The 68,304-nt window shown below is 38.9% G+C and overlaps 6 protein-coding genes across 6 annotated transcripts; 3 read left to right on the top strand and 3 right to left on the bottom strand.

The window, feature by feature from the left end:
- The first annotated feature begins 1,840 nt into the window (after positions 1-1,840).
- LOC126791095 (probable methyltransferase At1g27930) lies at positions 1,841-2,991 on the top strand. Its single transcript, XM_050517499.1, has one exon. It carries the CDS (start codon positions 2,042-2,044, stop codon positions 2,867-2,869), a length of 828 nt encoding a protein of 275 aa, XP_050373456.1. The 5' UTR covers positions 1,841-2,041; the 3' UTR covers positions 2,870-2,991.
- A 6,186-nt stretch (positions 2,992-9,177) lies between these two features.
- On the bottom strand, positions 9,178-11,855 carry LOC126791654 (uncharacterized). The gene is made up of 6 exons (XM_050518128.1): positions 11,698-11,855; positions 11,056-11,204; positions 10,277-10,410; positions 10,149-10,202; positions 9,847-10,026; positions 9,178-9,741 (listed from the first exon to the last, which is right to left on the bottom strand). The coding sequence occupies exons 2-5, from the start codon at positions 11,087-11,089 to the stop codon at positions 9,856-9,858; spliced, it is 393 nt and encodes a 130-aa protein (XP_050374085.1). The 5' UTR covers positions 11,090-11,204; positions 11,698-11,855; the 3' UTR covers positions 9,178-9,741; positions 9,847-9,855.
- A 2,818-nt stretch (positions 11,856-14,673) lies between these two features.
- LOC126792354 (uncharacterized) lies at positions 14,674-16,573 on the top strand. The gene is made up of 6 exons (XM_050518799.1): positions 14,674-15,285; positions 15,404-15,506; positions 15,592-15,647; positions 15,957-16,127; positions 16,277-16,387; positions 16,496-16,573. Exons 1-6 carry the CDS (start codon positions 14,674-14,676, stop codon positions 16,571-16,573), a joined length of 1,131 nt encoding a protein of 376 aa, XP_050374756.1.
- Positions 16,574-41,148: 24,575 nt separating this feature from the next.
- LOC126791441 (uncharacterized) lies at positions 41,149-43,757 on the bottom strand. Its single transcript, XM_050517897.1, has 5 exons — positions 43,429-43,757; positions 43,241-43,344; positions 43,018-43,131; positions 41,653-41,736; positions 41,149-41,506 (listed from the first exon to the last, which is right to left on the bottom strand). The coding sequence occupies exons 1-5, from the start codon at positions 43,670-43,672 to the stop codon at positions 41,450-41,452; spliced, it is 603 nt and encodes a 200-aa protein (XP_050373854.1). The 5' UTR covers positions 43,673-43,757; the 3' UTR covers positions 41,149-41,449.
- Positions 43,758-44,682: 925 nt separating this feature from the next.
- LOC126790903 (alpha-ketoglutarate-dependent dioxygenase alkB) lies at positions 44,683-48,224 on the top strand. The gene is made up of 7 exons (XM_050517275.1): positions 44,683-44,918; positions 45,009-45,160; positions 46,229-46,575; positions 46,829-46,967; positions 47,104-47,170; positions 47,291-47,412; positions 47,681-48,224. The coding sequence occupies exons 1-7, from the start codon at positions 44,812-44,814 to the stop codon at positions 47,818-47,820; spliced, it is 1,074 nt and encodes a 357-aa protein (XP_050373232.1). The 5' UTR covers positions 44,683-44,811; the 3' UTR covers positions 47,821-48,224.
- Positions 48,225-64,144: 15,920 nt separating this feature from the next.
- On the bottom strand, positions 64,145-65,358 carry LOC126791118 (cytosolic sulfotransferase 13-like). The gene has a single exon (XM_050517523.1). It carries the CDS (start codon positions 65,355-65,357, stop codon positions 64,359-64,361), a length of 999 nt encoding a protein of 332 aa, XP_050373480.1. The 5' UTR covers position 65,358; the 3' UTR covers positions 64,145-64,358.
- Positions 65,359-68,304: the final 2,946 nt, after the last annotated feature.

Consider the following 68,304-nt stretch of genomic DNA (forward strand, 5'->3'; position numbering starts at 1 on the left):
GCTAGAGGAAGTACATCCTTGATCTACTAATATAGACATGTATGTTGGATTGTGCTCCAATTGATACACCTATTAAGTATAACCATCGATTAGCAGAGTATCCAGATCAGGTTTCTACTGACAAAACTCGTTATTGAATGCTAGTTAGCCAACAAATTATTTGTCACATACCAGACCAGAAGTAGCATATGCAGTAAGTGTAGTGAGTCAGTTCATGCATAATCCAAGTGTGGATCATATGGATGCTGTTGTGGGGATTTTGGGTACCTGAAGTCAGCTCCAGGAAAATGAGTAATGTTTTCTAATCACAACAATATCCTTGAGGTTTGTGGCTTCATAGATGCAGATTGGGCTGAAAATATTACATATCAGAAGTCTACATCAGGATATTTTACCTTTGTAGGGGTAATCTTGTTATGTGGAAGAGTAAAAACAAAAGGTGGTAGCTCGATCTAGTGCTGAGGTAGAGTATAGAGGTATGGCTCATGGAGTGTGCGAGTTGTTGTGGCTTAAAAATTTGCTACAAGATTAGGAGTTAAGCCTAAGTGTGTCATGCAGTTGTATTGTGACAACAAAAAAACTATTGACATTTCACAGAATCTCATACAGCATGATTGTACGAAACATGTGGAGGTTGATCGTCACTTTATAAAGGAAAAACTAGATGTTAAGATCATTAGCTTTCTTTTTGTTCCTACAAAAGAACAACTTGCTGATATACTCACAAAAATGAGTGTCTAATATTTTTTATGACTCACTTAGAAAGTTGGACATAGTTAATATGTATACACCAACTTGAGGAAGAGTGTTAGTGTGAGTCATGATATAGTATTAGGAATGTGAATATTATAACTTAGTACTTATCAATTGTAGAGTATAGACGTATGTCAATTGTATTTTTCTACTTTTCTATATATAGCCTTCATTATGAGAAGAATAAATCATCAGTTATTCATCCTATTATATTTGACTTTTCACTCATCATTCATCATTATTTTTTGTTTTGTGGTCCCTAGGTCATCCACTCTCATACATAAAATTTCCAAATTATAAACAAATTGTTCAAGGTACACTCCAATTCGAATGTTGTAGATTAGTATGTACCACAAAACATACTTCGTTTCAACTTTGAAAATTAATCCGAACGAATCTTACTTCATTGCAATTACGACAATGAGCCCACCTCTAAATCTAGTGAACATGACTATCCGGCCACCGTGGACAAAACTACTAGCGGAAAATGGGAACCTACGTGCACTGCTTCCACCAATTTAAGATAACTCTATGCATGCATGCAATACTTTTAGAATAATAGATGTGAAGATAAGATGATTGAGTTGGCATGGTAGCACTTATACGTTTACAAACATAAATGAAATACAAATGGGTTTTCCATCTTTCTCACACCATAATTGATGAAATACATAACAGGAATAGTATATAGAATTCAAATTACATACAATGGAAAAAGGAAATTCATTATTCTCAATATTTCTCAAAATGTCCATCCATAATATTTCCCTTCTGTCTTAACCAAATTAAACTTTGGCAATAGAAACAGACGCGGAGGCTAGCTCCCCGGAAGCCGCTAGCTGTTCACACCCGGCCCGTCAGGGTAATATACCAGTAGATCGTCGGCGGTGGTCGATGTCGACGATGGTGTTTGAGAATAAAAACGACGGAGGGTATTACAACAGTAATGCATGCCCCGCATGGAAAGATATCGTATGGTACTACACGTGTCACGCGACGAGTCTGTCCATCACAAAAACCTTATCAAATTTCTATTCATCAAAGACAAGATTTGTGTCTTTCACTGCGAAAACGTGCATACCAGCAACAAAGAAATTCTTTGTATTTATGTCATCCACTTGAAACGGAGTTGAAAAATCTCTCCCCAAATCTTTGTAACCTTCTTCATTTCCCTTCTCTTGAAACCAAACAAAAAAAAAACACACACACACACAACCTTCTTCTCGCTCATCATTTAATTTTCAGCTCTAATAATCTCAGAGATCGTCCTTCATCTTGGTTATATCATATGATCGAGATGAAGAATCTGATAAACCTAAAGAGCTTGCTGGTCGCCGTTTTGATCTTTTTCCTCGGCGCCGTGTTGTTTATGTCCAGCCTCACCGGAACAGGGACCTCCTTCCTCTGCTCCCTCCCTAATTTCATTGATGATTACAACCCCACGGCGGCTCAGGTCCAGGCGGTGTTCCATTACGCAACGTCCCATACGACCCCACAGCAATCGCGCGCCGAGATCAGCGTCTCCTTCGAGGTCCTCAAATCGCGGGCGCCGTGCAATTTTCTCGTCTTCGGTCTCGGCCACGACTCGCTCATGTGGACCACGTTCAACCCACGTGGCACGACGCTGTTCCTCGAGGAGGATCCTAAGTGGGTCCAGACCGTCCTCAAGGACGCGCCGGAGCTTCGGGCCGAGACCGTGAACTACCGAACGCAGCTGAAGCAGGCGGACGAGCTGCTCGGCCTGTACAAGTTTGAACCGGCGTGCAAGCCGTCGGTGGCTGTCATACGTGGCAATGAGCGGTGCAAGCTGGCGCTGAGCAATCTGCCGGAGGAGGTGTACGAGAAGGAGTGGGACTTGATCATGATCGACGCGCCGCGGGGTTATTTTCCGGAGGCGCCGGGTAGGATGGCGGCGATATTCTCGGCGGCGGTAATGGCCAGGAGGAGGCGGGGGTCAGGTGCTACGCATGTGTTCTTGCACGACGTGGACAGGAAGGTGGAGAAGGCTTTTGCGGAGGAGTTTCTATGCCGGAAGTATCTTGTTAAGGCCGTCGGGAGGCTCTGGCATTTTGAGATTCCCTCCGCCGATAACGCCACCGACGCAAGTTTTTGCTAAAATGCGGCAAAGGCAGAGCTATGTATACTCCAGCTGTAGTGGTTTTTTTACCTGTGTTAGAACTTGGAGTTAAAACAAAAGTAATAAAGGAAACAGTAACGGCGTAGTCATTGTGAGACAGATAGGTCATGGTTTTAGCCTTTTAGGTTAATGAGACACAGAGAGAGTGAGAGATTATTACAGTATGTATTATCCGATCCGGTGAAGGTAATTTAAATTATGATACCGAAAGTCGAACTCTTTATAAAATGGTCGACTGGTGAATATATTATATTTGCTTCAAAACTTGGAGCCTTGGAGGTTCGATGTTCCTTGATTGATAGGATTAGTCTTTGTAATTAATCGTGTTTGACTTGTTAGGCCACTACTAGGAAAGCAAAAAAATAATTAACACAACGATCTAAAGTCACAAACGTTTGAGAGAAAGGCCTGAGAGAAATACCAATAAAGAAGTGTGGAAAAGAAAACTTAGGACGTTGAAACTAGCTTGATTCCAATCCTTCGGAGCGAGGTTACATTCCACTGGTACGTTTTATGTTTGATTTTTTTTTTTGGCTCAATGCATATGATGTTATGAACAGGGAAGATGACAAGAGTTTCCTGGACTCGATCTGAGGCAAATCCGATGAGATAATTAGAATCAATAGAATGGCATACAATATAAATTTAACCTTATTACTAGGAAGTACGTCACTGTACATGCGTATATAAATTCAATATACAACGGTATCTTGGTTTATACTAGACTTTTGAGAGATGAATCGAACCTAATTGCCGTTGATTCGCGATCTATAAATTTTCCTGCGGAAATACATACCTAAGAGTTGTGTGACATGTATGTGTCCGTCGTAAGTTTTTCAGAATTAAGGTTGTAGGTATGCTTTAACGATGGTGTTGTGACCTAACCAAACTCACTACTAAAACTGGTTAAAAAAAGATTATGAAACATTTGTACTTCTAAGTTTAAAAAAACTTCACTAAAATTAGGGAAAATTCTATGGTGCAGCACTGTATGCATGCAGCGCTCATAATCCACCGTCCATATACTCCACGGGCCCCACATTTATTTCAAGACATCCTCTATCCACCGTCTGATTCGGTATATATGGTATGCAGCGCTGCACCACATACAAAATTCTAATATTAGTTCTTTATACTTTTGCGGATTCGTCTATGGTGCAGCGCTGCATACTATACATATCGAATCAGACAGTAGATAGAGGGTGTCTTTAAATGTACGTGGGGCCCGTGGAGTGTATGAATGGTAGATTATAAATATGTATAGTATGCAGTGCTACACCATAGAATTTCTCATACTTTTACTGGCTTTCAAAATATTCTCCTAAAATGCATGCTTTTTACTGTTTGTTTCCAAATCATCATAAACGTCTCATAATTCCTTGCTCTCTGGAACTGTAAAAATAACCTCGAATTTTTATTAATAGAGATGACACACCGGAGTTGTCGACTGGAGACTTTTGAGAGGTGATGATGGTGACAGCCGTGATAATGGTGCTGGTGGAACCATTATTGATTTGGAAATGTTCGCGCCTAAATAGCATGCCTCATTTGCAATTGAATTATTGATGTTTCATTATTGAAGCTCTTGTTGTATTCGTAACAGATTTCAGATTTGAGTCATTTGACACGGGACTGCATTTGTTTTTTTGAACGGATAATTAGTGCGGCTAACCTCAAGTTTTTATTAATTAAATTATCGAATACAAATAGGGACGTGATAGGCATTAACTGAAACGTCTATAATAAGTTCTGTAAAACATCATCGTTAGTATAGAATAAGCAGAGATCGTTCTTTTTGGAGAATTGAAGGGAACTCTAAACTTTTAGTGTTAACAAATAATGAAGGTTTTGAGATTAATTATTAACTACTAAAATAAAACCTAAATTACTATTTACATGATCGACTTATCTTTAAGAAAATTAAACCAAATTTACTATTACACCACAAAATTACAAGTTTGAACCTATCATACATTCTAATTCGACAAATTACATACTTTTTAGACACTAATACAATTAGAGCCTTAGGGGATCATCTAATCATGCAAGATTTCAATTACCATTTAGATTGACTTAGGGCCCAATCTAAATTTGCATGCAATCGAATTCAATAACACTTAGAGTATAAATCAAATAAGATTATATTTAAGCACTAAATATTTGTTGGAGACATGTTTCATGTGTGGCGTCACACACCATGGTTTCACATGCAAATTTTCAGAATTTTTACCACTTTTAATCAACAAACCGAACCTACTTAGGGCATGATTCGATTTGTGTCAATATGGTTAATGAATCTAGCATTCAAACACAATCTTAGGGACTGCATCCAAACACTAAATTCATATGCACATAATTGAAAATTATCTAAAAGTATGAGAAAAATTATTAGAACACAACAATAGATATACAAACTTCAATAATTATAAGAACATATATTCGGCATAGTCGCAAAAACATATCAAATACAATCTGAAAATTCTAAAACAAATACAAAACCAATATTTCCACATAAATAACAACTTACAATCTTCATAGACAAAGAATTGTAGATTAACACAAATAGACGAAGCCATAGAGATGAGTTGCGAGAATCACACGTTGTAGGAACCTTTGAGGTGTGTCTTCAATGGTCAAACTCGGTGGAGATGATGATAGTTTTGGGGTGGACAGCTTGACTAATTTGTGATGGAAGTTTATGGTGGTGTTTTGGTAGAGCTTTGACTCTTGAATGCTAATGAGAAGTGATGATATTTGAGAGGTGAAACCATGTATATATAGAGTAAAGATGGATGGATTGAAATTGCTTTTTTCTTCCTATAATAATGCCATACTTTATTCCATAAATCATGTCATGTTTTATTCCCTAAATCATGTCATGTTTTATGCCTTTAATGATCATTTTCTATTTAATTGTTGCATGACTTGGCTCCATCTCTTTTTCTTTAATTATCTCTTCAATCCAGTCTGAAAATAAGAAAATAAAATCATAAGTAAGAGATAATTAATTTCAAAACTTAACAAGGATTTCTAGTCAAACTAGGACTCTAGACCAATTATGCGTTTTTAACTCATGTAAGCACAAAAATGTATCCAATACCACTCAAGACTCTTATTACGACTCAATGACTCAATAGTACAACAATAAGGGCTCATCAAAGTACAAATTGAGGTAAAAACATGTTAAGAACGTCGCAGAAAGTGCTTCTATCAGGACGTGAAGTCTAAACACCAGATTACAAATATCAGACATAATATCAAAGATCTCTACAAACAATTATTCAACAAAGCACCAACTAGTAAAAAATATTACCCTCATGGCGACTATTTGCTTTAAAACAATGGTGACATATAGAATGAGAGAACAATAGATATGAGACCCTAACAATAATGAAGCATCATATACATATCTTAATATCCAATACATCAACTCTCCAACTATGTTTCTGCTAGAAGATCAATCTGACGACATTTAGTATCACCATGTCACTAGGCGGCAATAACCATTTGACGCAGCAAGGAACTCGCCGCCTACCTAGAGCAGACACAAACAGTGCACACACGGACATGAAGCCCGACTCTCCCTACGAAACTTTTGTAGGGAATTATTACTCGCAAAATGCGTAGAACAAACAAACAAATAAAAATTGACAAAATAATGAAATAATTAACAACTTGAGTAAGACCTACAAAGTGAGCCCAAACCCATACTCTAGCTCATAGTGGGCCCACTGTCAGTAACCAAGCCCAAACCTCCACACCATCTCGGCCACTAGCCTTCCCGGCCGAAGAAACCTGCTGCATCACAACGCCACGCCGCCACCAATGACGCCTCCCCAATATCGGATGAAACCAAGCCACTTACAGCTAGCCAAAGCAAGGAACCTTTCCACTTGAAACCAAATATGTCATCTCTAAAGGCCGTCCAACCCAACCGGCTCCTGACTCACTCCGCCTAGCCAATAATTCTGGCCGGCCAATCTAACAATTGTCGATCCACCCAAGTGTAAGATCGTCTTGCTCCGATGCATTGTGTCCACCGGTCTCATTGTCGAACTAAGGGAACACCAGACGCCAGTTGATCTGAAAGTTGAAACTCGAGGTAACTCTAGACAACAAAACACCCATCCGGCCTCTCCCATCCGTCTTAGGCTATAGGCCAGAGGCAGTCGCCAGTGATAGACGAAGCCTGACAAGTACAAGGATCAAAGGTGGCGTCCTCTAGGGTTTTTCTCTAGAGACCTATTTTTCCTCTCTATCATCTGTTTTTTTTAAAGCTCTTGGGACTGCATTTGTGCACAAGGAATAAAATATCGGCTAGAACAAAAATATCAAGGATCCGAAAATTAGAAATTTTGGGGAAATTTGGATTTTAAAAAATAATTAAGTACATTGATGAAGATTTATATAAAAACATGGAAATTTTGAATGAAACTTTGAGAAATGTTTATTTGATCAATTATCTATTGTATGTCATGAGAAATTATTATATAACTATTAATTTATAATGAGTTATAGTAATTTGAGGTGAAATAATCGTCTAGCATTATTAAAAATATACTTAATATATATATATATATATATTTATCTAAGGGGATGCTAGCTCATCACGTCTTATTTACATATGATACATTAAATGTGAAATTACATGAGTGATTTAGAACCACATAAAAGATCTATGATGTATAAAATTTTCACTATCTTCATCATGTCTTTGAGTAATATCTTAAGTATATTGTGAAGAATAGTCATTAAATGATACATTCCCTTTCTAATTTTGCATGTACTGTGACTTATATGCCAACCATATGAGTCGTGAGTGATTGATTGTGGGTTGTGATACTGGTAGTTCCCGTTTAGATCAAGCATTTCTCGACTTTGACTATAACCATAGCTTTGTGAAGATTGTGTTCCTATGTTTTCACTTGATTGCATCTCATTAGAGAATAAATATGGTGGATAAGACATGTTGAATTTTCTCCATAAGGGTAAGATCCATTATTGCTTCCTCCTAGACCAAAGGGGTTCGATTCCCTTCAACAACCAGTTCAGTTTTATTTAAATTTTAGGTGAATGTTGGAACATGGAAAGCAATATATAATAAAAAGAGTCATATATAACAATAAGTTGGTGTAGTAAAGTTGACTATAACTTTGTGCTTGAAAAATGATGAATCAGAAGTTTGATTCTCCTAACCAGTGATTTTTTTATTTTATTTGAAGTTGGCTTGACACGTAGCGATATTATGAAAATAACGGGAAATTTTGAAATTTCCGTTGAAAAATGCTTGGTATGTAACGGATATATATCCATATGATGAAAAATGTAAATTTTCACGGAAATATCGAGAAAATTATAAATATTTTAGTCTTTATTTATGTGTTGCTAGCTTTGCTGTCACACAACCATTTGGTGCTTATATCCTTTTAGATGGGTCTGCATTTCTGTACTCTACAATATCTTCTTTCAACAAATGGGGAGGCTATTCCGAACTTCGTTATCTAAATCAATATAGTTTATGATAGTTAACATCCAATTCCGATTTGCATTGAAAATGATAGAATTTCTGATCTAGTCTAAACCAGCTTCAAGAGCAGTGGTTGCCATTTTCACAAGTTTATCAATTCAAGGTTATTAGGATGATGAATTCAAGTATCCCTCTGTGTGACTGTGTCATCACACCTTTAAGTATCATAGTCTATCGTGAAGGTAGTTTTACCTAATTGTAGCTAAATTTGGGTATTTAATTACTTAATTTGGATAGATTTTAGCATACGCTATTACGTTGATGTCTGTTTTCTCATATAGTATCAAACTATCAATAGATATAATGAATTCGATCGACAAATTTATATATTTAACTGGCTAATTTGGATTCAGCTTAAAATCTACAAGATTGTAAACAGCTTTTCCTTTCTTTGTAAGACCCCTAAGTAGGTACATGACACCATTAAGGAACCCAAGCCTGCTTGTTCCCTCAGAAAGATCGAGATTCGAGAATAGGTGATCGACCAATATCACATCATTCACATGATTTGATTCAGTATTTCAGCTCACTCCTCATACATTATTATATTTTCTAGTCATGAACAAAATTAAGGTTAATTTAGGTCCTGATTGAGAATTTTGACAAAGAACCCACCAATTTGACTGTTGCAAACAAAAGTTGGTCATGGAAGCAAGTAAGCAACAGTTCTAGATTTCTAGAGTATAAAACCAAACATTATTAATTATATTATTTATATATTCACAAATCACAATCAAAGAGAAATACATGATCATTGCAAAGACTGTTAGGTTTTCAATTAAAATATTAGTAGGAAAAGTAATATACTGTGTGCTCCATTTAGAACAGAAATAAATACAATCCCATTTACCAGGAGCCAAATAACAGTTTACAGGAACCAGGAAAACAAAATTACAAGCAGTTTTCATGTTTCACCAGTTATGTATTTAGGCTGGAGGTGCCATAGTATCAAATGTTTTTCTCCTAACCAATAAGCAAGTGATACTAGATGGCTGGGAATGTGTATTTTTGAGGGTGCATAGAACAAAATCCGGGCGATACATCGCAAGCACTAGCCGGTCATCCCCTAAATTCAGACCAGTTGCATCAAGAAGAACATGCCATGAATTCCTATGCACGGAGTATTTAGTCCCGTTGACTGTGGCTGGATAGGAGAATAGTCCCTTTGGACTATGCTTGCATTTTCTCCTAAAATACTGGCTAAGTTGTGACCCTTTTATCCTCAAATCCAACCAAGTTTCTGGAGCTCATATGACCCTTGCTTCTTTTTTTATGGCAAGATATATGGCTGAGCCTTCAGAAGAAATATTGATCGCCACCACAACTGATGAGAAAAAAAATAGACATTACTTGTACCATGCATCACATAGTTTTGTGCATTCAATTCTGCTTAATGCATATGTACTGCATTACATATTAGTGATATTACCAGGACATGTTATATCAACTGAAGATTATGTGTTCTCACAGTAGTTGTTCTCCTCTCAAACAGTGGACTCACAAGTCTCTCGGCCAACATAACCAACGTGTGCATCATCGGGTGAGTACTGTACTTCCATCTCTTGATGGAAATTGTGATCTCTATTTTCAAAGTATTCAACAAAATCAACTGGAAAAAATGAAAAAGAATAAGATCATTCACAATCCAGAAACAAGCACAACCATTTAAAAGAAATTCTACTGAACAAACATAAGAACTAGTAAAGAAGGGTATGTTTAAATTTCATCTACCTCCATTGGCAGATTCTCCACCAGCATGCACTCGGCAGTACCCTCCTCACAACACTGCAATACATTTGAAAAATTCAGACAAATGCCCAAGCAAACTTTTAATTGTTCTTTAACAGTTAAATGAGTACCTTATTCTCCTTGCAATCATCACTTAAAGCATCATGCCCCAGACAAGTCTCAGCAGTTTCATTAAGCAGCAAGTCATAATTTGTACTTAAAGTGGTTGTACTAACAGGCTGCACATTCTTCTTATGAGCCCCACCTGAAAGTTGGAAGATGACAATTTAAATCAGCACTGGGAAATGTTATATCATAATAATGTCTAAGTGGAATTACGATCATCGACTCAAAATTCAAGAGTATCAGAAAGTAAGTAAACCATTATCAAGGAAGAGAATAATTATACCAATCAAACCGCAAAATAAGAAACAAAATGAGACCTTCGATAATTGCCAGTATTGAAACCATCATACACAGTGGCATAACATATCATATCTAATCACCGTGTTTTTATTTCTTGGGCCTTATGTAATGAATAATTCCACAACTAAATGGACTCTTCTCCTAGTACTAACCAATAACCAACCCCAATTTACAGAAATCCTAGTAAAAATAGACACGACCAAAGCATTCAATTTCCTTTGCAATTTTTTTTTCTCCTAGAATATACTCGGCAAGTGTTCCATAACCCAAAAGTTCAACCACTTTACACTATATGAAACATAAATGTGCTGGGATATATACTAATTATGAATTCTTCGCTAAAGAAAAAGAGGTTGAGTAGGAGGACCATAAACAGAATGTCTAGGTGCACACAACCAAAAAAAATATATTAAAGGGTGCCACATTAGTACAAAATGCATCGTAGGAGCATGAAAAAACTTATCCAATATTTTTGGCAACTTACAGACTCTCTGCTTTCTAGAGGAAGATGTAATCATATCGGTAACTTTGGTATCCAATACTTGGGACTGGTATGCTCTCTCGAAGCAGTTCTCGCAGAAATTTTCTTCCTTGTTTGCATTTCAACCTTGAACAAACGTAATCCTGAGAAGTCTGCAAATACCAACTCCTGGTTAGATCCAGTTACACATCCAAGCTTCCAAATTTCATAACCAGCATCCTATCTATAATCCACGAGTCCATGAAAAACTATACAAGCCAATACACAAATTATAAGCAAGACAAATCATGACTGAGAGCTAGGGACGACCAAATGATGATACGAAAACCAGTCACATAATGGAAATTGATAACCAGAATACCATTAAACTGAGTTCAATTAAATGGCAGAAACCGTAAATGCTACATTTGGAAAATAACAACCTCCTGGTGACCAATTTCAGCTCAAAACCCTAGAATCCTACTATCAAAGCTACAAGGCTTGGACTCGGGAAGCAACTTATCTTCAATTCGCATGCACATAACACCATTCCCCCAAAATTAAACCACTTGAAACCCTGGAATCTAGCTCGGAGAAACAAAACCACTACCAAAACTTTAACTCAATCAAAAACCAAAGCCACAACACGAATTCCAGAATCCCTACCTGAACTGAAATTCCAAACAGAAGGAGCGGCGGGGCACGGTTGTTCCCGGCGAACGGAGAACTGATAAAAAGATCGGGGCTTTGTGTGGAAGATGTAAGCAGAAACGAAACCCTAATTTTGATTCTCAGTTTTCCCTCCAAGGTGTTGTGGTGTTGAAAAGAAATAAAGCGGAGCCAGAAGCCCTGAATTTTCTCTGCAATTTTTCTTATTTATTTTCTGGAATTCCTGATTTTCACTACACTCGCTGCTGCGATGGATGACACGTGGGTAGTTTGGTATTTGGACGGTGTGGATTGAGGGGATTGGGTGGGGGATGTGTGAGTTAGTGGTGAAATTGTGGGAAAGGGAATCATTTTGTCGTCGATGGAGATTTTATCTTATTTTCATTTGGAGAGGTGCTTCTTTTTCTTGAATTCTCAAACCTGCCTCTACTTTTTGGATATTCTACTATGGCCCTTTAAAATTCCTCTTGTTTACGGCAATCCGCCTTTGGCTTTATGATACTGAAGAGCATGCTCTCAATTTCTTTGTATTGGGGACTTATGTGAAGATTAGAAAATGTTACGTTAGAAATAAAACAAAACTATTGAGACTTGATATCGAAGCATTATATTAAGTGAAATATATGCATATTAACTACTCAATTATTTATATGCGATGAAATATGATAATATATAATAAATATATATGTAGTGATTTAGAATGATAATGTGAATGGTAAAATGACCGGTTAAGAAGAGAGAGCGCAAAATGAGCTATATGACCACCAATCTTGTGTATTAATGTGATCCATTTGAATGAGAACTTGCAAGAGGTGTTTCGTGAGTAATAAGGTGTGGTGTATTAGATTTGTTGAAATATTTTAAAGCGGAGAGTTCAACATATATGGATATTATTTAGGTGACCATTCAGTGGCGGATCTTGGACGGACGTTTAGGGGATACTTGATCTAGAATTGTAATCTATGGAGGATTTGAAATTTGGCCGAAGGCTAAATTTTTTTATTGACAATGTACTCAAAATACTATGTGATTCACTTTTGAACTGATTGTTTTACATTATCTGCATCAAAATACCTCCAAACATATGTAACCGAGGGTGTATGGAAAGCAAACGTAGAAAGCCAGAAATCCCAAATGGGAAGATCCCCAATTCAATCATGACATTCAGTGCTCACTAGAGGAGTGGAGGCCGCGAAATTAATTACTCTAATTTAAGAATTAGACTTTAGTTTTTAGGGTTAGAGATTTAATTTTATAGAAAAAAAGAAGGGAGAAGAAGACACAAGAGATAAAAAGAAAAAAAAATTGGTGGTCCGTGTGAGATTATAGATGTTGTTGTGGGAGGGAATTGGGTGTGGGTGTGTGTATGTAGAAGTGTTGGTAGAAGGATTGAGTGTGAGAGAGAGTAAGGGATGCTAGTCCTAATTAAAAAAAATTAATACCAATTTTTTTTGTCTTTCTAATTGAGTTGGGGATGTTTTAGCATCCCTAAGCTTGTAATAAGATCTGCCCCTGTGACCATTGATGCAATAACATTGTCAATTGCCCCTCACAAGTGAAATGTCATTACATGGAATACATGTTCAACAGTTTCTATCTCTCATTTTTTATTGTTATTTTCTTATATATGGGGATGTTGATTTAATATTCGTATGGTGATTCAGAGAAGTAGTGTTGTGTTATATTATTCAACTTCTTAATGTCATTTGACATTACAAGTGAATATGCATAGTGAGTCCCAAGTTTTAACCATAGTTTTCATTGTATTCAAGATGTAGAAATAAGCGCATCAGAATCAACATGAAAGAAATATAAGAAACATGAACTAAAGAAGCAACAAAAACCCAAAGAAACAAAGACTAAACTAGTTAACTAGAGTACTTAAAAGAGAGATTGGCACATGTGATTAGGAAAAGAAGTAGGACCGATTAGAAAAGGATGAAATTGAGTCCTTGGTTGTATAAATTTCAAAAGTGTTAGGACTTTTAAGAAATTAATTTATTTATAGTGGAGGGAATCTTTTCCAAATTTTCAAAATGAACCAGCCAGGCGCCAGCTCCCTCATTTCCCCTCAAATAAAATGCCCCCTTTCATATTTGGGCCAGTTGACCCGTATCAGTAAATCGGGTTGTTGTTCGGTAGGCCCATGCACCTTTTTGGAGTAAATAATACAGGATACATGTATTACGTACACTCGTACAGAATCTATTCTTCTGTAACATTTATATCAACAAGTACGACTCACGTACGCCAAATAAATAAAGCCCTCACTAATTTTTCTGATGCTCCATCTAATCAATCACCCATAAGGCCATAACCCATACAAGAATGATATACCTAGAATGGGTGACCCATTCAAAACTGCATGATCGCTACAAAGTTCCTTAGCTAGCTCCTAGATTATGATTAAGCTTTTGGCTTCATTATTTATACAATCCCCTTATCGGATTAATCTTTCGTAAACATTTTACATCTTATTGGTTAGCCGGTTAGGTGTCAGTGTTGTTTGATGTTTACATTATATTCACAACCTGCATGCGAATTCAGGTATCAAAGCCACCACCAAACATGATCGAGCCGGTTACATTATACTGATTATAGGCTAGGTTAGCACCGGCTTCTATTGGATATTTATTCCCCTAAAATTAAATTAATTTTTTTACAAGATCCCCTAAAATTAATTAATATTGGGATTCTTATGATTAATTACAGAATATTTCTATTTCCTATTATAGGTAGGAGGTAGCTGATTTGTTAGTGACTCGGTGATATATATGCGTCTTTCTCCTCTATATATACTGAGCTCTTAACAGAGCTTCTGCTATCCTTTCAAGTCAAAGTTCGATAATCGATACAAGTCTGATGGCAACAACTATGCTGCTCATCGAAGCCAGGCCATTGAGATTGAAGCAAAGCACCCTATTACACACCTTTCGTCCTCTTCCAATAAAAATATTCCAGTTAGGCACATCAATGTTAAGCTATCCACGTTGCTTTGCTCCAGGTCCTAGATTTAAGAACCCTAAATTATCTCATTATTATTCCTTGCCGGCTGAAAAGACCCACTACTTCACCGCCGACTCTACATCAGATAATCCATCTCTGTCTCACTGCCTCCATGTTTTCAAAGATAATCGGTCTGTAGCAGCAAACCCTAATTATACAGCCGTTCTAAGCAAGTTATGGGAAAAGTCTCTCGAGGCAATGAGGAAACCGGCAACGGCTGCCGTGCTGTTGGGTTTGTTAGTGATGTACAACCCCAACTCAGCAGCACTGGCAACTCCAGTGGGTCGGGTCGGTGGTAGCTTCACTAGCTGCTTGACATCATACACTACGACCTCGCATAATCCATCTGACAATTCTTCGACCAGAATCAAAATGTACGACATCGGATACTACGATCCGCTCTGGGACTGGATACTCGGCGGGGTCCTTGCTACATACGTTGTAGGGGGAATGATTATTGTTATCTTGACAGTTGATAAAAAGTTTGTGTTTGGTGCATCGTTAATTTTGTGGACAGCTATTATGGCTATTTGGTTTCATTCTCTGGGTCAAACAAGTGTTGTCAAGCTCCAGCTTCAGGTATATAGGAATGTTAATTACATATGCAAATAAAAATGTACAATATCGTTTTCTATTACTGATAGCTAATCCATATGTGTGTGCATGTTTATGCATTTTTTACTTGATATTCCCATAGTGTAATTTGTCAAACACGGCGCGAGCATTGCAAATGGATCTTAATCGGATTGCTGAAGCTGCAAATCCCCATACGCATGAGGGTTTGAGATATGTTGTGAGAGGTGAGTTATATATCCTTCTTGTTAATTACAATATTACTTTCCCTCCGCTCTTCTGACTTTATTTTCGCTAAATCTTTGGTTACAGATACAGCTATAGCTATACTCAGGCAACCTGATGATTGCATTTCCGGTTACTCATCTGTGAGTAAATATCATTGCTTCTCTAAATAATAACCTTTAAATTTATGTTTGAATTTGTTTGACTAAAATCATATAATTTCTACATGTTCATACACCAATTTTATTTGTACGTTGACACATTTCCCTACTTTCGGATGGTTTTGGCCATCGGTTAATATTGGTAACCTTGTAACCATATTGTACATATAGAATTGGATTGGTTTTAGCAAAATGTGTATGCAGACGCTTGTTTAAATAGACTGGTAATTTGTATACATATCAGAAATTTGTTAAGGAACTCGGTTAAGCTTCTCGTGTTAATAATGATAGGTGGTCATATCAAAGTTTGGTAGAGCGGCTGCCCAGCAATGTTTTAATAAACTTGCTGTTAGAGAGAAGATTAGATATGACAAAGAGACGATGGTCAATTTGGATAATATAAAGTCCCAAAGCATGGCAAGTCAGAGATATACTGATGAATCCCATAATGACGATATAGTGGTAAACACTTTCAACTCCATATCTCTGCTGAATAATGTCATAGCAAAAATATATTCTGGATTGCAAAAAAAGGGTCATCGATCAATATTTTGTTGTTTCAACTTCATATCTCTGCTGACCTTTAATTAAAACCAAAAACTTGCTGCTAGGTTACAATATTACTTGCTGCTGAAGGGAAGTCTAAGTCGCTCACTATCACTGACAGCAGCGACGTGATAAGAGTGTTGGAGGAGCTTGCGTCCATTGATCCCAGCAAAAGAGTATTAGTAAGAACAAAAATGTCGACTAGTAATAATTTTTAAGTTTTGTTTACCTCTTATTGAGATAAGTAGTTATATTTCATTCTTTCATGTTTTTATTGTGCACAGGGAGTAGAGGTCTTGTGGAGTATTCCTCAGTTATCTTCGAAAGTTCGAATGCAGGAAGCTAGCAATTATACTAACTGAATAATTACCTCATAATTAAACCAATAATGTTTCAAAGATTATAAACAAGCTGTGTAGCCATATGCCTTCGTTTATTCTGAATGATATATAGTTTGCTTACATTTTTAATATACACTTTTTGTCTATTACATTTAATTTATTGGCTTGAATTGATGTTATGTTCTGTAAGAGTAGCAGTAAAGGTACTTGAAATTTGATGGCACAAAGTTATTTGACACCAAAAGCCATATATAGCAATATGTTCAAATGTGAAAACGAGGCGAATGTGATTTGGTAAAGCCTCGTGAGGCGAGAGACCGGATCAGATGTCATGTAATTAGATTATATTCAATAAATTGATCATCTTTAGGGGTTAATCTACTATACATCAATGTATGTTATACATCCTACATCCGACGGTTGATAATGGATATTATTTTTCTGACCCCACTTATAAAACAATATCGACCGTCAGATATAGGATGTATAACATACATTGATGTATATTAGAATTTTCCCATCTTTTGATCATCTTTAGCCCTTTCCAATGGGGACTAACTTAATAAGGACTTGTTAAGTACTTTTAATCTTAACCACTAGAGCTTTCACCTAGAAGAAACAAACTATTCTCTCCATATAATCCAGCAACATCACTATTCTCACGTTTTATCTCTAATTTCAACCAAAACAAGTAAGTGAAGGTGATTCGCCGTATCTTGATATGACCAAACCCTCAAACTGCAAATTACGACAACAATATTATCAAGTAAAACAATCTAAACCAAGATTAGATAAGAGGTATATTTTATCTCAGCATTAAAATCAAAATCCAAATAAAACTATCAAACCCCAAATACAAATTCATAGAATACAAGACTGAAAGTAGACTAATTTGTTCTTCAATATAGCACCCAACATCGAAATATATAAGATAACAATTAATCATCATAATTTGATTCAACTCGAGAGATCTGTACCGAGTCTTGAAGACGATGACACCCTATTAGACACGGGTGATAGCCTCTGAGCATTATGGGTAAAACTCAATCAAGCTATTCAGATTCTAGTCTTCTGAATCTCCCCACATGAATCCATGAATAGTTGTTTCTTGTTCCATATTTCTGAGATACATATTCAATCGCTAAAGAGAGAGTGAGAGGAGGAGAGATGAGAGAGTCATAACGCCGTAATACTAACGTTTCGTCTAACTCTCCTCTGTTAAGAGTCATTTTTACAACCTTGAAAATATTAATTAGAAAAATACACGTGTTGATTGTGGTCGCTCTTGCTTACCATAGTTGGTCTGCTAAGTTTTCTCCCTTTTATATTGACTATCATTAACACTAAATAACGACGTTTGTGCAATCTGTTAATCCTTCAGCTGGTTCAATAGCATCAAGGTGCCTTTAAGCTCCCTGGTTTTAAAGCGTAAAATGAACTTCGAATTTCTCACACATTGCATGAAAATCTTAATGATTTGACTTGCTTGGAGATTCACCATTGTCAACATCTTGTCCATGATGAAAAAATAACAGATCTTTTCCATATATCTCTTGATATGTTTAACAAAATTACCATTGCATCATAATTCAAAGCTTTCTGGACTTCAATAAGCTTTTTCTCTATAACATCAGGATGGATCACAACCTTTCCTGGTTTTAGAAGTAAATGATTAAATTGGTTTCAGAAGTTGGCCAATATTTGATCCAGCATATATTAGATGATAAAGACATTTTCCCTTGAAACTACACAGAGTTACCCACCTAGGTGACCTAGCCTTCCATTGACTTTGGCCTCAATGTTTGGGCCTAAAATAATACTCCGGTATTATCTAGACTACTTAGGCCCGTGGATCGGATATTTGGGGAAAGTATATCACAAAACAAGATTATCTGCCGTATTGGAATAGATTTAGGGGACTATCGCCGTAGAGAATCTGAGTTGATTAAGGAAGGTGAATCTAAATCAACTAGGAGGTTCTGAGGACTTGATTCGCAAGAAAGAACAATTTGTGTTCTCTATATAAGGAGGGTCGAATGCGTAGAATAACACACGCAACGTCAAACAAACTATCGCGCAACCGCATAGTGAAAGTCTCCTCACGGAGCAAAAGTCCGATTAGCTTCGGAAACCAAGTCTCCCCACGGAGCAAAAGTCAGATTAGCTTCGGCAACCAAGTCTCCCATCAGAGCAGAGCTACCCAGATGCACGCCTCGCGCTGCATGTAGCAACAAGTCCGATTAACTTCGGCAATTCGAGTCAAGTCCATCGAGTCGTTAGCCTAGCTTCTAACAAACCCAAAGCCTGCACTAGTCAACAAATTTCATTCGCAAGAGAGTCATGCTATTAACGACACAATATAAGCTCTGCTTTTCCCCAAGCGGTCAAAAGTAAGATCGGCCATCTACTTGAGGTGGAGTGAAAGGTACCTAGCAACTCTGGTTGTGTATAGGTCATTCGAACTTCAGCGGTTTATCAGCAACTGCGGAGCAATCGTCTGAGAGGAAGACAGTACGTGGAGCGCGATCATTGTCAAACAAAACAACAGTTGTACCTAACTCAAAGGTACTGGCACGCCAACAACAACATAGAACGAAGGGTCGAACCGTCTAGGGTTCGACACCGGGGCTTGCTCATTGTTCTCTGAGGAGGATCCGTTTTCCCAGCTCGAACATTTGGCATGCCTAGTGGGACGGTGCCAAAGATAGCAAGCCGGAATCCTTACTCGCGAGGATATCCCTCTTGCTCGAAACCAGAGCATTCGCAGTGTGTTCCTCATAACACAGCGGCTTGCAGAGGTTTAACAACGGTCGAGGCATTACTGAAGTTTCGTGTGATGGCGACACCAGAAGACATGCAACTAGCTTTCAAAGAGTTGACGACGGTAGTCAAGTCGTTAGAAGAGTCATTCGGCAATCGAATGACTGCAGTTGAGAGAACGTTGGATAATGTGTCACAACTACAGTCGGCACAGGGTCAGCGGCTGGCTAAGACCAACGACAGGATGAAGAAGTTGGTTCTGGGTGTCAATGAACACGCGAAGAACGCTCACTTGGAGTTCGCGGAGCAGGATGAGCGATTTAAGCAAATCGAAGAAGCGTTGGGGATCCAATGGATTGTCGCCGGGCTTTACGAAAGCCAGAACCATGACAAGCCTATTGCCACCAGAAAGGGTAGGTCCAGCAAGAAAGATAGAGATGGTGTCAACAACGGCGCTGAAGAGGACGAGGCCAGAGGTGATGAGGCTGAAAAATTTGACACTGAGCTTGTCAGACTTACAAGGAGGAAGAAGGTAAAGGCTAAGAAATGGAAGTTCATGCTTGGAGGTTCCAGACGGTCGAACTCTCCCGAGGTTGAAACTTTACAAAAGGCGTTGGCACTTATTCAACCAAGCGGAAGACAAGAGCGTCAGCACCAGTCCCGTCGCGAGCGACGAGAGGAGCATCGAGAGGAGTCTGAGCAAGACGTAGAGGAAGGTCAGAGCCTTACCAAGGAGCAAGTTCAGAAGATGATCCAGGAAAGTGTGAGGACCATTCATGGCCATGTTGCCGCGAACATATCATATACAAGTCTGTTCCCGGAATGGGTGGCAGCATGCCCTTGGCCATCAGGTTATCGACTAATCAAGTTTCAGACTTTCTCAGAAGAGGGTTTCGAGAATGCAGCTGAACATATATCGCATTTGCACAGCGATTGTGGGCCGTACGCGTCTGATTCAGTCTTGAAGATGAGGACTTTGGGTTCATCTCTGTCAGAGCCGGCGTTGTCTTGGTTCTCCAAATTAGCACCAAGGTCTATTTCGGATTGTCCATGCTCGAAACGATGTTTAAAACGATTTTTGGGAGTGTTGAGCCTGAAGTGGATTTGTCATCTTTGACTTCCATGTATCAACAGCCAATGGAGTCGGCAGTAGAGTTCCTAAAGAGGTTCAAGGTTCAGCAAGCAAAGTGCAAAACGCCGCTCGTGGAACAGAATGCTATTCGCATCGCCATAAAGGGTTTGGAGACCCGTCAGCGGGCCAAACATCATGATGCCTACTTTTCTAGTATGGCAGACTTAATGAACAAGGTAGGTCCTTACCAAGTGTTCCTCAGGGAGATGGAGGACAGTGCCACAGTTCCGAAAGGTTCACCTGTATCTTATCACACTGGAACGTTGAAACCACGATATGCAGTTCCATCCGGGACTAAGAGGGTTTCCACTATCTACTCGCATGTAGATCCTTTCTATACACCGTATCCATACGAAGAGCAGTGGGTCGAGGAAGTAGATGATGAAGTAGCTGCCGTAGAGATAGCTGGAAGACAGACATTGAAGTCTAAGGCTTTGAAGATGTCCAGGGATCCTGTCAAGATTTCTACAGCAGCATTCACCAAGCCTGAGTATGACTCGTACACCTACAACGCTCACAAGGCTCCAGAAATTCTGGATGAGTTGTTCACGAGTGGAAGAGTGAAGCATGTCACTGCGATGCCTACGGCAGCGCAGATCGAAGGGAAGAAGTATTGCAAGTTTCATAACTTGTTTAATCACCACACAGCTGATTGTGTTAAGCTCAAGGATCAGTTGCAGACTTGGATTAACAAAGGAATGCTTGGGGTAGACACTGAAAGAGCTGCAGCTTGGGTCGATGTTGATCCCTTCCCTACAGTGTCAGTGGTAGAAGTTGCACCATTGACAACACCGTTGAAGACTCATCGCCCTTCCAAGTTTGCTGAGTATACTTATGATGCGTCATTAGCTCATGAGATCTTGGACAAGTTTATTGCAGAGGGTGAAACCATTGTACCATGGATTGAGTTCCCTATCACGGATGAAGTTAAAGGTAAACGGTATTGTAAGTTCCATAAAGTTTGGACTCATGATACTCGTATTTGCATACAGCTCAAGGACCAGGTACATCAGTGGTTAGATGAGGGAGTGTTGTCCTTTGCTTCAGATCCTGATTAGGGTGTGGAGGCAACATCGAAAGGAGTATCTGCGGCGCAGGAGGTTGTGATAGCCAAGCAATCTGGCCCGGGGAAACAAAAGAGCGTTGTCCAGCACAAGGAACAAAATGTCTCAAAGGCCAAAACTTATGTTCTTTGCAATCGGTGAAAGAAAGAGTGTTCCATAAACTGTGATAATGCTGATAGACACGAGGAGTCGCGAAGGCACCGAATGTCTCATTCGCCGGTAAATCTTTCCGAGGGGAAAGACTTCAAGAAAGCTAGAGTTCAGACAGATACTTATGCTCAAGTGTTGAAAAGGTCTGAGCAGGGTCGCGAACGTTCTTGCAGGGCAGCGAATGGGGACAAATGTAACAGAAGTTCAGGCTTCGGGCGAGGTCCTACAGCGGCCATACATACCACCTGCGCCGAGGTCGCTAAAACCCGATGTCTGGTACGTTCAGTAGCACGGAAGAGCTATGGAAGCTACGAAAACTCAGAAGAGGAACATTCAGAAACGATATGGCAGGGCTAAGCAAATGCTAGAGGCATATAACCGAGGAGAGCTCTCTCACGACCAGCTAGAGCAGCCACCTTGGTTGTTACGAGATACAGTTAAAAAGCTTAGTTACAAGCCATATGTGCACATTCGCCAGAATGATCGCCACAGGAGGGAACCATATCCCAGGGAAAGCGTTCATAGTCGAATTGAACGACCGATAGAAACTGCTCCTACACGAAGAGTTTCAATCCATGATAGGTTGTCTTACGCGTCCACTGATGGCAGAGCAACAAACAGGCAATACGTACAGGGTGTTTCTGCTCAGCAGAAACAACAGCAAAATAGTGTTGCGCAACCTGCGCAATCGAAATGGATGCCAAAAGGGTCTGTAAGTAAGCCAGGCCATCAGGAGCCAGTTCCAGAGAGAACTAAGCCACAGTTTGAATGGAAGCTGAAGATCAAAGAACCAACACTAGTGGTTCCAATAGTGCAAGAACCAACACTTGTGGTTCCAGAGGAAGTTGAGTATGCGGCAGTGGTTATTCCTCCTAAGGCTCCTCAGGAACAATCACTAACGGAGTATCTCAGGAGTAAGTTCCCCTCGCGAACGTCAACTGGGTCCATGCCGGATGACGATATGGAAGAGTCAGGTGGTAATGAGCAAGGGTTAGAGATTTCTGATCCAGAGGACGAGCTGGAACAAGGGTATGATGATGAGATGGTCGCTACGCCAGACTGCAACATGTTTAACTTCTCTCGTGGGGATACCTTTGAGGAGGGAACACCGAAGCTAGACAGAGTGCGTAGTTGCAACATGGTGTTCACCTTGTCTTCGAAATATGCTCTTCCACGGCCAATGTCATCTCATCTATTCATTGGAGGTGAGACGCAGGCCCAGGAGGTGGGTACAGTCGCATAGTTGTCATCTACCGAGGTGCCAATTGTTGAGAGGGACTCGAGGAAAGAGTGAGCTGATAAATCTCACACGATGACAGAGCTCCAAAGCTTCTTTATGATGTTCACAAAGCCTACCGCGACCATGACTCATCACATTAAACCTTTATACATATCAACTGAGATGGAGGGTAAGAGAGTGAACAAAATCCTCGTCGACGGCGGTGCAGCAGTTAGTATCATTACCGTGAAAACAGTCGAAGCACTTGGAATCGCGAAGGAAAAGGTTCTCAGTAGTAATCTCAAGGTCAGGAGTTTTGCTGGCAACTTAACTAAGACCTTGGGAGTGTTAATCCTCAAAGTCAAAATAGGACCTTCGGAACTGTTTCAGACATTCTTCGTCACAGATTGCACCGCTCCATACAGCATCATATTGGGTAGGGATTGGATACATCGAGCTTACTGCATCCCTTCTACTCTACACCAAGAGATGTTGATGTGGGATCCCGCAACTAACAAGGCAGAATTAGTAAAGGCAGATGATCGACCATACTCGGTCGCGTCTTGTATCCTGGATGCTGAGTATTATTATGGTGACATGAGGCCTTTGGGAGTTGCCGGGATAGATACTAAGGGTCGTCCAGTTGGGGTGACTTCTACAGAATTGACACGATGTGGTCTAGTACAGGTCAAGACAGACATCAATAGACCTGGCTTTATCGTGAAAGTCAAAAATCCTCATCCATGAGTACATCACTGGCCAAGGAGCAGGAGTAGGCCTATGTGTCATTTCTCCAACGTTTATCTATTTACAGAGAGGAACATGAGGCTTGGGGGGCAGTGGCACTAGTCGAATGCATTGAGGATGATTTGACTGAAATTCAGGTAGAGGAGGAGTTCATTCAACCAACACCAACAACTTTGGATGATACTCCACCTAAAGTAAAGGATCCAGTGGAAAAGATCAATCTTGGGACTACAGACGAGCCCATGGAGGTTGGAATAAGTAAACACCTGGATGAGGAACTGAGACAACGTTTGGTGGAGTTGTTGCAGGAGTTCCGCGATTGCTTTGCTGAGAAATTCGAGGACATGTCGGGCTTGTCACCAGATTTGGTCTGCCATCGTTTGCCCATCATGGATGGGTACAAGCCGGTACAATAAAGTCCACGACGAATGAGTGCAGACACAGCAGCAGCAGTCAAGAAAGAGGTTCAGAACATGTTCCAAGACGGTATTATCCGACCAGCCAAATATTCTCAATAGTTGTCAAACATAGTACCGGTACAGAAGAAAAATGGTAAGATTCGCGTGTGTGTGGACTACATGAACCTGAATACCGCGACACCAAAGGATGTCTATCCTATGCCCATGGTAGATATATTGGTCGATGCGGTCGCAGGGCATGAATTATTATCTTTTAAGGACGGTACTGCGGGTTACCATCAGATTCCTGTTTATGAACCGGATAGGCACAAAACAGCATTTCGATGCCCAGGGTTCACTAGAGTGTGTGAATATAACAATATGCCGTTTGGTTTGACCAACGCGGGGGCTACATACCAGCGAGCAATGAACCTGATTTTTCATGATGTGCTGGGGGGCATTCTCGAAGTCTATATCGATGACGTGGTGGTCAAGTCTAAGAAGAAGGAAGATCACATCGAGAATTTGCGGATAGTGTTCACCAGGATGAGAAAGCACAAACTCAGGATGAACCCAGCTAAATGCATTTTTGGGGTTCGAGCATGAGACTTCTTGGGTTTCATAGTGCATGAAAGAGGTATTAAGGTCGCGGAAGATAAGGCTAAAGCTGTTTTAGACACGCCGGCACCAAGGAACAAGAAGGAACTTCAGAGTTTGCTTGGGAAAATAAACTTTCTTCGACGCTTCATTTCTAATTCCGCTGGCAAAACCGCAGTCTTCTCTCCTTTGCTGAAGCTTAAGGCGGATCAAGAATTTCAGTGGAGACCTGTGCAACAGGCAGCTTTTGACAAAATCAAGGAATACCTTACCCATCCACCTGTTCTTAGACCTCCACGGCCGAGAATACCTTTGAAGTTATACATCTCCGCATCTCCGCATCTCCTTACTCCATCGCAGGACTCCTAGCACAGGATGGTGATGGAGAGGGGGGCAAGAAGGTTGAACATGCGGTTTATTACTTGAGCCGAACCTTGTTAGACGCTGAAACTAGATACTCGTCGATTGAGAGGTTATGTTTAGCTCTGTACTTCGCAGGTACTAAGCTTCGCCATTACATGCTATCCTTTACTACGGTGGTGGTGGCGCAAACTGATTTAGTGAAGTATATGCTTACCAGACCTATGCTTAGGGGTCGAATTGGTAAGTGGATTTTGGCGTTATCAGAGTTTTCTTTACAGTATACACTCTTAAAGGCGCTCACAGGACAGGCAGTGTCTGACTTCTTGTTGCATCATCCTATTTTGGAGGATATTGACAACCAGAATGTGGTTATTTCCTTCGTTCACACTCAGCCTTGGGTTCTATACTTCGATGGTAGCAGCACCGATTATTTTTCCGGAGCGGGTGTTGCATTGGTTAATCCCTCTGGCGTCAGACATTGTTACTCTTTTCAGCTAGAGTGGAAGTGCACTAACAATCAGGTAGAATATGAGGCCATCATCATTGGCTTGGAGTTGTTGCTTGATCTGGAGGTCACCGAGGTAGAGGTATTAGGTGATTCCCTCCTAGTTATTAACCAGCTCAATGGGGTCTACAAGTGCAGCAACTTTACATTACTCCTTTTTTGTGAACGAGCATCGGAATTGTTAGACCAATTTGTCGATGTGGTGCTTGATTATATTCCTCGCGAACGAAATTTTGCTGCCAATGAGTTAGCACAGCTGGCTACTGGCATTCGCCTGGTAGATGGCGTTCGTGAAAGAATTTTGAAGGTTCAGAGATGCACATTACCTTCCTTTATGGCAAGGAAAGAGGTTAACGATGAATGGTTGGTGGCTATTGTCGACACTATTGATGAGGATTGGCGGCAGCCAATCATCCAGTACCTCACTGATCCTTCTGCACCGGTGGACAAGAGTGTTAGATATTTCGCTACTAACTACGTCCTTCGAGGCAATGAGCTATTGCGCAGGGCAGAAGATGGTTTGTACCTAAGATGCATCTATGGAGCTGAGGCTAAGAGGTGCTTGCGAAAGGTTCACTGTGGAAATTGTGGTTCTCACCAAGCCGGTCCAAAAATGCGGTGGCTCATTCGCCGATATGGTTTTTATTGGCCTACCATGCTCAAGGACTGCATCAGTTTCGCACAGGGTTGCATCGAATGTCAAATGCATGGGACAGTCCAGCATGTGCCTAACGTTCCTCTACAACCAATCATTAAACCTTGGCCGGGTCGCGGCTGGGCTTTAGACTTTATTGGGGAGATTCATCCCAATTCTTCCTTGCAGCACAAGCACATTCTCTTGGCTATAGATTTCTTCACCAAATGGGTCGAGACCATACCAGTCAAGACGACGTCTTTAGAGGTGATCACGGACTTCATCTTCAAATATATTATCACCAGGTATGGTATTCCAGAATATTTGGTTGTAGACAGGGGGGCAGGTTTTATGGCTGAGAAGACCCAGAAGTTCTTTGCTGGCTATGGGATCAAGTTTCTACATTCCAGTCCTTATTATGCTCAAGCGAATGGCCAGGCAGAAGCTAGCAACCGCGTCATTATGTCTATACTCAAGCGAATGTTGGATGCAAATCCGCGATCGTGGCATACAGAGTTGGATCACACATTGTGGGCTTATAGAACTTCCAAGCGTACTCCAACTGGTACTACCCCATAAGCATTGATGTATGGACATGATGCGGTCCTTCCTATGGAAATTAATGTTCAGTCGCTGCGGGTTCGCGAACAGCACCAGTTGATTGGGGAGGACTATGTTCAAGCTATGTTTCAAGAACATGAGGACTTGGACTTTCGTCGGATGGAAGCTCTTGATAGCCTTATTGCCGAAAAGAAAAAGATAGCACGACTTTATGACAAACGCATACGAGGACGCAGCTTTGGAGTTGGGGACTTAGTTTGGAAAGTTTGTTTGCCTTTTGGTGAACGAGTTGATGGTCGCGGTAAATTGTCTGCTAAATGGGAAGGTCCTTATGTGATTGATCGAGTAATGGGCAAAGGCGCCTACTACCTTCGCGACACTGACGGGAATGCTCATAAAAATCCCATTAATGGTCGCCATCTTAAAAAAATACTTTCCTAGTGTTTGGGAATATGAAGATCCACCGACTGCGGTGCGAGCAATATAGCGAGGGTTCGTCTAGTGTTTTCTTGGACTACATTCTTTCAACCAAGTAAACAAGGGGCAACACCATGGATACTCAGAGCAATCGCGAATTCAGGCAGTTTTGCTCGGTCGCGAACGTTCTAATCCATGAGTTCGCGACCCCAAAATTTTTTTTCGAACCTAGCGGGTTTCTGAAACTTTTTAAGTTTCTTACTTGTGCTCCGGCATTTTGTGTAAAACATTGGACCAAGATTTGTGGTCTAGCATGGGTTATAACTTTGGTTATGTAGCAATGAAACAATAACAAGTGTTTTTATGAAACAAGTTGTGTTTTATTCATATGGCTTTGTGGCCATAAACTTTATACAAGACCTATACTATTACATGTGAGCCTTAACAAGCTCTGATACCATCTATACTAGATGGAAAGATCTTCGCGATGCCTCATGTTCATCCCACCACCACGAGAAACTTGAGATTAAACTGCACCAGTTAAGGACCGATTGGAACCAGCTTGATGCCAAATATAGGTTATAATTGGAAAACTGGTGGTAGCATGAGGGATCCAGAGCCTTGGTTTGCAGCATTCACCTAATGTTCATTCAAAGAAGGGAGATTGGAGGATATTGCACATGGGAGGTACAACAGCTGGCATCGCGTATCAAAAGAGGTACGTGACCTCGATGTTGTACCTATTGGCTCTGGTCCTGGATTCGGCAGCCTGCTTCCCGATGCTTGGCGACTAAACAATGATGCATAGGTCGCGGGAAGGGCTGCCTTTTCCTCTCTTACTTTTAATCCTTCACTAGGAACAACCCTTAATGCAGGGTAGATCCCCGGTGTGGAACTACAAAGAAGGGAGGATGTGAGGGTGGAATAAGACTCCCACCTCACATTTGAGGGTAGAATAAGGCTCTCACAAAGTGCTACTGAGTTTGCAGGTCTGGGGGATGAAATTTAGGAAACCTAAGGGGTTTCGAAGGAGGAAATGGGATCGACATGGTTGGAGGCTGTGGAAGAAGGCGTGGTAAGCTCTTCCCTTAGGGTTTCATTTTATAGCAGAATAAACTTGGATTCAAGGGTTGAGATTAAAGATATGGATTTGGAGATCACACCCGAGATTAATTGCAGCAATAATGGTCAACCTGAAACGGTTTGCGCGTTTTCCAGTATTGATTGCTCCGGTTCACAAGGGTTTGCATGCGAACTTACACGGTGACAAATTGAGTTGGGCTCCAGTCGTGGGCCTGTAGTTGGGTTGTGAACGAATCAAGGAGACGCGAGTAGGAGAAGCAGATAGAGATAAGTTACAATTCTTCCTATTGAAATGCATTGATGTTCAAGTTACATTTTATGTCCAACAAGGCGAATATCTAAGAGGAGCTTTGCAGTATCGTTGGCTTTGTCACATATCAGATTGTTGAGCCTCATTTCTTCAGCCTCAGAGGCCGCCAGTTGCCTTTTGCGCTCTCGTATTTGGGGCACAACACTTCTTATCTCTTCTTCTACAGCCTTGAGCTCTCTAGCTTGCTCAGCTTCAAGCTATGCTAGTTGTTGCCGCAATGCACTAATTTGTTGCGCGGGGCTGGTCTTGGCATGATGAAGTTTGGTCCTAAGTTGAGCAGGGCTTTGCGTAACGAGTTGTCAGGCATCAGCATTGTGTTGGGACAGACTCTGAGCTTGGCTCCTCAAGTTGTGACATTCTGCTATGAGACCCGGGATGGTGTTCAGTGCCTGATCAGCATTCGCGACTAGGCTCGGGTCAGGTGAGTGTAGTTTCAGGTAGCGAAGGGCATCCTTCACCTTAGCCAGACGAACTGGATCAGTTAGGTCTTCAGAGGATAGTTCCACGAGTTGTGCCCGAGCCTGGACAAGTTCTTGAGACTCTATAGACATTAGGGGGCTGACCGGACCTAGCATATCATCCAGGAGATCTTCCAAAGAGGGACTAGGGTAATTCCCGGTTGGATCAACAGCGGGTGTAGGTCCAGAGGTTCGAACAGTTGACACAATGGGTAGGCTGGAAGTAGTGGCAATTGCCACAACCCACAAGGGAGTAAAGAACAATTAATAAAATAGCTAAGTGTTTACAAAGAAAGGCAGAAACGCATAAACCAGGAAGTGGTTAAAGGTTGTACCCCATCAGAATGAGGAGAGGGAGCCTCGCTTCCTAGAGGAGGTTGCGGTGCGTCATCAGGGCTCGCTGGGTCCGCAAACGCGAAGGGATGCTCCACATCTTCATCTGCTTGGTTGGAGCTGGTCACGTCTTCTTCATCTCCCACCTCATTCTCCAGAATTTGGGTTGAAGAGGAATGGGAAATCACCACTGTAGGGACGATTGACATTTGCAACTCCAAGATCTGAGCGTTCGCCACCGTAATAGGGGGAGTGGTCTGAGTGGTTTCTTGGTAATATAGCAGTCGCGACTTCTGTGGTAGGTGATTGAGCGTCAACATGAACCTGTGTTAGAGACCATGAAGGATATCATTGACCCACATGCAATCAATATAAGTTAAAGAACTACATCTTAGCGAACAATAAAGTGTTGCTCTGGGGGGCAACAGCGTGTTTGACTACTTACGGCATGGTCTTCCATCGCGGGGGCTACAATGTGAGGGGTAGGCAGAGGTGTAGAAGTTGGGTTCTCGCGAACCTACAAATCAGAGGAGAATCAGTCAGAGTGGTTCATGAATACAGCGCCAATTGGAACAAGTAGTGTGTTCTTTTTACCTCGATGGCTGCCTCTGGATTGCTGGTCCCAGTCATTGGCTCAGGGCTGACCTGGTTAGTAATCGCGAGCGGGGCAGAGGTGCTTGAGGCAGCTACTCTTCTTCTCTGAGCCAGCTGGGGGTCACATATATTGGTTAGTGTTGAACATTTAATTCCTGTCAGGAGAATCAAATAACGGTGAGGGCTTACAAGATTGAAGTCTATGGCATCAGGATCGTCCTTGTCATGATCAGGGCTAGGGGTTGTTCTCCCTCGTTTACGGCCTTGGGAGGAGGAGGCACCAGCTGTGTTCTCAAAAACCTACAACATGAACCAGTTAGTGGTTTTTAATTAGTGTTGAAACAAGAACTGTAGGAGTTCGAAGAGGCGTTGGGTTTTTACCCTTGAGGGAACAATTCTGACATGTGGAATAACTGCCCGCAGCAAATCCTCATCTCCAGGAACCTTATGGTCCTCTTGCAAATACCTTCTGAGCCCCGTCTGGAAGATGTATTGAAAAATGATCCGCGAACATTGCTCCCACTCGCCAGAATTGATTCTCTCCCACCATTGAGGATAGACTTCGTCGACACGAAAGCAGCGAAGAATACTCCCACTTGCTAGCACAGGAAGGGGAGTAGGTTGCAACTGAGACAGGGGCTGGTGACCAGGATTGGTGTCAGTAACGGGGATCATGGGGCGTCGCCATGAGGAAAACAGGTTCAGACTCTCAATAGGAGGGAATGGAACCATTTGAATCATTCCTAACTGCCTCGCGAATAGATGGGGGGCATAGAGTTCTACTCCGTTGCAGGGATGTCGGGGTAGGTCCGCTATTGATACAGCTTGTTCAAACAAATACCGACTCTCTCCATCATAGCGTCTGAGGGTCAAGAACCCACCTCGGATGGCGCTAGGATGAGTGCGGTCTAGCAGCAGTTGTGTGGAATCAAGAACTGAAGCATCCAGGGTGTAGAAATACTTGAAACATGCTGCGTAGCGAAGAGAGAAGTTGGGCTCCAAACCAACATATGCATTTCCCAATACTTCTGTTAGACGGAAGTCCCTTGCATTTTCATTTCGCAGCTGCACAAAGTAGACCTGAATCCAGAGGTCTAGAATCCACATAGGCCCTGACAGATTATGATAATTGAGGGGTTCCAGGGAGAGCGCACGTAGCATACGGTAGATTTCTGCCAGGGCTATTTTCGCTAAACCCACAATGTGGCCATTGTAGAGAAGGGTCGCGAGTTGCAGGTGGTGCCCAATCATCTTCTTGGAATTAGAGCAGAACATGAACTTAGTTAACCAAATTCCAAGAAGGCAATTCCAGCGTTGGCAGTAGGATTGCGATCAAAACTAGAAACCCAGGAGCCATATGATTGGTAAATACCAACGTCGCGACTGGCGGTGACCGGGCATTCAGCATCAAAATAATCCTGATCTCTATAGGGCCTGGTACCAACTGGAAGACCTATGATAGCATATATGTCTAGCAAAGATATACCCAGTTGACCAAATTGAAAGTCGAAAGTATAACTTGCGGAATTCCAGAAGCAGGCAGCAGTCATGATGGCACATCTGTTGTCTCCAACCTGAGCCAGTTTGAAGGAGAGGTCGATACTTTCCAAGATTCCTGCCGCATGCCAGATGTCGCGATCGAGCAGGCGACGACCTTCATACCATAGCTGCATAGCTTCGGAAACTTTGGGCCATGCTCCGACAAGGTCATGGTGGTGACTGTGCACTTGCCATCCCCTGAAGGTGGCCGGGGTGTTCCTAAAAGCAAGCGGAGGAGTTCGCGAGCGGTGGTGGTAGTCGGTGTCGATGTGCTCTGGGATTCCGGCAAGAGATGGGCCCAAGTACATAGTGCTGTCGTCAATCACTCCGATGGTGGTGCGATTGGTGGGTTCGCTGTTTGGATAATCGCGGAGGGGTCTCGCACTTGCCTGGGCATCACGTTGGTTGGGTTTTGGGGCCATTGTTATTAGAGAGTAAGAATTTCAAAAGAGGGCTTTTTGGATTTTATGATAATAAAGCAATCGGATTGGATGGATTTGTTGGGTTCGTGAACGCGATTTATATAGGAACTGAAGGGGTTTCTGAAATCGAAACTGATGGGTTTAGGGAGGAGTCGCGTTTGCTTGATTGGAACTGGTTTGAGTTCTTTAAACAGTAAGTGTTTCTCGCGTACTTCAGCTCGAAAAGGTGTAGTGGTTTGAGGAGAAGGCGCGCGTCGGTTGATGACGGGGGAACGTAAAGCGTTTCGGATTATTTTTAAAAGATAACCGTTTGGGGTTTTCTTCTAGCCCTTTTCAATTTCGCGGGGTCTTCAATTTCAAGGCCTGGGGGCAATGATTGGGCCTAAAATAATACTCTGGTATTATCTAGACTACTTAGGCCTGTGGACCGGATATTTGGGGAAAGTATATCATAAAGCAAGATTATCTGCCGTATTGGAATAGATTTAGGGGACTATCGCCGTAGAGAATCTGAGTTGATTAAGGAAGGTGAATCTAAATCAACTAGGAGGTTCTGAGGACTTGATTCGCAAGAAAGAACAATTTGTGTTCTCTATATAAGGAGGGTCGAATGCATAGAATAACACACGCAACGTCAAACAAACTATCGCGCAACCACATAGTCAAAGTCTCCCCACGGAGCAAAAGTCCGATTAGCTTCGGCAACCAAGTCTCCCATCGGAGCGGAGCTACCCAGATGCACGCCTCGCGCTGCATGTAGCAACAAGTCCGATTAACTTCGGCAATTCGAGTCAAGTCCATCGAGTCGCTAGCCTAGCTTCTAGCAAACCCAAAGCCTACACTAGTCAGCAAATTTCATTCGCGAGAGAGTCATGCTATTAACGACACAATATAAGCTCTGCTTTTTCCCAAGCGGTCAAAATTAAGATCGGCCATCTACTTGAGGTGGAGTGAAAGGTACCTAGCAACTCCGGTTATGTATAGGTCATTCGAACTTCAGCGGTTTATCAGCAACTGCGGAGCAATCGTCTAAGAGGAAGACAGTACGTGGAGCGCGATCATTGTCAAACAAAACAACAGTTGTACATAACTCAAAGGTACTGGCACGCCAACAACAACAGAGAACGAAGGGTCGAACCGTCTAGGGTTTGACACCGGGGCTTGCTGATTGTTCTATGAGGAGGATCCGTTTTCCCAGCTCGAACACTCATCAATACTTAACTCTGCCATTTAATCAATCATCTGCGCAGTGTTCTGATCTGATCTCCTCCAAGGTTGTTCTGAAGCTTTGGAACGGACACATATACAAGTGCATGGATGACATTGTGCCTGCAGTAGAGCAATAAATCTTGATGTAAATAACTAAATATACAAGATGGTTCTTATCACAAATCTATACAATTTATATATGATATTCATTACGACTATCCTATCTTGTATAACAGACTGCAGAAGAGGTCGGGCCGTACAAATATTGATGAACTAGCAGAAGATTATTAATTAAGTCGGGCATGGATAACTCAGCATACAGAATTATAACAAATCACCTTCATGTGCATGTGATCATTAGACTTCGGAATATTGTCACCAATCACGATTGTAACGAAACATATCATGCCTATGAGTGTTGGCACAGTGAAGTGAGCTAAAAGCTCTTAAGCCAAAGTAGATGCAAGTTGAGTCCATAATATTGGTTTTTTACCTCACAGTCAGAATCAGAAGAGTCATCCCTTTGCACGTAGTCAGCTCCTAAGCTCACTATATCATCTTGAATATCATCATTTTCATCTCTACAGGGACCAAGCATGCACGCTCTTGAAGTACGTATACAGATTGGCGAATCCCAGTTTCTGGTATTCCAATATGAAATTTGCATTCCTTACCTTCAGAGCAAAGACAAGTCAGTTTCTGTACGTGTACATTCCCAACCTCCATTTTCAAGGATTCTTGGTCCAGAGGTTTCGAGTTTCTTCTTATGTCACGAGATTGATAACTTCAGATCGATACAAAAACTATGACAACCATTGACAAGGGAGGTATCGCAATCACCTTCATGTACAAGTGATCACAAGACTTGGGAGTTTTGTCGCCAACAATGATTGCTTGACCATTAATTTCTTATTTTACCACAGTGAATTCATAATCAGACTTCTCCATTGTGAGATTTTCAGGAGGAAAATAAGTTTGACACCAAAGAGAGAAAATGGACTTGAATTTGAAGACAAACAAGGGAAAACAAAAACCTTCAGCCTGTTAATAGTGTATGTGTCCCCTCCAACTTTAGCTAGAGTGCCACATCCACAAGAAGCTTGTCCATAATTTCTGAACTAAAGCCAAAAAGAATTGAGAGCAACTTTTAAAAAATAAGCACAAATGTACAATGCAGCAGCAGGTCTATGTTCATCACTACCAGAAAATAAGGCCTAAGCGACGAAAAAAATTCAGCAAAACAGTTTTGTCGCTTAAAGCGAATTATCACTGAAAATCGTTTTGTCATTTTAATTTAGACATTGTGAGAATTATTAATTGATGAGTTGTAGGGAGGGACATATGTCACCACAAACTTAAACCTGAAAATTACGGTTTCCTCGCATATAAATGGACTTGCGCGACGAAACTGCTTCGCCGTTCTATATTCGTTGTATAAGTAATGTTCTATGCGACGAACAAAGAGTTGTCATATAGGTCAACTTTGCCGATGAATTATTTCCACTTATAAGACGATATAATTTGTCATATAAGTAGAATCATATAGAGTAAGTTTAATTCCCTAGAAGAAATCATCTTCCTTTGAAGGAATTACTTAAGAAACTAATTTAGATTTTGTTAATCAAAATTATGATTTCAATTGTCACGACCACCCCAAAATTTAAACAATAAAAATTCAATTTCGAGATGTGATAACTCTAAAATTTGTCCCGAAATAGTTATGAGTTAATACAAATAACTGAGTGTGGAAAATTGAGTTCAAATGTTCAACTCGTACAACTCAAACTACATTACCAAATGTCCAAATGTTTACAACACGAAACAAAAGGAAATGGAACACTCGCTCACTTTCACTAAGTCCAAAAGATAAGCAACATGAGAAAGTCCTCACCCACTAGCTAACTCCACACCACCGAAATCTCAACTCTACTGACCCTCACCTGCAAAATCAACCACTACACCATAGAATGGTGCACCGAGTTGTAATAACAAACCCGGTAAGCTTATGAAGCTTGTATGAGTAAACCAAAGTTAAACATGCTAACTCACTAATACAAAACCTTAAGGATAAACTCAACACCATCACAAGGATTCCACCACATTAGATATCTTTTAGGCAAGTAAGAAGTATACCATTACCTTACTCCCTAACACACGCTTGGCATCATAATCAATGTTATTATCCTTAAACACATTTATGCATTAGGACTAGATCTCTATATGCGTACCCACTCACCCCGGCCAAGGGGTGGGTCACTATGCCTAAGGATCCCCTTCGCTACTAAGGAGGGATCAAGATCTCATTCGCCACATATGAGGGATTTACGACCTCTTAAGAGACTTAGGAGAGATCGTAACTATCACACAACCTAGGTCTCATTCGTCACGTAGGAGAGACCCGAACCTATAACTATGATGTTGGTTACAAACCAGCATCTTCACCAAGTCACACCATGTCAACATCATAATTTCCACAACAACAATTATAGATCACTATTAATAAACTAAAATCAATTTACCAACCAATCGCCTTCAACGTGCATATACCACAATTACTTTTAACCATTTCATGGTTGCATCAACAATATACTTAAACATATATTTATATACATAGTTATGCATATAAGGATGATCTTAACTCACCAACAACAATACACGTTCGTATGAAAAATCATATGAGTCATTTTTATAAAGAAAATCATTTTACCTACCTATGAACCGTTGCCGAACAAGTTCATATGATTTAAAAACAAAAGACATTTTCTCCATTAATTCTCATTAATTAGGACAACAATGACAATGTAATTCACGAAGGGTTTTACTCACATTTTTACTCCTGTAATGTCTTTGCTATTACCAAGCTAAACACAAATCTTCCAATTCAATTCCTTAAATGAAACCATTTCAACTTAGTACATAACCAAGGCAAATACCATTACTAGTTACGTCACCCATCCCTTCATAAAGACCATAAGCGACCCCTAATCTCCCTTCACAACTTATCAAAGTCATTGGAGAAACCATACCAATCTTTTACGACAACTACACCATGACATCAAACCCACAACTCCCTAAGTCAAATCAAGGTAGGTAACTGCACAACAACATCAACCAACACAATCAAAACTAACCTAAACATATGCAAATTATATATGTCCATGCTCGTATCGACGAGCACGACCCAATAGAGTAAACTATAACTCTACACACGACCAGACGTGCCGCCCCACGTGCCGGCACTCAAACCTCTTCAAAACCAAATGACTTCAACATCAAACTTGTAGATCACCTTGAGATAAGCATTTCTATACCTGTAGCACTACTCAGTTCGTCAGAAAATGACCGGAAAGTTGCTACATCCTTAAACTCCTATCAAGGCCGTCAGAATCACATATAGAGAGAAGAGAAAGGTTGAAAGGGACGAGCTTCAGGCTTTAGAGTCACTGAGAAAAGTAGCAGCTCCGGCGGCACCGTGTGCAGTGGCTTGTGGGCGTCGTCTCGTCACGCATGGTGGTCGGCACGTTGTGAGCCGTGACTCAAACAAAAGGGAATGGAGAGATGCTTCAAACGAGACCCGCGGCATCCCGAACGGTGGCCGGACAACGAAGAACGGAGGAGAAGAAGGTTTCAGAGGAGAGAGAGAGCGACGGGGAGAGATAAAAGGAGGCGCGTCTCTTTTCAATTTTCTGATTTTAATCTTCTAGGGTTTCCTTTTTTCTATCCCTATTTTACCTCTTCCAAAAATGCCCTACAACAATTTTGATTCGTAACTTTCACATTCGATCTCTGTTTTATGTGTGTCATGTTTTTACGAACTCGTATCGTCGAGCTCTACGACTTTCATGAAGAAAATTTTCACAAATTTCTTACGGATTTAAAAGTCAACTTTTAGTCAACAAAACTTAAACGTTTTTCGATTTTTTACTTTCAGAATACCATTTAAATAGTTTCCAAGAAATTACAAAATAAGATTTGAAAATTCGTATTATTACATCAATAATTAATGAGCTAATAAAAAAGTGAGTAATTATTAAGGAGCCGGTTTTCAAGCTAGCAATAAGTATTACACTTTTTAATTCCTCTCATTTCCAAATTCCAATTTATTTTAGTGACTTACACGAGGAAAACTACCTTATTCGTCGCTAGTAGCCCAAAAATTATGGCGGTCTTTGTTTCCACTAAAATTTTGGCCAAATTTCAAACAAAGTTTTTGGAAAGTATTGTTTCCTTATCTTTTTATTCTCACCATTCTTCTTTATTGCCAAAAAAAATCTCATCTCTTATTTCTCTATGTTGCTCTTCGATTGCCACTGTGAATGGGACTCCTCCCTCTCCTCCTTTCACACCTCCTCATCGTTGCCTCCTCCCTCTCCCCCTACCGTCCAGATCTGGGCCATTCTATCCCCTGCATCGACGCCTCCCTCTCCAAGATTCCAACCCCTCATGAACCAGGTAATTAATTTAGTAGTACAATTTGATTGTTTTGTCCATTCTAATTCCATGTGTGCTTACTTGTTGAAGGTTTTGTTTTCCATGTGGAGATCAAATTTAATTCTTGTTTTGATTGCAGATCTGATCTTAATTGGGTGGGGAATTACAGATTTTGATTTGGTGCAGATTGAAACCAATGGGTTGGAGGTGGATGGCGAGGTGGTGTGTGGCTTAATGTTCTAGAGCGAAAGAGATGCAGACGGAGGCTATGGTTGCAATTTTTCTTGTTTTCTTTTAACGATGAGTTTTCCTGGGTTCGTATGATAGATGAAATTGAGACAACTTATGGGTTGATTTTGAGATGGAAAGGGCAACTTTGACAATGGTGGTTGTGTATGTTGGTTTTGGTGATGAGAGCAATGGTAATTTTAGTGGTAGTGGCTAGGGCTGGACTCGGTGTCAACGGTTCGGTTTATGAGCACTAACCGACACCGAATTTTCAGTTTCATGTTTTCCAAAACCGAAACCGAAAAATATACATAGAAATTGCGGTTTCGGTTAACATATAATTCGGTTCGGTTTCGGTTTTGTTTTGGTTACAAAACCTAATATCCTTATTGACATTTCGTACTTGAGTAGTGAAAATAAAAATATTAAAAGTGAAGGAGTAAGCTACAAGTTCAATACTTTAATTAAGTTATATTTACCAAATATCAAGAACTCAAATATTAAGTAACCAAAATAAACATTAAACCCCATGAGTTTCATCACCAGATGTTCAGACTTGTCTTAACATGAGGGCTAGTTGACAAAACCCAAAAACATTACATTAGATCTCTACATGCATAATTGTACACATACAAAAATCAAAATCATATATTACCTTGTACAAAATCACATATCTATATATGTATATATTTATTACTAAATTTATGTTTTGCATAAGCACCCAATCGATTACATATGTTCATCAAATACAAGTTATAACCTTAAATGTCAATTCTCGGTTCGGTTCGGTTCGGTTTCCACCGGTTTTTTGAAAGCATGAAACCGATAACCGGCACCAATTACTCGGTTCGGTTTGGTTTCCGACACCGACGCGGTGATTCCGTTCGGTTCCAGTTTCTCGGTTTCGGTGCGGTTCGGTTATGGCCGGTTTCGGTTTTTTCGGTGTCAAAAAGTCCAGCCCTAGTAGTGGCTAGTCATGAGACTTTAGAATTGTAGAAACCGCATCGAAATGATAGATTCTATTCTATTCTAAAAAAAATAATTACTAATTCTAGAGGAACCGTACTAAAACAACTGATTTGATTTGATTTTAATTCTTATTTTAAAAAATGATTTTGGAACCATTAGAACCGAGTATTTCCAACTATATAAGAAAAACTCTTAAAAGAAGTATCTTTTGTCATCACATCCCTCATCACTTTCTTTTTTTTATTTCTTAAACTCATACTAATCACTATATAAACTAAAAAAAAAAACCTTATTTGTTTTGCCTTACGCCCTAACTTCTTCTATTATTTTGTTACTCTATATAATCCAAATTATCCTAGGTTTACAGTTTCTCTATCTCTCTCTCTCTTAATTTATTTTTGAAATAATTTGAGTATGTTAATTGTTGATCATATGGTAATTGTACTAAAGAGATTATTGATGTTCTGTATTTGTATTTTAAAGTTGGTATTTTATATGGTTATTGTTTAAGGCTTGAAGATAAATATATATATTACAGTAAACTTTTAGAACTATAAAAACCTAAAAACCGACTCGATATTTACGATTCGATGCAACTTCGGTTCGGGAAGCAAATTGTGCTAAATCCGGACTGTTTTTTTCGATTCCGGTCCCAGTTCGGAGCAAAATCAATATTTTGGAACCAGTCTCAAGCCTAGTGGTGGCGCATGCGTAGTGGTGGTGGTTTTGAGAATCTGGATGCGAACAATAAAAAGTAAAAAAGAATTAAAAATTTACTATAATATGAATAAATGATAATATTTGAGAAAATTAAATTAATACATCTAGTTTGAAAATATCTAGACACTTAAGTGAATATTTTATTGCATTAGTGAACTATTTTACGTTGTTTTAGAACTTATGAGATGAAACATTTTTTCTCGTTTTAAGTGAAACTTAAGCGGTAAAATATAGATTTCATCGTATATTAGGTAGTTAAGCCACGACCGGCGACGAAGCTTAAATGACGAATGTTTGATCATTTTAGTACTTTTCCGATGAAATATCATTCTTAAACGACAAATTTTTTTTCAATTTAGGACTTTTTTCTTCTGGTAGTGGTTAGAATTAATCTGCATACAAAAATATTGGAATGCAAACATTAGGTTATACAAGAATCATGTTAACTATATACTAAGGAAGAGTAACGTGTAATGAACAGTGCGGCTCAAACCAAGCTGATAATGCAAAGACAATTGTACCCCTCTATTTATCTTTATCACAATAATGTCAGTCTTGGCATGTAGTAAATATCAGCAGACGTCGGCTTTTTTTCTATTACGCCCTTGAGTGGCGCTGACAATGCAAAGACAATTTTACCCCGTCTATTTATCTTTATCACAACAATGTTAGTCTTGGTATATAGTAAATATCAACAGACGTCAATTTATTTTCCTCTTTCGCCCTTCGTCTTTCCAGTATTTTCGTCGGCCGTCTGTTTCAAGTAAATAGTTGGATCTTATGATGATCAAGGGGATGGCTAGATACCTTTTTTCGATGACTGGCTAGATATCTTAATAGTTAATGATCTTATATCATCTTCCGTTCTTTTTTTCTATCTGAATTCCTTAGATAGTTGTCTCGCTCCTTTCATAGATTAATGGTTCCCTTGCTGTGAGTGAAGTACAACGCAGAAAGTTAGGAAACGTCCTACTTAATCTTTGGATTTGAAGGTTTAGTCTGGTGAAAATAGAAATTGGATGATGTTAATCGTATTTGCATGTTCAATTCGAGGTTCTCAATACTGGGGTTGTCATCAAATTTCTCACCCGCTTAGTTCTTTCTCTACCATGAAGCTCCTGCATCTAAAGACAAGGATTCTAGAGTGCGACAATCTTGAGGGCTTTATCGACTGCCGTGGATTCCTTGGGATGTGATCATGGGCGGTAATGCCACCCTTCCTTACAAGACAACTATTCGCAGTGTTCACTGTTCAGGCTCAAACGCGATCCTCATCCTCATTGGCTTAAGGATTTCGACCTTGGTGATCAGTACCTGCAAACTCATTCCCGCCCCAAGTAATGCCCTTAGTTATAATCCAAATGGAAATCAGGCGCAGTCTTGAAAGAAAGACCATCCATTTTGCCCCGGTAACTCACGCTCAACCGGACACGAATTTGGCATATTTTCCTTGAAAAAGTGGACCTTTCAGTTTCCCCTGGCCTTTCCTCATGAACAGTTCTTCTCGAGTCCAGTTTCACTCCCGACCCGTCTGGTTCACACTTCACACCAAATCTTTAAACTTGGAAGCTGGCGCATGACTTTGTGAGTTCACGTACGTTCTCATTTCGATTTATATGCTAAATATGAAGAGATACATGATCGAAATGAGTAGTAGAGACATCATGATACTGATATTATTTTGTTCACATCATGCTACCTTTCCAAAAAGCGATATATGCAAACGTCGTGTTTTGGGTTTGGGTATGTGCCATTAAAAATTGATGCATTTGGCAATCAAGCCCACCTCTGGCCCTTTATTGAACTCAGTAACTAATATCAAAGAAATGACTATGTTAATTATACAGATTACCTCTGATTTAGACTTCAATTTAAATACATGATGAGCAAGCAGATGGATTGGATTTAGACCACACTGGTACAGAGATGCCTAACTCACGCAAACCAGAATCCAAAAGAGCACAAAGCAACAAAGCAAACTAGGATGGGACAAGAGAGGCGCTGGAAAATTGGTGCTCTGTACAAAATTACCCACAAAGAGGAGTTGCATCAGTCTACAAAAAGTATTTCATCCGATCATCTCTTCTCATTGCATTGTATACGGCTTGGACCTGGATAGTACAATAAAATGACAACAATTATGTTGGTCACATGTCAGTGGATTTTTTTAAAAAAATAAAGTCCCCTCTGGAGATATATTCAGTGAATCAGAATATCAGGCAATAAAACTGACTGTTAGTGCAATGAAGGGGAAGACCTGTTCACTAGAAATGACTTGAACAGGACCAATGTTTACAGACACATATTTGCCTCCTGATGATAATTTCTGCTTCACACGACCCTGTCATAATACATTTGGATGCATCATTTGCCAGGAATTCAACTTAGAACCTTAAAAAAAAAAATCTTAGCAAAAACATGATCATAAATTCAAACCTGTTGTTGATATAAAATAGGCAACAAAGTGTTAAAACCCCACAGATTGCAGTAAAATGTTGCAGCACTTTACCCCACTTTCTAAAGCAGGAATTTTATCACATTATCAATTTAAAGATAATCATCAACCTGAGTTTCCGAGAATGAATTTTGAGCCGAGAGGACAAAGATTAGAAGAACATGAAGAGAAAATCTGATTGATTGAAAATTACAGTAATGGAAAATATACGTCTTTGCCTGTATGGGAGGGCATGGAAGCAAAGAATATTATTTCGGCAGGGAACTAGTCTGTTATTTTCATCATCATACTAAGTTCTAGTGTTGTGCAATCTCAATTTGCCTAGCCTAGAACCATGCACTTGGCTGTCATGTTTTGTACCCTGAACTATTGGTCAAGTTTTTTCAATTCACATCGAGGGCCGACTAGGGTCATGTTCTTTATACCCTGAAATATTTGGTCAAGTTGTTTCAGTTCACAACTAGATAGACTAGGTCATGTTCCTTAAACCCTGTACTATTGGTCAAGTTTTTTCAGTTGACATCTAGAGCCGACAAGGGCTATGAGCTCAGGGAAAACCCTCCTACAACATTACGGCGACAAGGCCATCCATCTAACTGAAAGAAAGATTTGACAAAATAGTGAAACAGCTAGTTAGTCCTACACTTCATCCGCATTCCTTGCTCAACATAATTTCTAACACAAGTCATGCTGTTATACACCTTCCCATTACCACTTTTCAAGTTTAATCTTGCCAGAGGATACTCGGTGCAACACACCTTCACTTATTATCCAGCATTAGCTTAACACTGTAGTACTCTTTGTTTAGGTACAAGTGACAAGAAGCACCTCTAAATTACTATCCCCGATTCGCTTATATCAGTCTGCACATTCACATAATTAGGAAATAGACCCTAAAACAAATGGTTGATTGCCAATACATGTCTAGCCTCTATCAAACTACTCTACTGTACTAAAATAAAGTACAGAGATCAATATACTCAATCCAACACTTATATATTCTCAACCTTTAAACCAAAGTACAGCATATGATTCTAAAATTTATGACATGGGATCATGTCAAACACAAAAACTCTTGCATACGTACACATCATAACAACTCAACAATACTACGTCGATATATTGAATAACTATTGGCAGCTGGGAATAGGGTAAAATGTAGAATACCTCAGGAACAGGTTGTTGAAGTACGGATTCCACAGCAACAACCATAGCTTCTACAAAATCATCCCCTCCGGTTCCTATAGCTGTGAATCCTCTAACAGTTGGGTACGAATTTACCTTGCACCAAAGTTACCACCCAAAGTCTCATTGAACTTATAAATCAATGAATCATTACACAAATCCGTAATGCAAAACCAAAATAAGAAAATGGAATGAGTTTTAATACCTTCTGATCCAAGTCGAGCCATTCATTGGTGGAATCATCGGCCACCGTGCCTCCAATCACCACATTCGTCGTCTGCCCAACTCTGCCTTCAGTTCTAGACACCTCTACACCCAAGTTTTAACAGCCGGTTAAAAACAACAATTCACAGTAAAAATTTACCACAGCTGTTAGATTACAAAAAGGAAAACCTGAAATGGCTTTGAGAATGGCTTCTTGAGGTGGGCCCTGTTCGTCGTCGGGGAGAGCGGGTTGGTTTTCGTTGTGGGAGGAACTGAGGTGACGTGGTCTGGCGAAGCGGAAGTGTCGGGTCAGGCGGGGAGAGGAGAAGCCAGTTCGGGTTCCGAAGGAGGCGGAAACGGAGCTCCGAGTGAGATGAACGGGACGCCACGCTTCTATTAGCATAGCGGAACGCAAGGCTGTTCTGCAAGCCATTTGCTTTGATCGGAGAAGCTTGTTGGGGCTTTGTTTGTTCTCGACTTGTTCTTCGTCCTCCTGTAGCTCTCTGAATTTATTTCAGATATCCGCTATTTTTTTCTTTTCGCATAAATACAGAATTTATCACGTGGAGAAAGACCGCGCTGCCCCTTTCTACTAGTTCAGTAGTTCAGTGATTTTCGACACTACAAGGTCGATATAGTCTTTTTGAGTCCTTTCCGCAAATGACTCTGGACTCATTATTCACTTTCCACCTCAGTTGGTATTTACCGTTCAAAGAACATAATTTTCAAAAGTTTACTAGGGCAGAGCGCTCTGCCAGATCTCCGCCGCGGCCGAACCCTTCTATCTCCGGGGAGTCAGGGACGGTTTTTTGAGTAGCTCCCAGCAGCAATATGTAGGCATTATGCTCTGGTCACTTCAATTAGTTTGTTTTCTTCATCATTTAAAGACCTAAATCAAGGATCTAATATTAATAATATCCGACTATTAAAGTACAACGATGATATATGTTTTCGTAATATGTAGCAAAGATGTAAAAGTGTAAAATTATATCTCAAATAAAATTTAAGTTTTTAGCTAATTTAGCTATAAGTATCTCTAGTTCTATAACATTAAAAATGAAAAATATAGCGTAACATGCATTTTTAATTTCTTTATTTGTATTTGTAACTTTTCAGACTTCTAAATTTCGGAAGTATGTCCAATTTTAACGTTATATAACCACATTGTTCCAAATATTAGAGTGAATGAAGAAATTGTTAAGGAAAAAAATGTCCCAATCTTCGAAAGTCTTTATCTTCCGGTTTTCTACTTATTCTTCACGTTGGAAGAACTCCGACGCAATAGTATAATGTAAATAAAAACGTGAGGAAAAGAAAATGGGCGGGGTTCAGATTTGGCGGTAAAGCCCCATATTTACTTTGATCGGTGTTGAGTAAAACTGTAAAACAAACTCAGTGAAATAAAAATACCTGACCCAGAAAATAACCACTGGGAGGGACGGTAGCGCTTGCGACGCGAGTAACGTCCGCCACAAAACCCTACTAAAGCCGAAACCCCCTCCCTCCGATCACCTTTTTCCCGCTCGTTTCGTTTCGCCACTCTGAGTTAACTCAGGCGGCGACTCGTCCAAGATGTACGGATCCGACCTCCGGGACGGAGATTTAGAGCGAACGGCTTTCCGAAAAGCCGAGAAGAAGTACAAGCTCTATTACCAAGACACCTACAGAACCGCCAAGAAGTAATTATATTCTCTCTTCACCTTCCGATTCCGATTCCGATTCCGATTTGTTGAAACTAATCATGTGTGATTTTTGTGCATATTTATCAGGAAGAAGCAACCGAAGCCGGTGGATTTATCGGAGGTTCTGGATTTCAAGTCCATTCTGGAATCGTGTGATCAAAACTATGAGCTTCCACCTGGAATTGTTCCAGTCCGGTGCGGTCTGGACCGTCCGGTTTTCTCAATAGAGGATCGCTCAGGCATTAATTCTAACTTATAATGCATTTCAATTATTTTGCTACAAGCATTTGAAGCCGTTGCTGTATTGCATTTGTGGATTTTTGATCCAAATATGTATATACTAGCTGCTAGTGTTTTCGTAATCGTGTGTCACATGTTATGAGAAGCAATGCTAGTTTAATAATTAAGCTGGCTTGAAATGGCAGTAAATTTCAATGTCATTGGACAATTTATGCCCTTGGGGATAAAATTATTTTATGTTCAAGTTTAAGCTATTGGGATACTAAACTCTTCAGTGTACGTGATCTCTTTCTCGCTACCGGAATTTTTGAACATGGCATGTAGTTTAGAGTTTAGACATGTGAGGTTGTAAGTAAAGGGACGGAAATCAGGACTTGAGGGTCTCTTGTTCTAATGCTGTGATAGACTATATTAGTAAACAATGCACTAAAAAGTGTGCAACCTGCTACTTAGGGTGTCAGACCACAATCCAGTTGTACCCGTGGATAAAGGTTTTCAATGAGGAAAAGTTTTATAAGCAGTTTAAATTTGAAGCTTAGTGGCTAACTGGAGAAGCTGCAAGCAGGCTGTTCAGGGGTGCTGGAATAAATTCCTATACATGGAGGATTGATAAAATAGAGGATTGCCATATTAGTTAAGATTTCAAAGAGAAATAAATGTCCTTTACCTTGGTTATTCACCCCCATCTTTTCTAGTTCTCAAATTTTCATGAATTTGTTTGAGGGGAATGCATAATTTGTTTGAGGGGAATGCATGGACTTGTCTCAGTAAGTGTAATCTTCCTGAATTTGTTTTATTCTCTGGGGTGTATATATACTTCATTTGTTCTGAATTTGTTAATGTATATTACTTCATTTGTGCTGTGGCAGTGACAGATATGTTGTTTGGATCCTATCTAATTTTCATTTCTTGTATCACAATTGTCCTTTATCTCAGTTTATGAATGAACCATAATATTTAAATGTATGAAGAGCAGTATTTTGAGAAATCTTAAACGGTGTGAGCCAGCCTTTTTTTTTTTTTTATTCTTTTTTTTCCAACATACATTTTCTTTCGGAAACATGCAGGATTTTATTTCATTCCAGAAGCACTGACTATAGAACAACAATGCCAATGGATAAAGGAGAGTTTAACCAGCTTTCCACAACCTCCTAACAGAACAAATCACAATGCTTTTTATGGGCCTATAAATGATTTATTTATTGCAGCAAAGGAGAGAAAAATGTTAGTTGCAGAAGAGAATTCAAATTTTGAATGTAATCCATCTATCAGCGTTAAAGATGCTCAATCATGGAAGTTCTTTGAGGAACATGAAGCATTGTCAAAAGGAAACTCATGCAAATCAATCTCAGCTTCAGTTCTATTGCGGAAACTGCGTTGGAGCACCCTTGGCCTGCAATTTGACTGGTCCAAGGTACTTGTTGTCTCATTATCCAATTTATAATGCATATCAAACACTACCTGTAATAATGGCATGTAAATGATTTATGCTTGTTCAAGTGGTGTTCTATTAAATTGATCTTCTTATAAGCTGGAAGATCTTCTTTAACAAACGGAAACTAATGCTTAATTTCTTTTTTTTAAATCTCTCTAAAATGATAGTGTACTAAATGCACACTAGCTGGTGTCATAGCACGAATCTAACTAATTTTGTCTTCTTTACGTAGCGAAATTATGATATATCTCTCCCACATAAGAAGATCCCTGATACACTCTGTCAACTGGCTAAAAAGCTGGCAGCACCTGCAATGCCCTTAGGGGAAGATTTCAAGCCTGAAGCTGCAATTGTGAACTACTTTGGCTTAGGTATTAATGGGGAGAAATTGGCTTAAATTAGCAAATTGTGACCACTTACTCAAGTGTTCTTCCTTTTTAATTGGGAAACATATACAAGCTAGGCCTACGTTTTTCCTATATTTAAGTTATCTTCAATTTAACGTAGGCGATATGCTTGGGGGGCACTTGGATGACATGGAAGCTGATTGGAGTAAGCCTATTGTAAGCATGAGGTATCTCGCTATTCCATTTGATCTATGATCCTTGGTCATGGTTACTTGTCAAGAAAAAAAGAAAACAAAATTAGAAAAAAACACCATCTTTTAGTGATGATTTATCTATATTATTCTCAGTTTAGGCTGCAAAGCAATTTTCCTTCTGGGAGGAAAGCTTAAAGAGGATCCTCCATTAGCAATGTTCCTTCGAAGTGGTGATGTGGTACTCATGGCCGGAGAAGCTAGAGAATGCTTTCATGGTAAGTGCAGGTCATCAGCTATCGTGAAATGGACCTTGTTTGAAGTTCAAGTTATTACCTATCAATGAATGTGGAAACTGATACTTGATTAAGGCATCTGGTTACCATATGTGGGCTGCCTGGAATGCTTCTGTGCTTAGCCCACATTCATATATCATTGTGATAAATAGTACAGTTTGACTATTGCAATTGTAGAGCAAATATTGATAAATTATTTCCAGAGCCTACTTTCTTAATAAGAGGTCCACTGTGCTTTCTTGTTTTGCAGGCGTGCCTCGGATATTTACAGACAGTGAAAATGCTGACATTGTGCCTCTTGAGCAGCAGTTGTCACACGAGGATGATTCAAGTCTTTTAGAATACATCCAAACTTCAAGAATCAACATCAACATAAGACAAGTATTCTGAGAATACATCTTGTTTTTCCTCCAAATAGGAAAGTGGTTTTCAAACACAATGGCATGTCATTTTTCGGCAACACATAAGAACTAGTGCTCACAGCAAAGCCCTCAAAAGCATAGATGGAAGTAGCATTGACAGGAACATAACTAGTGTCAATCCTTGTTCGTGGAAATTTGATAGTAACTGGGGATTTAGTTTCTTGAAATATTCCTTTCAAAGTTTTGCAAGTGAACAACTCAATTTTGTAGTATTGCAAGTGAAGATCAAGCAAATGGGTACTTTCGTATCTGATGTATTACTTGCTGAAGTGTATCGCTTGTCTTGCTACAAGTCGGAGATTTTTCTGAGCTCGGTAGCTTATCTTTTCTAGTAATGCTCTTTACATAATGTAATGTGCAGATTATTGATTCTGAGTTTTGTTCGTTCCAAACACAGCACGAAGCTGCTATGCATACATTAGATTTTGCAGAAAGATAAACTAAAAAATGTCAAGTGGAAAAAACTTCAAGAAAACAAAAAATAGAATGTTGACAGTGGGATTTGAACCCACGCCCTTTCGGACCAAAACCTTAATCTGGCGCCTTAGACCAAATTTCTGGCAAGTTTGAGTGTTGGTTGGATGGTTATAGGATCGACTAGCTTCAGTGTTGTCGATGATTTTCACCCAGATCTAGGTTTGTCGTTCGTCATGTTCTTCGTGTTCTTCATTTTGACCACTGCGGGTGTGTTCACTACATCACTTTACTAGGTTAGATCTGACTAACTCTCTAACTTCTAGTCTTAGTTTGTTCGTGCTTGACTGCGACTTCGCTTGTTGCGGCGTAATGCCTAACGTAATTGTACTAATTGACAGCGATTCGGCGTCTTCATAAAGAGTTTGGTCATCCTCAACTTCGTCTGAATCTTGGACGATTGAATTAGAGGCGTACTACACAGATTTGTTGTGGCGTAGCAGAGGTAGTCCATTGCGCATTAGTAATCGTGCCACAGTATTTGTAGAAGTTTTAGATAACTGGAATGGTAGCGAGTCTTCAAGTCTAATGGAGTCGGACCGTGAAGAGGTTAGCGAGTGGAATCTGTATTACGCCGGGTTAAGATCTAGTTGCACATGAGCACACTACGAGCGCATCTGGAGCGTCAACCTCGAGTCAGGCGTTGAGTCCGGTGCATGTACGGCACTGGCTTGATGGCAGGGTCAAGTAGTCCGAAGTTCACGAGGCTAAAGCGGCGGATCTATCCGCAGTGGCCGGGTATTTTGCGGAGTTCAAGTTGTCAATTGTGGTCGTAGTGAGGACCATTAGGGCCGAGGAATATGGCACGATGTTATCGGTGGGGTGTGCACTGGTTAGTCATTCTGTGGTGCGGTTAGGGGTAGAGTTGTCAAAACCCAGAGTATTTAGGGTTAAAAGGGGGAAGTAGAACCTGGATCCCAATGACAGAATTTCCCACATAAACGAACAGATTGGAGAGATGAAGAAGAAGAAGAAGAAGATCTGCAAGCTACCAATTAATGGTAGAAATCACTTTCCTTCTCTGCTGAGTTTGGATTTATATCTCTATATAACTATTCAAACACACAACTGTCGAAAGAAACCGAATCCCCACACACCACGTAGAAGAAGAATCGTAGAGAAGAAGCTTGAAACTCACCATCTGGGTTATGCATCGCAAGCAAGAGGAAAGAAAAGAATTCTCTCCCCAGATGTCGTTGCAGCAAAATAAACTTGTAGTGCTTCAATGACCACACTGTCCTCTTTCTCAGTCCAACATCAACAAAAAGAAGGGGTAAAACAGGCATCCCGTGTGAACAGTAAAGGCGCTTCACTTTATTAATAGAGACTAGGCACGTTGTCCGGGCTCCGTTGTGGGGTTAATACCGCTGAAAATTTAATCAATTGAGCAAAATATAAAGATATAAGTTTGATCAGTAAAAATATAACATTGTAGTATTTATACAAATAGAGTTAGTGGTTCATTACATATCAGAGTAGCATCAACAACTTGGCATCTGAAATGCCTCCAATAAAATGCACATGCACAGTTGCTTCATCCTGCCTTGATTCATTCCAAACCGATAACAGAATGCACAAACCTACTATAGCCACAACCTAGTTAATTTGGGTGGTAGGAGTATCTATTTCATTATAAAATCTTTGCTTGGAGTTGGTAAATTAACCATGGCCATTAAAAAAAATTAGAGCTAAACGTGTACCTATTCCCGTCTTCTTCTAAGTTCTAAGGCCATGCATACTCCTGCCTAGTTAGTTTGGCCGCGCTTTGATGCGGCTTTGTAATCGCACTAAGCATTCTTTGTATATATATATCTAACTCTAAAATGACAACTACATCAGAAGCTCTTATAAATAAATTTTATAAGAGGTCAGTATATATATATATATATCAGAGACCACGAAAGCATGTATTATTATATTTTATTGATTATTACTAGATGACCATTACATTATAGAAGGTTTAATACAAGAGAATGAAAACTAAAGGTTACTGACTAAGAACTTATGCATGAATTAGAAAAGAACTATTACAATGAAGAACTTCTCGGATTGTCCAGAGAGGGAGAGAAGAGAGGAATTGGAAAATTTCGGGGTGCCTTCTGATGAGGGAAAGAGCCTCCTTATATAAGAAAACAAATATGCTTTTACTGTTGACTGTTCATGAATAGTGTTTTGCCGGGTGACTGTAGCTTCGGTGGAAAAGTTAATTGCTGGTCTTGACTTTGATTGAGCTTGAGTTATTGACTGGGTTTGAGACGTACCGTACTGCCTATAGTTATACGGGTCTTGGCTGTCTTGGTAGTCAGCCCATCTGGTTGGTTGACTTGGGGCTGCTTCACTGTGGGCTTCTGATGATGAGGAGCAATTATCTTCATTATCTTCGGCTTCTGAAAGATTAGTAGCCTGTTGTGATAGAGTGACTGCCTGTTGAATGAGTTTCTCAGCCATTTTCTGTAGCTCTGATGCTGTGGTGGAGGTTGATTTTGAAGATGTAGACTTTTTTGACTTATTTTTCTGACTGGAAGAGGATGTTGTTTGGGCCGTGCTGGGCTGGCCTGGGCTTATTGCAAATGGCTGGTGGGCCAAAATGACTTCTGTAGGGGATGATTTAATTGTGACCTGACCATGTGTTGACTGGAGATTGACCGGAGCTGTCTTAACTGTAACTTGACCAAGAGGATTGTCTGCAAATTCTTTTTCAAATTGGGTGAGAATTCTGTCGGTGTTGAACTTGTCTCACCATTTAACTAGATAATTTCTAGAAATACAAATTTCATTGTGAAAGTCGTAATTCCATTTTAAGATCCAAGGGATTTTGTATTTTGATATGAACATGAGTGTTGGCTCAAAGTTGTCTTCGCAAGTAGTATGGGGATCTGAAACTTCAAATTTTTTTACTGTTGATTGTAGGGCAGGAGGAAGAATATCATAAGAAGCACCATGGTACTCCTACCATTCTCTGAACCATAAGGGGAACTGGCGGATGAATTTACTGTCAAAATTAATAAACCAAGAGTGACTGAAATCTTGTTTTTGATAGAGGAAAATTTTATTCCAGGCATCAATATAATCATGATAGGTACATTCGCAGATTGAGTGTTTGGAAAAAGCATCAAAACCCAAATCAGATAATGGGATAACTTTTTTAATATAAAGGGAATGATACAAAATTTTCTTTGTTGGATCTTGATTTTCATAGATGGTTTTAATTGAAATTGACTCAGAAGCAGTGAGACAATTATGATAGAGAGATAATGGTTTACCAGGAGGATAATGGTTGATTGGGCCATAGAAAAGTTTTGTCATAGCAATTGGTGATTTTAACTGTATTAGGGACGGTTCAGCAAAGAAACAAAATTCTCTAGCCCTAAACTGATAAGGTGATGATTTTGGATGATGGACAAACGTCGGGGGAGGTGGAGTTGTCTAGAGTTTGAAAGGATCATAATCATTGACTAATGCTGACTGGTAATTGGGCCTAGGTTGACTGAAGGTAGTTCCTAGTGGACTGTATCTGTTTGTGACTGGCAGAAGAGTATGACCTGTATGAGGAACAAGACTAAGAGATGAGGATGACTTGGGGTTTTCATCTTTTATTTCATTTTTTACTGGTGATGGTCACTCAAGGTTTACTATTTCTTTTCCGGCCATGTGGAAGCCGGGAGAGTTGACCCGTCGCATGATGAACCCTGTAAAAATTTTCGGGTTAGAAAATCTGGGATATGATTATCACTCCCTTTTATGAATGCAATCTAAAAGTCAAAAATACTTAAAATTCCTTGCCATCTGGCAAAAATCTGTTTACTAGTAATATTTTGAACATATTTTTCTAAGACATCTTTCGCGCTCTTGCAATCAACTCTAATTAAGAATTTTTGATTTAATAAATCGTCTTGAAATTTACTGATACATAAGACGATAGATAAAATTTCTTTTTTTTATTGTACTGTAATTAGACTGGGCCGGGTTCCAAGCTCCAGAATGAAAACAGACAATTTGTTCGGGATGGGTATGAGAAATTCGTTGTTTAAGTATACCACCATATCTTATGTCTGAAGCGTCAGTTTCAACTATTTTAAAAGCATCTGGAAGAGGAATTCCTAAACAAGGTAATGTTTTAACATGACTCTTGATTTCCATGACTATAGATGTATGAGTAAGAGTCTAAGGAGGAGAATTTTTATTTAATCTGTCAAATAAGGGTTTGCATTTCTTTCGGAGGTTCTGATAAAAATCCGGTATGTAATTTAATGATCCAATAAATCTTTGTAATTGGGTCTTGTCTAGTATGACATCTGGAAATTTGTCTGCAAATTGGATAACTGAGTTAATGGGTTGGATCTGTAAATGGTGGATATTAAATCCTAGGAATCTGATGTTTGACTGAAATAGTTTTATTTTTGAAGTGGATACTACTAAACCATTGTTTTTTATAATAGAAAAGAATTGGTGAAGATGTTTCCAATGTTGATCAATAGACTGAGAGAAGATTAGGACATCATCGATGTACACAATTGAAAAGTGACTGTAAGGATTAAAAATGTCGTTCATAATATTTTGGAATTCACTAGGAGCATTCTTAAGACTAAATGGCATCACATTCCATTCATAATGGCCGAAAGGAGTAACAAATGCAGTTTTATATTTATCAGCTTCATTGATTTGGATTTGCCAAAAACCTGATTTCATGTCAAATTTACTATAAACTGCTGATTTATTTAGCATGTTGATTAAATCTCTTTTGTTGGGAATATGGTATCGGATCCATTCTAGGACTGTATTTAATGGTTTATAGTTGATGACTAAACGAGGAGTACCCCTTTCAAGCTCATCACTTTTTTGAACATAAAAGGCGGCACAAGACCAAGGAGATTTACTAGGTCAAATTATTCTTTTTCTGAGTAATTCATTAATTTCATTTTTGCAAAATTCCATGATTTCATGATTCATCTGTATTGGTCGAGCTTTGATAGGGATATTACTTTCGTTGAATTCTTTTATATATGGTAATGAAACGATATGTTTTTTCCTATGCCAAAATGTCGTAGGAAGATCAGAACACAGTTCTTTAATTATTTTTTCTTCAAAATTTTTAATTTTACTTTGAAGAGTGGTATCTTGAAGTTGGTTGTCAATTCTTTTAAAATTAATTTCTTCTTTGAGAAAACAATTTGTTTAGTTTTTGTCTGGATACGATTAATAGTTTTTGTAACTAAATTTTCTTGTAATGCCTTTAGAGTATGAATTTCAGTATTTGAAAGAAAATTAAATTTGACTGGTTCGTCAAAATGGTAAGTGACGATTCCATCATAATTAACAAGGAAATGGTAAATTAAGGTAATAAATGGTAGACCTAAGATGAGCCTATCAGTTAGGTTTTTTACTAGGACAAATTATGTTTTCTAACAAACTTTACTCTGGCAAATATGTGCTCTAGGGATTTCATATTTAATATTCATTTTTGAAAAATTTGGTGAATTGAGAGATTCCTTAGATTTTTCAAAATATTTTGAAGGTATTAAACCTTCTTTGATACAATTGAGGTCGGCTCCAGAATCTACAATGGCTATTGTTGTGAGTTCAAAATCTTTGATCCTGAGTTGGATAGTGGTATACCATTTTTTGAGTTGAATATGATTAATGACACTAAAAATATTTTGTTCATATACTTCTTCATCATTTGATATTTTATTTTCTTCATCTAATATTTCATTAACTGGAAGATTTTCTAGGTTAGAAATTACATCATTTATTTTAATAATGTTTAATTCTTGTTTGACATTTATATTATCGTCTATAAGCTTAAAATACGATTGTTGTAAAACATGAATTTCTATTTTAATGTTCTTAATTTCTTGTTGTAAATCGTGGATGGTAATTTATTTTTTACTTTTGTTAAACCTATCAAATGTTGAGGTAAGGCTGACTTTTAGTGAGGGAGTTTTACTAACATCTTCTTGGGTAATTAATTTTTTTAGTTTTTTGAGGTACTCAATTTTTAAGTCAGGATTATAAATTCTAGCAATTAAATAAATTAATAATTCTTAATGTTCTTCTTGTTTAGGGAGGACATTAATTGTTTTGCAACAAGCATTGTTGCAGCCAAAAGTGATTTTTTGGGAGGGGAAAGATCTTTCTTCTGATTCGGAAAAAGAGAGACCTGATAAAAATCTAATATCTTCACTTATGTCATTCTCTGAATCTGTATTTCTTAATTCTATACTTTAATTAGATTCTCTTTTTCAACTGGTGTAAGTGTTAATTGATTTATTTTAGTTTTAACTTGACATTCATTTGCAAAGTGACCGGTTTTATGACATTTAAAACATTTTGTTTTACTTTTATGAAAAGATTTTTTGTCTTTGAGTAAGATTTCCGGTTTTTTTCCAATTTTTCTTTGGTTTATTTTTTGAATAAAATTTGTTTGGTTCTAAATTTTCTCTTTTATGAAAACACGGTTTGTGACGACTAGACCTGGAATGATGAATAAATCTATTGGATGACTTTCTTCGTCTGAAGGGAGGTAATGATGGTAAACCATATTGTTCACAAAAAATTCCTAATTCATACTTGGCTATGTTCTTTTCTGATTTTAATTGAAAATTTAGTTTCATATCAATACACATTTTCATGCCTTCTTTCTGTATAACTATAATTATATTTCCATAGGTTAAAGAGTCATAATTAATCAATCTTGTTTCATTACTGAGGACTTGTCTAATTTTATGTGCAAAAAGTTTGGGAAGACCATTTATGAATTTTTCTTTCCAAAATGGTTGGTTACTATCATCTCGAAGCATTACTCTAGATATGAAAACATATTTGTTCCATTTAAAATCACTTAAGGTTGGACATTTTAAATTACTGAGTTGATCATGAATTCGAGAAGTGATATGACTCGGAGTACCTATAAAATGTTAAATGATTGTATAGAATAAGGTATTTATTGCATCTGAAACGCCCATATTACAACGTTCGTCAAAGATTGGGGTTCCATCCGGTTCACATTGTATTGCATGTTTAATATCAGACCTTGCATCAGGAGTGAGATGTTTTTCCCACCAAGAATGCAGCATTCTGGTAAACCCAGAGCATAAAATATCAATAATTTCGGGTTGTGTGAAGTTGTGATTTGTGATGTAACTATTTACTGCCATTGACATGTGATGTAGTTTATTTAATATTTCTTGTTCTGATAGATTATCAATGTTCTATTCATATATTTTGTCAGAAGAAACTGCAAATTGTATATTTGAATGAGTGTTTGGTTAGATATCTATTGGAAGTGGCATTTCAGTCCAATTTCTAGAATGTTGTTTCTTTGGTCGTATTATTCGATCAATATTCAAAGTGTGGAATGCCTTGTCTAATTGGGAAATTATGGTTGAATCGCTATCAGAAGTAGAATCAAGAGTGTGTTTCGTATTGATTACAGAGAATGTATTAGATGATCTTGGTTCATTTTTTAGATTTTTTTAACAAATTTTCTATTTTTTGAATTGAATTTGTAGGCGTGACAGTCGGTTTACTGTTGAAGTGAATTATGTGAGATTTTGTTTTAGGGTTAGGTAGAATGTGAACTTTAGATGTAACATGATCAAGTGTTGTTTCTATTTTGTCTAATTGTTCTCTAATAGTAACTAAGTAATTATTTGTGTAACTATTTTGTTCAATGATCTTTTTAGCATCTGGCTAAAGTTCTTTACCTTTCAGATCTTTAGAAGGATTTTTAAAAGGCGATGCTAAAACTGGGCTTGATTTGTGATTAAAAACTATCGTTTCTGAAGGAGGATGACTAGAAGAAATAATGTTAGTTTGAGTTGAATTAGGAACGACAGTTTGCCATTTTGTTTTTGTTAAAGTTTGAATGTTTTTATGTTCATTTAATTGGTCTAGGATATCAAGAAAGAATATTTTAGTTTTTGTTTTATGCATCAAGTCTTGCCAATCTTTAAATAACTGTTTTCTTTGATTTTCGAAAGGAAATTTCATCCTAAAGAGATTTCTCCTAAGGATGTTTTTATTAGCCTCCAAATGAGTATCTAATTTAGAATAATTGATTTTGAATGTTTGACTAAGCGTATTTATATGAGGATTTTCTGGAGGAACTACAATAAAATCTGAAGCTGTCGGGGATGTTGGAGAGTTTTGTCTGTCTTCAACAATTGTATTATTATGATTTTCAGTATCAATATAATTTGGGTAGCTGACTTGTTCATTTGTTCTTATACTGTTAATTCTTAAATTCTGAACTTGTTCTTCTAATTCTTTTATTCGAATTTCTCTGATGACACTATCGAGTTCTATGTCACGATCACTGCGAGATATTGAATCTTCAGTGGTTGAGCCAGCAAATGATTGCCCGGCAGTTGCAAAAGAATGCCCAGAGGAATTTTCCAATTTCTTGAATTCTTGGTGTTTTGCTAATTCTTGATTTTTGGAAGTTAATTCTTATGGTTCCATCGTTGTATTGACGAATAGAATCTAAATCAGAAAGATTACGTTGAGTATTTGTTGGTTGATATTCATTGGTAAGAGACCATTCAGCCGGGAGATGGACATCTGACCATCTGATAGTTTGCGGAACAGTGATGTTTGCATTATTTTGACTGCTTTGAATCAACAAGGTTTGGCTTTTAGGACTTCTATTAATGGCTTGAAAATTCATATTTGTGCCAGTAACTTTGTAATGGATTCAGTAGATTAAAGCAAGAGGTTGGGTTCCTTCAAGGATATTGTATCCTGAGGTCTTAATGTTTAAAGTTAAAGTCTTTAAAATATAAGGATCACTTAGGCTGATTGAAAAATCTGGGAAACAATTGAAGTGAACTGGTCCATTAAAAAGACTTGATTCGATTAAACCAAGGGTACTGTCAGTGAAGTTGGTAAAACTTGCGTCTCTTAAGCATAAGAGAATGTAGGCATTAAGACCAAGCCTTATTAAAGGCTTAATACCAATTTGAACTAAGCCGATATGAAGGAAATGGTGACCATCTTTCTGATGTTTTTTAATTGAATCTGGACTGAGAAGTTGGCAGGTTTCATGTTGTTTACTTAAGGCGTAAACTTGTTCTACTGATTTAATGTGATGTTCTCCTTTAAAAGCTGCAAGATTATATTTTTTCCTATAAATTTCATTGGTAGGTACTCTAGGTATGTTCTAATCATTAGGTTCAATATTATCATTTGACTGGTATTCGATCTAATCTTCATTAACAATGTCCGGGATCCTATTTAAGGAGAAACTATACTCTTGAGAGGAGACTAAATTGGATCTGAAAAGTCTGCTCATTGTGCTAGGTGAAATGGATCTGGTACTAGACTTAAAATGGTACAGAATTGACTTCAGAATACTTAGACCTAAGAGTAATACTCTTCTCTGCTCCGCTCATGCCTCACTCGGGACTTAGTGTTTGGACATGGAAAACTTACTGTTTGGTTGGAGAAGAAGGAAACCCATAAACCCAGTAAATAGAAGTAAATTCCTAAAGTTTTAAGAATATAAGCAGAAATACAAAGAAGTAGCACAATAAAAAGAGGATTTAAAGATTCAACTCAAGGACCACTCTAGGAGGCTAGGCCTTCCAATCGGGGATTGAGGAGTGTTAATAAATAGATCGACTTAGGATCCACACTTAGGAGGCAGAGCCTCCACCTGGGGACTAAGAAGTTAAAAAAGCAGAGATTAAATACTTACAACTCTTACGGCTCTGATACCAGAGACACGGAAGCATGTATTATATATATATATAGTCTCTATCCAGAGTGAAACTTCACTCTGAAATTACAGAGTGAAGTTTTAATTTCGGCACACTTTTCGGTCAATTGTTTTCACCATAAACGATTCAATATTTAGGTATGCTATTCAAGATCATCTCTACAAAATTTCATTTAATTTGGACATCGTTAAGGTATTGAAATTAGATTAAATCAATGAATGAATTAAAACTGTTCAACGTGAATCGTTCGTGTAAATCTCAATTTTGAAATCTTAAACCATTGTCAAATTAGATGAAACTTTGTAGAGATGATCTTGAATAACATACTTAAATATTGAATCGTTTATGGTAAAAATATTTGACCGAAAAATGTGCCAAAATTAGAATTTCACTATGTAATTTCAGAATGAAGTTTCCCTCTGAATAAGAACTATATATATATATATAAACATATTGGCATCATATTAAGAGCATGTATGGCTCTTATTAAAAACATGGATATTATAGGCTTTCGGTTATTATCACATCACCTGAGATATATAAACCTAAACCAATTAACTAATATACAACAGCCAAAAATGCAGCCCTTAACCATAGAGCTTTTGCAAGAGTAAGGCCGTACGACCTGTGTACATACAAAGAACCATCAAGAAGTGCAACAAAAGAAAAAAGCAAGAAAACAAAATGAGAAGAGAGCATTTTGTTACTGAGCATCAAATTCCCGATATTTGCGCACTAAATTTCCAGATCCATGGTTTGCATATGGATGAATAACTCCACAAAGTTCAAGCAAAATGGAGGCTTAAAACTTAGTAATATCCAAACTGAAAGTTGTTGCTCTGCAAACATGGGAATTTTTCAGCACTGACCGCTTGAACCTCAGGAAATCCATGTAATTAATCACATAACCAAATAGCACATAATTCTCCAGATCAAAAGTGCACTCTCACCTTTGCTGCCTTGGTCTTTTTGGATCGGTCGATAAAGGTATGGGCCTATGGGTCGGGTCCCTTTGGGGGGTTTTTATAGAATCTTTTAGAACATATTGTCAAAATTTAAAGTAAAATGAAACACTAAGTCTTGTGGAAATTTGAACTCAAAAACCAGTGGACTGCATAAGGCTGAAAATTCCAGCATAAACCACTTAACCTTAGAAATTCACTATAATGGAACCCCTCAATCAAATCACACAAAATTTCCGCAATAGGCGCACACGTGGGAGAGAAACTTCTCAAAGTCTCAGATCAATCGGGGTTAAAATGATCTATTAACTTTTAAATCCAACGCAGTTCTAATGACGTGCTTATAAAATCTAATGAAAGTAAGGAGGTAATATCGCTATCAGAGATGGATGATGAGGAGAGTGGTTGTACATAATCTAATGAAAGTTTTTGATTTCCTAACATCACTATCAGAGACCAATTATAATTATAATCAAATTTATAGGAGATGGGTTCTGGGTTATTGCTCACACGAATCGCCAAAATGCAAGAAATCACTAAGTTACAAAATTTAACATATCTACAATGAAACTGAGTAGTTACAGACTCGGACAACTAAAAAAAACCTCTTGTGATAAGATGATATATAGCTTCATTCCATAAAATCTTAAACTCTGCCCATGCACAAAAACAATCCAAATCTTCCACCAACCAAACTATTAAACTGACTGAAAACTCTCATACCACAATCATTTTATATGAAGGCACATAAGTCACTCTCATATTCATTTAACAAAATTCATTTCCTATTCAAGATCTCATACATATAGTTTATATCGAAATACATTGGTGGAAGAAGGGTACAGTATTGAGAAGCAATTTTGCAAATTAAGGTAAATTTGCAATTGTACGTAAGCATGCTTTCCCCTTTATTTACAGTTTTTTAATCGGTACTAATACATTAATTTGTTAAGTCGATTTATATTCATCATGAGCTCTTATATATCAATATGTTAAGTCCATTTTATTTACTCTATTAACTGAAGAATATCATCATGTATTCAAGATATCTGAATCACATTCAAATGTCTGATTAGTGTTAGTGGTTCACATATGACAAAATATGGAGGAATCATCATGTATTCAGTATTCACATATGACAAAATCTGTCTAAATCCCACATCTATCAAACGATTCAAACTAACTAAATTTTGAGATCATTAAGCATAAATAGCTGGAGAGCTGACACGAAAAGAAAAAGAGAAGAAAACATATGCCGAGCAGAATCCAATTTCCCAACAAACCTGCCGCAAAACCGATCACCAGAAAAGAAGAAGGGAGAAGCCAAACCACACAATCAAAAATGAAACAAATCCACCGAACGAAGAAGCAAAAAAGGAGAAAGAACAACTACAGCTTTCCAATGACCACTCTAACCCTCCCTCCCCTCTCCCAACCCAGCCAAATATAAGGGTAAAACCGTCCGCACATTGTACTATGAACAATGTCAAGCCGTGAACAGAAAACTTACCCACGCTTAATAGTAGGGAAATATGGATGAGCCAAGAGTTATAAAAAACAATCATGGCCTAATCATGATCGTGCAAACTTGGATAGAAAAATTACAATCTAACAGTGATGCCATGATGATAAGCCGCAAAGCAAATCCCATACAATTTAACTTGTTTTTTTTGTCAATGCATAAACTTCATTAAAGCATGGACAAACCAACAAAGAAAGAACAACAACTGAAGAACGAGACTAAGGAAAAAAAGATAACAAGAACAAAAATTTTGGAACAATAGAGGCCATGTGAGACCATCACTTCTAAGAACATGAACAAGGGAGGTAGGGAGTCTGCCAACCCAGTCCGAAAAGCTCAATCTCGCCATCGCAAGCTTTGCCACGGCATTCGCCATGCGGTTCACTTCCCTTGAAACCCAATTCCACTCCACCAGAGAAAAACTTGATGTCAATTGCCTAGCCTTCCTAATCATCAAGCTGATTCTCCAATTACAGCCTAAAAAGCATTTATGACCTCAAGACAATCACCCTCCACCACAATCGAAGACAACTTAGCATGGGCAGCCAATTGAAGGCCTCTGACCACAGCCTCAGCTTCAGCCTCCACCACCAAATTGTGAGAGCTAAGAAGGCTAGCACCAACAATTGACTCACCACTTTGACCTTTGATTATAATCTACATCCCACTATTACTGCTACCATTCTTCCAAGTAGCATCAACATTTACTTTTGCCAAAAAAGAGGGGGAGTGTGGCCTCCAATTCTTGCTGGTATCTGTAATGAGACCTAATTTCACCCGAAGGCCCCTCTCTGCTTTCATGAACCTTAGTCCAACTTGTAAAAGTCCTCTTAATGTTACAGATTGTTGCTATCGGATTTGGCACCACCTTTCTCATAACGGTAATGCATCTTTGGTTCCAAATTTCAAGAAGATGAAAACAAATCATCATGAAAATATCTCCATGATCACTGGAAAGAGAAGAGTTACACTTATCAACCGCCAAGAGCCACTCATCAAGAGTTCTGATTTTTTCTTTTACTGGCATTTACCCCAGGAGACCTCCAAACCACACCTTAGAAGTCTAAGGGCAGAGTAATAAACTATGTTCCACTGATTCCTCTTGTTCACCACAAATACTACAAGTAGGCACTGTGACTCTATTTCTTTTGCAAACATTCCAACCAGTTGCGAGGCTCTTACTCAAGGCTTTCTAGAGAAAATTTGAGACTTTTGGGGTAAATTTAGGCAACCAAATGAACTTCCAGACCTGTGTGTTGATGGAGTGAGAAGATGAGGCCTTAGAATTATCAACCGTCATTTTCTGCTCGGAGTAGATTTGTCTATACCCACTCTTAACAGAGAATGATCCATTTTTGCTTTTTGGCCACACAAGCACATCATTATCCCTTTAACCACCTATTGGAATAGCTTTGATGGCCTGAATATCACTCCCCTTTACAAACGACACAAGATGCTCAATACTCTAGTTTTTATTATCATCAATAATCTCTTCCACCGCTAGCGGAGTGAATCTATTGGAGGTGTTGATAAGGATGATTAATCCACCACAATCATTCGGAACCCATCTATCCGATCAAACCTCGATGCTTTTGCCATTACCAACTCTCCACATTGCATTCCTGTCAATAGTTTCTCTTCCTGCAAGAAGAGAATTCCAAATCCATGAAGGTCTGGAACAATTTTTTGCCCTTAAGAAGTTAGAATGAGGAAAATATCTTGCTTTCAAATTTTGCACTATAACACATTTAGATTCTGAGCCAAATGCCAACACTGTTTACCAAAAGTACCTTGTTGTAAGCTTGCAGATTCTTAAACCTCATGCCACCATCAAGCTTGCTTTTGCAGAGAGTATTCAAATTCTTCCAATGCATCTTGGTCTTTGAATCATTGAATCCCCACCAAAAGTTTGAGATATCCAAGTCAAGAGCCTTACACAAGGAAATTAGAAGGAGAAGATCGACATCAGATAAGTAGAGAGGGTAATTTGCTGGCAGACATGTTAGCTAATTTTGAGGTGTCTAATGATGGTTCAACATGGTGTGATGCTATTTCTCAGTTCCTCTCATCTTATTATGATGATGATTTTTGCTTTGTCCCTACTTATTGTGTCTTCTTTATGGGAGTGGTTTTGGCCTAGTCCCCCCCCCCCCCCCCCCCCCCCCCGCGTATGCTTTCATTTTTATAAGAATCCTCAGCTAATGGTGTAGTAGTCCTAAGTCTGATTTCAAAAAAAAAAAGGTTAAAGAGTGAGGATGGAAATCACGAGTCGTATTTGAAACTAGACATAAATAAGGCCTACAATGGTGTCAAATGGGACTTCCTTGAGGCTGCTCTATCTCGCTTTGGCTTTTTTCGAAGTTGGGTGAATCTTATTATGGCTTGCATTACTTCAGTGTTGTTCTCAATTGTTCTTAACGGCAGGGCTAGTAGGTATGTTTATCCAACAAAAGGGCTGAGGCAAGGGGACACCATATCCCCTTACCTATTCCTTATTAACAGTGAGGTTCTATTAGTGGGATAGGCTAAAGCTGTTCACGAGGAGTCTTTGTTGGAAAATCAAGCTTACCAGAAAGAGCCCTACCCTCTCCCACTTGTTTTTTTTGTTGATGTTTCACTAATTTTCATAAAGGTGACTTTGGGTAATGTTAAGCAATATGGTCGTCTATAGTATGAGGATATATATCATATAGTCATTTACAACTAATTAAGCAAAATTACCACATTGACAATAATTTAATTGAACTAAATTAAGACATTGACAACAAAATTATCAAATTCATTTTACACATTTACATATCATTAAATAAAATTACCATGTTTACAACAATTTATTTAAAAACTTGTAAAATGTTGTAAGTGAAGTAATTACTTATAATTAACTACAATTACGTATACAATAATTCGTTTTACCACAATTACGATAAATTTGTTGTTATATTTGTAAATGTGGGTATCATATACATGTGGATACCTAATTAAGAAAATTCCATTAAGCAATTGAATATTTTCAAAGCCTACTGTACATGATTTCCTATACTTCATTCACCCCAAAGGGTTAGTATTGTTTACTTTGATTACTGTTCATTTTTTAAACGTTTCTGTCACGGGAGCGATACCCTTTATAGTACTGATCACTTTGATTACTGTTCTTTTTTTTTTTACGTTTTTGCCACTGGGTCGATACCCTTTAGGCTGCTGCAAAGCGCGGCACTCTAACCTAGTATAGATAATTGATCAATTCCGGCTTATCCTATGTCATGTTCAAGTTTCCCATTGGTGTTTGTGAGCCGATAAACTCGAGTCTGGGTAATTTTTGGTGGGGTTCGAATGAGAACAGCAACCAAATCCAGTTGAAGAGTTGGAATTATTTTTGCAGGCCTAAAGACGAGGGTGAGACGAATTTTAGAGATATTCATAATTTCAACATGTCGCTACTAGCTAAACAATGTTGGAGATTATTGCAGCAACCTGACTCGTTGTGGGCAAGGATTAAAGGTAGATACTACCCGGACTGTTCGATCTTTTTTGGAAACTACTAAAGGCTACAGAGCATCATGGAGTCGGGCAAGTATTATTGAGGCCAGGGAGCTTTTTGGTTAAGGATGCTGCTCGCAGGTCGAAAATGGACAGATTTTTATTTCATGACCGAGATTGAAACATTGACATTAGAACTAGCCAACGTCAAATTACATACAAAGTTGACAAACGCTTAAACGAAAAGAACAGTTAAGGACAGCTGCACCAGTCTTTTAATTAAAAAAAAAGTAACTTATACCACACATACCGACATACATGCATGCAAGAAACCCGAGAAGTTAGTGCTTAATTAGAATTGGAATCCAGAACCGAGCAACTTCTCTTCAGTGATACGGTCTAGCTTTTCCACCATTTCAGGTGTCAAACAACTCCTCCAGTCTCCCGCCTCTCCTCGCCGAAAGAAAGCATTATTCACCACCCCTGTTGATTGTTTCCCGCTTTTGTTTACATCCAAATTGCTCAAATTTTCAAAACTACACAGCCTTAAGATATTGTCCACCATTCCCTGTGCCTCTTCTTCAGGTGAAAATTGGCACCCCAAGAACTCAGCTAGCCTCCTCAAGTGCAGATCGGGTTGTTCCTTCATTTCCTCAAACTTCATGAAGAACACCGTTTCAGGCCTTTCCAAGCTTGCCTTCCAATAACCAAGCACATGATCCCAAAGGGGTCCAAACGCATACATACCGCTGCAGAAACTTTCAAATACGTCTTCAAGTGAAATGGTTCCCTTATGCTTGGGCCTCAATTTGTTTGCGAAGTGCCAAACTGAAACTATTATGTCCTTAGGGTTTCTACACAGATAGACAACCTTGCAAGCAGAGTCTTTGACAGATTCCGGCAGAGATCCAACTGGTAAGTGAGTTGAAAAGACCCTGGGAGGAGGGTCATAGGAGGTGAGGTCAGGGATCTCTTCGTCCTTGACGTAGAGATCAAGCTCCAAGAAGGGCACAAGTGTATGTGGGTTGTTTTTGAGCAAAGGGTGATCTTGGTTCTGAAGATCTGGACGATAGTGCCCTCGTTTCATTAGGCAAAACAATATTGCCTTGAGCCAAGTGGCACCTGATTTTGGAGGACTAACTAGAAGGACATCAGTATCTTGGGCTTGAAAGTGTTTCTGGGAGGCTAACACTCCCTGGAGTTGCCTAGTTGGGTACCAAAAGCCCTGGTACTGATGGACATGATCTGAAATCAAACCCTTCTCCTTAGGTAGTGTGGATATTAGGTCTTTGGTTTCTTGGCTGAGCTCACCATTCAAATACTGGGGAAGAGGAGTTTGAGAAACTGACATGGTTTAGTATGAAGTATGAACACATAATAATGAAAGGATCAGATTTTATTATATAGTGAGAAAGCCACGTACATGCCTGATGAATTGGTTGGGTCTGATGGTTAGTTGGGTACAGTGACGAAAATGATACTGGTACTTCCTTAATTTCCTGGTAGACTGGTAGTTAATTGCAAAAGGATCACATGGATTTTCTCTTGTTTCTTTTTTTTTTCTAATTAAGAAATTATAATTAACACACATGCATGATAGCATCACGGTACCTGCTCTATAGTATATATCCAAGACTATAGAACAATAAATTTTCTCATTTTGTAATATTATTAGCCAACATTATTGCACAAATGTACTTGATGAAGTTTGAAACTGCTATACGTGATTAATATCTAATTTTCTATTAACTTGTTATGTTCTGCAGATGAGTATGATCATGAATGAGTCAGTGAGATGATATCCTCATTATGATCATGATTAATTACAAGTTTGGTGTTCCTATAAATGCTTCTGCAGCTAGTCCACAATATACGATTTGGTATTTGAAATTTGGCTATTGGCAGAAGTGGAAAAATGGTGTAGGCCTTTAAACGGGCCAAAACCGTGCCCGTGTCGTGTTCGGAACGGTCCATTTGTTTAAACATCAAGCTCGGTCTGGCCCACGGCCCAAGTCTATGTTGGGCCAAGAAGCGAGCCAGCCCGTCCCAATAGCATTATAAAAAACAATTAGAATAAAAAATATCATGTAATTATAATATTTATTTGATATAATTATTTAGAATGGTAAAATAAATAAAATACTACAACATATTTCATAATCTTATTTCTAAAACATTACGTATGTCAAAACAATGACGTTTTCTTCACTATTTTGATAATATTTTTGAAATATTGTAGTAAAAATAATGAAATAATCAAGAGATTTTAATTTAAAAGTTGTTGTAGGAGAATTACTCTCCGTAATCTTCTGGTGTATCTTGTCCTAACTAGTATAAGTTAGTCTAGATAAGGAATGATATATAATCTCTGAATCTACATGATACTCAACGTAATGTCTATATATAAGGTCTCTTTATCAATGAATAAAGATAATGCTTCTCCATATTTGATGCGTATTATATTATTTTATAACATGTTATCAGCACGTAGTTCTAACCATGAGTTCCTAGGTCTAGAACACTAAATTATGAAAACAATTCCTTCTGCCATGAAAGATTCGGCAAAAGATGACTGAAAAAAATTCCTCATGTCACGAAAAATTCAACAGAAGAATATCAAAATCTCTGAGAAATTTCTTCTGTTGAAAAGAAAAAAAAAACCAAAATCGGTTTGAGCAGTGGGCACCCATCCTCCTTCTACTCTGATCTGCCTTGATCGGTGGTTCGCCCGCGTCAACGACTACCTGCACGAGCCTCAGCGTCTATCCCTGGCGACCAAGCCAGCGCCTAGCCTTGTGCAAGCACCAGGAAGGCCAAAGCCAATCGACGACGGCGACCACTCCTCGAAGCATCAACGGCCAACGCTAACGACCTGCTCTCCTGACGCTCATAACAAGAATCCTAACGTCGTCCCAGCAGGGCCACTACAAGCCCGTCGGCCCCTCCTCCTTATTTGAACAAGGAACGCCGTTTGGGTCTTCATAGTCCGGCTTAACCCACGCTCGATCCTGATGTCCTCCAGTTCCACGCTGATAATCGACCTTGCGCCGCATCCCAGGGGACGACACCTCAATGACGCCGTGACCTTTCCAGAACCTTGGCCAGACCTCTGACACCCGTTGCACAATCTGCAGAAGTTCCCATCGTCAGACCTGGATTTTTGGCTCCGACCCGGTCGGACTCCACCGAACTGACAATGGAAAAAAAGTATTTACATGTTCTGGTAAATAGTAAAAGAGACATGGTAATTTGCCTCCAGGGTAAAAGGTTTTTTTCCCTATGGGTAAAATTGATAATTTACTGATACAATAATATGTTTTCATTTTGGTGAAATTTATCACATGACGATATAAAATCGAATGACGTGAGTTACTTCGTGACGTATATTCGTAGATTGAAGCATGATAGTGGAATCAAGCAATAACAACACTAATACGGTGTTTATTTGGCAAACAACCAAGTATGTTTTAAATTAACGTTGTTGCTTTCATGCAAATTTAAATTCCTTTGAATTTTGTCTTTCATCCGGGACTTTCAACCCCCTTTCATTTTCAACCCGATTCTTTCACTTCTCGGGTGGTATACAGTGATATGATTCATGTATATTCGTGATGTATATTCATATATTCAAGCATGATCATGGAATCAAGCAATAGCAACACTAATTCGCTGTTTATTTGGCAAACAACCAAGTATGTTTTAAATTAACGTTGTTGCTTTTATGCAAGTTTAAATTCCTCTGAATTTTTTCTTTCATCGGGGACTTTCAATCTCCATTTCCTTTTCAATCCGATTCTTTCGCTTCTCGAATGGTATACATGGATATGATTCCCCTGGTACTGAGTTTGAAGAGCAGCTAGGAGTGCCGATGTTACCATTTGTAGCCGTTGCGTGTAGCTACAATATTTGAAAAAAATGGGACAAACATCAGTTTGCGATGGAAATTGTCGCTTATACTATTGGTTTGTGACGAAAATTGTCACTTAAACCATTGTGACGAAATTTGTCACGGTTTATTAAATTGAGTTACCATAATTTGAGACTTGACCTCCAATTCAGTACTTGGAAGTTTTGTCGTATATTGATACATAATGAATCTTCCCTCTTGTTGACCGCAACATGCGCTTAAAATTTGACATTTTCATGTTGGATGTGTTTATGCACATAGTCCAGATTAATTTCTTTTGGTGCAACATTATTTCATTGAAAGACAGAAAAATTATTGTCGAAATATACAAGATTTAGATATGAGAAGTTCTAGAAACAAGACACTCATTATATGGAAGAACATGAGAATA

Source organism: Argentina anserina, chromosome 4 (genome assembly GCF_933775445.1).
Source record: "Argentina anserina chromosome 4, drPotAnse1.1, whole genome shotgun sequence".
In the NCBI taxonomy this organism is placed as follows: Eukaryota; Viridiplantae; Streptophyta; class Magnoliopsida; order Rosales; family Rosaceae; genus Argentina; species Argentina anserina.

Coding starts and splice junctions, on each gene's coding strand:
- LOC126790903 (XM_050517275.1), top strand. CDS start 44,812: ATGTACGGATCCGACCTCCGGGACGGAGATTTAGAGCGAACGGCTTTC. Junction 46,968..47,103: donor TGTGAACTACTTTGGCTTAG/GTATTAATGGGG, acceptor AATTTAACGTAG/GCGATATGCTTGGGGGGCAC. Junction 47,171..47,290: donor AAGCCTATTGTAAGCATGAG/GTATCTCGCTAT, acceptor TATTATTCTCAG/TTTAGGCTGCAAAGCAATTT.
- LOC126791441 (XM_050517897.1), bottom strand. CDS start 43,672: ATGGCTTGCAGAACAGCCTTGCGTTCCGCTATGCTAATAGAAGCGTGG. Junction 43,132..43,240: donor GGCTCGACTTGGATCAGAAG/GTATTAAAACTC, acceptor CTTTGGTGCAAG/GTAAATTCGTACCCAACTGT. Junction 41,507..41,652: donor AAGTCATTTCTAGTGAACAG/GTCTTCCCCTTC, acceptor TGTACTATCCAG/GTCCAAGCCGTATACAATGC.
- LOC126791654 (XM_050518128.1), bottom strand. CDS start 11,089: ATGATTACATCTTCCTCTAGAAAGCAGAGAGTCT. Junction 10,411..11,055: donor CTCTAGAAAGCAGAGAGTCT/GTAAGTTGCCAA, acceptor TCCAACTTTCAG/GTGGGGCTCATAAGAAGAAT. Junction 10,027..10,148: donor TGGAGAATCTGCCAATGGAG/GTAGATGAAATT, acceptor CATTTTTTCCAG/TTGATTTTGTTGAATACTTT.
- LOC126791095 (XM_050517499.1), top strand. CDS start 2,042: ATGATCGAGATGAAGAATCTGATAAACCTAAAGAGCTTGCTGGTCGCC.
- LOC126791118 (XM_050517523.1), bottom strand. CDS start 65,357: ATGTCAGTTTCTCAAACTCCTCTTCCCCAGTATTTGAATGGTGAGCTC.
- LOC126792354 (XM_050518799.1), top strand. CDS start 14,674: ATGTTAAGCTATCCACGTTGCTTTGCTCCAGGTCCTAGATTTAAGAAC. Junction 15,507..15,591: donor TTTGAGATATGTTGTGAGAG/GTGAGTTATATA, acceptor CTTTGGTTACAG/ATACAGCTATAGCTATACTC. Junction 16,388..16,495: donor CCATTGATCCCAGCAAAAGA/GTATTAGTAAGA, acceptor TATTGTGCACAG/GGAGTAGAGGTCTTGTGGAG.